The following is a 60,948-nucleotide window of genomic DNA, read 5'->3' on the forward strand; positions in this document are numbered from 1 at the left end:
TCAATTCAATCTACTGGAGGTCCTTTGGGGGCTCATGTTCAGCATACTTCTGAAGCTAAGCAAGGCATATATTACTGGTTTCATTATTAATCCAACAGCCACCAATTATAAGAATAAGTGAGGTACTTAGTTCTGCATAAAATTCTTTACCTATAAAATAGGTAAACAAGGAAGAGCCTGTAATTCTAATTATACATTTTATAAAAAATGAAAGTTTTCTTAGAAGAGTCAAGTTTATTTTTTTTCTGCCAATTAAGTCTTAAAAGGGATTTTTAAAAATTACTACTATCTAGTGTGTGTCCATTCTATGCTAGGCCCTGGGCTTGGCAGGGCTTGTTCAAAGAAGAACAAACATTATTTCAATCCTTTTGATAGACGCATGGAATAAAATAAAAGAAGATATCTTTGACTGTAGTTTTGCCATTGTTCTGATTCATTTTTCAGATGAGTATTTCTTATCTGCCTTCTATTTTAAAAAATACTATATAGCATTAACTATTAATGCAGGAAGAACATTTCTGGAAATTAAGACAAACAGAAGATAATGCAGCCTGGCAAGTTTTGATTTCCAAAGAGTTGGCCAAGTGCAGGGATAGAATGAAAGAAACTAGAGAGAGAGCAAGAGAGAGAAAGAGATAAAGAAAGAAAGAAGGGAGGGAGGGAGGAAGGAAGGAAAGAAAATCCTTTTACCAGCTCTGTGAAACATCAAATACCCTAAGTAAGCATTTGGCATTTGCAAAACTGCAGTCAGTTTTCAGATGAATTCCTTAATATGCTCCTGTTTGGTGGTGCTCTCTGTTGCCAAAAAATCCCTGATATACAAAAAGCAGTGTTAGAATTCTATGGTATTGCTGAAAATTCTCACGTGTAGAATCTGTCATCCTGCCTTTGTTTTAAATAAGCTGAAGCTGTATTTTGTAACTTGGAATAGGTAACATTCACTTTGGAAGTTGCAAATATATACTGCCCTTAAAATGGGAAATATGAGTATTTATGATATAATCTACATCACTGCTGTAGGTAAACTCTGAAGTTTGCTTTTGTGTTTTATAGTCCCCTTCCAGGTTTTTGTTTTCATTATTTGAGATAAGCAATACCTACTTTCTGCAATTCTGTTTCTCTTTGTACTGTTTTAAATGAAATGAAGCAATAACTAACAAGGCACTTTCACTTTATATATTTTTTGTACTTTCCCATTTTTAATGTTTATACCATTCATTCTGGTTGCAATACCTGGAGTGACTTGAACTCAGAATTTTATGAAGACCACAAATGGATTATATGAAAATAATTGAAAAATACACTATACTCTAAAATATTACATATGTATGTGTGTGTGTGTTTGTGCGTATGCATTTATAAAGCAGTTAATTTATACTCAACATACATATGTATTTTATACACACACAAACACACACACAAAGTGTGGGATTCAAAGTGTTTAGTTACTGGTGAAAAGAAATCAGGACAACATCTTTGCTCCTAGGCATTCTAGCCTCCTCCTTTTTCTGGGTTCTGTCAATGTTTTCTTGCCATGTGGCTCAGTTCTGCATTTAGTGTTCTGACCTTTTATTAAGACCCTGTTACAATAGGCAGAAAACACACAGCTTTTCATCATAAATTTGCTCAAAGCTCATTTTAGGTCGCTGTTTGTAATTTATTATTGTGACAGCACCCATCCTCCAGAAATCTCACTCAACTACCTCCTCCCACTTATTCAGGACCATGGTGAGCTATTTTCTCCTTAAACTGAAAACAACTGAGTCCTGGTTCTATGTGCTGTATTTTCATCTGTGAATAGATCTCTTCCAGATAGGATCTGAGCTGACATAGATTATCTATCTGCAGAAACATGGAATCCTGACATGCCCAGGGAACCCTATTAAGTCCACTACTCAACTGGTCTTCAGCTCAGGACATTCCTTTATAATGACTTCAAGCTCTCTGTGAGCTATCCCATATGCAACCATGTAAGAAGCGTGCTCCTTGTGTTGCACTGAACTACTCTTCTGTGAGACCCGCTGACTAAACTTTATTGTTCTTTCAATTTATCTGAAATACCAAATGGCCAGTTTGGAGAGAACTGAACACTAACCCACAGCAGTGCTATGTCCATGAGCTCATTTATTCCTGTTCACAAATTCATCTCTATCAGTCAGTGTTTCTCAAAGAGTAGCCTACATATGAGAACCACCAGCAGAGTTCATTAGAAATGCAGGCCGGGCCCCAGGCCCTACTTCTTTTTTTTTTTTAAGATTTTTTATTTATTTATTTGACAGAGAGAGATCACAAGCAGGCAGAGAGGCAGGCAGAGAGAGAGGAGGAAGCAGGCTCTCCGCCGAGCAGAGAGCCCGATGCGGGGCTCGATCCCAGGACTCTGAGATCATGACCTGAGCCAAAGGCAGCGGCTTAACCCGCTGAGCCACCCAGGTGCCCCCCAGGCCCTACTTCTTAAATAAGAATCTCTCAGGGATGGGGACAGATCAAGGTGTTAGGGTTTGGGTTTTTGTTTGTTTGTTTTTCTTCATTTTCTCATTTGTCTGCTTTTGTTGTTTAATTTCCTAGGATGAACCCAGGTTAGTCCTTCCTAATACATCTTCAGGAGAATTACTTAAACCCTCTCAGTTTCCCTGAGCCTTGGTGTTGTCAGCAGCAAAATGGGAAGAATAAAAACCATCATTCAGGGCTATTTGGTGTAGTACATAGTTCATCTTCAGTTTGACAAATGAAAGATTTTTCTTCATTTGCTGGATTGCTATTGGGTCTGGGGCTTCAGGGGCTTTTTCTAGTAACTATGGAAAGGAGTTCATACCCAGCAGCCTCTCCTGGACAGAGGCCAACAGGTGTTCCAAATTCCTCTATGAACAATGGATCCTTTTAATGATATTTTACTAAATATCTAAATAAAGAAAACAAGAAACAGAGGGTTGCTGATATAAACTTCAACATGAGGTAGTAAGTAGGAGTCATAAGTAAAGAGCATGTGCGGGCCTATAAAAAAGGGGCTTGTTAAGATACTGGCTTTTAATTTTATATGTCAACTTGACTGGGCAATGTGGTACCCAGATACTTGGCTGAACCTTATTCTGGGTATTTCGGTCAGAGTGTTCGGGAATGAGATTAACATTTAAACTGGTAGACTCAGTAGAGCAGACTGCCCTCTGTAAGCTGGGTGTGTCTCATCCAATCAACTGAAGGCCTGAATAGAACAACAACAACAACAGCAGCCACCCCTGAGCAATAGAAAATTCTCCAGTACACTGACTTCAGACTTCATCTGCAACATTGGCTCTTCCAAGTTCCACAGCAGAAGTCCTTTCAGCTCTCCCAGATCTCCATCGTGCCACCCTCCCAGCTAGCACTGAACCAGCAGCAGCCTGGCAGCCCACTCTGTGGATTTCAGACTGGTCAGGATCCATCACTGTGAGCCAGTCCCATATAATACATCTCCATACATATACACACACACACACACACACACACATACCCTATGGGTTCTGTTTCTCTAAAGAGCCCTGACAAATCCACAGACCTTAAATAACAGGCCACATTATAGAACCTTTCTTCTGTAGGTGACAGGAAGATTTTGAAGAGTTTTGAGCCCAGAAATGGCATGGCCAAGGTTAAGCCAGGCCACAATAATCTCCGAGTGATGGGTGGAATCATTTAGAAAGGAGAGACCAGAGAGAAGATGGCGGAGGAACAGGTGTTGACCCTGCATTGGTCTTGTCCCCACAAACACAATGTAATAACTACCAAATAATTCTAAATACCCTAGAAATCAACCTGAAGACTGACACAACTAAAGGGAGGGTAAAAAGAAGAAACCAGAAGCAGAATGGTCAGTTAAGAAGTTACTATGTGTTTAGGGTGGTAGCATTGAGACAGAAAAGAGGGGGATGGCTGGAAATTTTATTTTATTTTTTTATTTTTTAAAGATTTTTATTTATTTATTTGTCAGGGAGAGAGCACAAGCAGGAGGAGTGGCAGGTAGGGCAGGCAGAGGGAAAAGCAGACTCCCCTCCGAGCAAGGAGCCGGACGTGGGACTCAATCCCAGACTCTGGGATCATGCCCTGAGCCAAAGCAGAGACCCAACTGACTGTGCCACCCAAGCATCCTATTTTTATTTTATTTATCTATTTGCCAAAGACAGACAGAGAGAGAGAGAGAGAGACAGCATGAACACAAGCAGGGGGAGTAGCAGGCAGAGGGAGAAGCAGGTTCCCTATTCATTGGGACTCTATCCCAGGACCCTGGGATCATGACCTGAGCTGAAGGCTGATGCTTAACCAACTGAGCCACCCAGGCGTCCTGATGAGGATTTTTAGAAACTGAATCAACAGAACTTGGTAAGTGGTTACAGGTGGAAACTGAGCAAGGGTGAGAGAGAAAGCAGCGAGGACAAAGGTTTGACCAGGGATCTAGAAAAACGATGATGGCCTTAACCTAAATAGGAATGCCAAGAAAAAGAACTGGTTTGTGGGGAAGTGCTCTTTAGTTCAGGTTGGAAATATTGAATTTTATTTGCCAGTGGGACATCTAGGACACCTGGAAAATTGAGGTTAGTATTAAAAGAGGTATCATGGTAAAAACGTATTGAGAAATTACTATATGCTAGCACAGTGTCTCACACTTCATGAGCCTAATCCACTATAATCTCTACAAGCATCATGAGACAGAAACTCTCAACTATATATATATTCCCTTTGTACAAAGGAAACTGGAGCTTCAAGAGTTTAAGTCCCTTAGGAGACAGCATGCACAGTGAGTCAGAGGAAGAGTAAAAAGGCCAATGTGGCTGGAAAGCTATGAGCAAGAGATGAAAGGGGTAGAAAACTAAAGACATGGCCAGGAGCCAAGTCACAGAGGGCTTCTGCAAGGCATCTGCATTGCTTCTAAGGGTGATGAGAAGTCACTGGGGCAGCAGAAGACTCAGGTTCTTGGTATAATTTAATGTTTCAGAAGATTCATTCTGACTGCCATGTGGGAATAGACTGCAGAAGGCAAAAGTAGACTCAAGACATCAAGGTAGGAGGCTCCTGTGGAAACCCAGCCAGAAGAGATGATGCTTTGGACCACAGTAGGAGAAAGGGGATTGGAGAGGGAAACAGTTTGGAATTAGAACCTCTAGGTTGTATTTAGGAGCTCCCTGGGGCAGTAGAGAAAGAAAGAAGTCAAGGATGACTCCAGGGTCTCTGGACTCAGCAAGTGGGTGCTCGGCAGTGCCATTTACCTCTGTGGGTAGCACGATGAGCAAGACGGAGAAGTTAGAAGGGGACACCATGAGTTCTATTTGGACATGTAAAAGTTACCAGCGTAACTTAGTAGAAGTAACAATAACCCAAATAGGGACACCCCAAACATATGCTGACAGAGCAGAATCTGAAACACTGAATGGCGCTCTAGATAAACAGTATCTCCCTGTTATCCACAGAGGATCATCACTTTAAGGACGGAGTTATTTTATAAAATCTGACCTGAACCTATCTACACCATAAGTGCTAAACCAAACTGCACTGCACGAACATGGCATATACCAAGCCCTAAGCAAAGCCTTGCAGAAGTGCAAGAGATGCATGAGAGGCTAACCTTTTCCTAGTGGAGAGGAAAGCCAGTGGAGACTCTGGAATAACAACATGGACCAATATCTAATGGGAACTTACTGTGCTAAGTCATCACCTGCAAGTTCCCTTTAACCATATGGGATAGGCAGTATTATGGCCCTTGCTGTATGGAGAATTCATCTAAGTCACATGCTAGAAAGATTTATTTGGTGGGCGTATGCTGAACAGAATAGAGGGAGAAAGCGGACATCTGGGAAGGCAGTCAGAAGTCTTGTTACAATAGGCCATGTTTATGCATGAGAGATGGCAGTAAAAATGAAGAAAATGGAAACATCACTGGAGAGACCTTGATTAGAATGTAAGCCCCAAAAGGGAAGGAACCACATCTACCTTGCTGCACTCAGAGGGTTTGGTACTGCAATATAACACACAATAAACATGTGCTAAAGGAAGAAGCGAAAGGGAGAGAGAAGGGAAGGACAGAGGCAGGGAAAAAGGAGGGGAAGAAGGTGGAAGAAGATCATTAAGGACGTAAAACTGGCTTTTGACATGTGTGTTTAGGAAGTAATTACACTGGAAATTTTTACTGCCAGGCTACCCAAATTTTCTGAGAGTCAGTCTAGCTCTCCTTAAGCCAGCTCCAGTTTCTTCATCTAAACTTGCCAGCTGGGGCGCCTGGGTGGCTCAGCGGGTTGAGCCGCTGCCTTCGGCTCGGGTCATGATCTCAGGGTCCTGGGATCGAGCCCCACATCGGGCTCTCTGCTCAGTGGGGAGCCTGCTTCTTCCTCTCTCTCTGCCTGCCTCTCTGCCTACTTGTGATCTCTCTCTGTCAAATGAATACATAAAATCTTTAAAAAAAAAACTTTAAAAAAAAAAAAAAAAACTTGCCAGCTAATACGGCGATGTTTTGTTCAGTGTCACAAATAGGTGTTTGCAATTTAACAGAATTACCACCAGGTGTAACTTCTTCCTCATTCTTCAAAGTATTCCCCGAATGTTTAAAGGTATGTAGGTTGTAATGGAGAGAGAAAACACAAAATCATCACAACTGTAAAATTTTATTATTGTTGCTTATGTGACAGCTTTACTATAGACCTCTATGTTTTCTCAAAATGATATATAGTTCCATGTGAGTTTGTTTAACAAATAGAAATGAATCATGAACAGACTCCTCTGCTCACAGACATATTTTTTATTCAACATTTTTGTTATACAAATGATTTATTTTTAGGTAAGTAAGTAGCTACTTTTGCCCTAAAGGTATGTATCTGGACATGCAAATACCTGACATAAAATTTTTTTAAATGAAAGGATATACAAATGGAAAAAAAAAAATCTCTGGAAATTCAAAAACCTCAGTTAAAAAAAAGTTCACGATATGCACTGAATTCAAGTGAGACATGTTAAAAAAAATAAAGCTAGCATATGTTGTTTTCCATTCTGTCTTTTCAAGACTTCATTCTGTTGTTTCCTTCTTTGTTTGCTTCTCCTTTTTTTTTTTTTTTTAACCCCCTCTTCAAATTGTCATTTATATATGAGTTTGGGACTTGGGATTCCAGTTTTATCACTCTGGAGAATCCTCAGCACAAAGAAAAGTCCTGGATATTCCTGGGATATCGTCTTCACTGTCTGTCCCTACAGTGAACCGACTCTCATAGATATTCTCCCTTGAAATGAAATGAAACAATGTTTCCAGAAAGAACTGACCCTGAGAACTCTGGGTATTCTACACTGAGCAGTGTATAAATGTCATTGTGAGCAAAGGTTAAGAAATCAGGGAGGACTCTGTTTGGGTAGCAGCACAGAGTACTAGTTACAGGCAGGGCCCTGGAGTCGGGCTACACAGCTTCAGGTTCGGCCCCCCTGCTTGCTCTTCATTTCTCTGCCTCAGTTTCCTCTCTATACCACGGGGATGCTGATGACAATAACGGCACCTAACTCAGAAAACCATTGTGAGAGAGATATAAACAGCTTAATTTATGTGAAGCATGATGATGCCTGGCACTTACTATCATTTCTTTTTAAAACACACACTGCTGGGGCGCCTGGGTGGCTCAGTTGTGAAGCATTTGCCTTCGGCTCAGGTCATGATCCCAGGGTCCTGGAATGGAGCCCTGCATCGGGCTCCCTGCTCACTGGGAAGCCTGCTTCTCCCTCTCCCACTCCCCCTGCTTGTGTTCCCTCTCTCGCTGTGTCTCTCTCTCTCTGTCAAATAAATAAATAAAATAGTTTAAGTAATTAATTAGTTAACTAATCAATTAAAACTCACACTGCCGGGATGCCTTGGTGGCTCAGTCAGTTAAGTGGCCGACTCTTGATTTGGGCTCCAGTCATGATCTCAGTGTCCCAAGATGGAGCCCTGCCTCAAAACCCCACTCAGCAGGGAGACTGCTGGCGGATTCTCCCTCTCCCTCTACCGCAGCCATTCCCCATCTTTTCTAAAAATAAATAAATAAATAATTTAAAAACACACACTACTTAGAAACAAGCCACTTCCATGAAATTAAAAAAAAAAAAAAAGAAGAAGAAGAATCCTCAGTGATCTTGGATTTAACCAATATGAAGATTCTCACCCAGAAAAGTTTATCTGAATTCTCTAATTAGGATGGGAATTGTCTACTGCTATGATATACAAAGTTCCAGGAAAAAAGTAAAAATTAAGAAATATATCTGGGAAGATATATCTGGGTTTGTTTTGGTAGACATTAGGAGACTTGGTAAATAATTATTTTTATTTGCTTTAATTTCATAATTTTTTAATAACATATAAAACTCTGAGCCTAGGTCTTATCCTGCCCTCTGGGGCGTCTGGGTGGCTCAGTCATTAAATGGCTGCCTTCGGCTCAGGCCATGATCCCGGGGTCCTGGGATCGAGCCCCACATCAGGCTCCCGCGCAGCAGGAAGCCTGCTTCTCCCTCTCCCACTCCTCCTGCTGTGTTCCCTCTCTCACTGTATCTCCCTCTGTCAAGTAAATAAATAAAATCTTGTTTAAAAAGTAAAATAAAATAAAAAGTTCCCTCTGGCTAAATGTCCTCTATTTCACATATGAGACACTTATTCTCATCTGAATTCATCTGCAAGTTCACTGAGACCTGAAGTTTTGATGGGCTCCTCTCCATTTTTCCTGCAGACCCAACCACCATACTTCAGGCTCTCAAAATTTTTGTTGATTAATTGTTAATAAGTCCTTAAAGTTGTGTAGCACTTTATAATTTATAAAGCATTCCCACATATACCACTGCATTTTGTCCTCATAAAAAAATGATGAATATTTTCCAGTTTAGGAAACTGGGGCAGGAAAAAATTAAATAATTCACCAAAGATCATAAAAATTGTGATCCTCAGAGCCAGTCCAGCATTCTTCATACAACACATTCCCCACAACCTGCTCCCCATCCTCAGCCCCCACCAATGGGGGCCTCTCAGGCACATCATGGTTTTACATATTCAGGAGTTAAGTGCTTATCCAAGGCCAAGGTTTGGATTCCAAGTCCTGATTCCTAGACCCGTGCTTCTTCCAGAGATGAGAGAGTGAATTAGATATGGAAGGAAAAGGACAGCTGGAGAGTAAAGTCAATGACTCCCTTTGCTGTGAAAGATCAATATTTTCCCCTCAGATCAATTAGCCACGAATTAATTCTAGTGTAGCCTATATGAATCTCAGTCCACAAGCTCAGGTGTTCTAGAAATATTGCCATTTTATTGCTTTTTAATCAACTGAATATGACACCAAGCCTGCATTTTCCTCTAAGTCATATGAGCACCCCTTCCCTTCCTAGGTTGCACCAGCGTCAATGGGGTCCCACATGAAGTGCAGAAAAGACAGGAAGAGACCGGGTGAACATCCTCATCCTCCAAAGCCACAGTGGTCCTGCAAAGGCAGAAGCCCTGGTCTCCTTGCCATGAATGAGCCATTAGGGATCTTCTCCCAGACTGGCAGGCCTCAGGCCAAAGGTCTCTCTTCCTTTAGGTGACATTTTTCCGAGGTCGTCCCATTTTCTCAGCCATTGCCCTGAAGCAGAGCATTTACTCCCACTCAGGTGAGACCTCAAACCTTTCTCATCAGTTTGGGGAGAAGCCTCCACTTCGATTTCTCTTTGATTTCTTTCTCCTGAAAGGCCTATTTCCCTTCTGAAAGGACATTAAATTCTTAAATCAACTCTTTTCTGAAGGAGGGAAGAAGAGAGGGAGGGAGGAAGGAGGTGCTGCTTCTCCTTTCCATCCCATAAAAATCTGAGCCAAAACAAAACAAAACAAAACTAGACCAGGAAATATTCCTAAAACAGAGAAGGCGGGGAAACCACAAGCTAAATCCGCAGCTGATTTTTCATTCCTGCTACACTACTTCTGCTCCTAGGGCTTGCAAGTAAGTCAGGCACGGATGCTAAACCATTTTTCATAAAACAGGATTTAACAAGCCCAGATCCTCAAAATATGAAGGTGAGCACAAGAGAAACCACACATTCAGAGGTACTATGCAAATATAAACTTTCAACAGGCCCCGTGGATACAGTGCAAAGTTGTCAGATAAACATGATCTCTCTTGTGGGAGAGAAGGAGCATAGAGGTGATGATGGCTGAGGCCTTACCCAACAAGAGAAGTCCCTGACAAACCCACAGCCTCCTTTCTCCCCTACCCTCTCCTCATCTCTCTCACACCTTCAAATGTATCCACCTTTTCATGTGATCACCAAAAGGGGAGTAGAAATAGGTTTGGAGAATCAGAAACATACAATTTTCACTTTTCCAAAAATATCTGACCTTTAGCTAAAGGAAGAGTTTTTGAATACCTATAAAGTACTATTTAGGGGCATAAGGATAAGGATGGAGAGAAAGAGGAGGAATGACATTATCAAAGTCTATTCCCCTAGAAGTCAGCAAAATATCATTACTCCAGTCTCATTTTTCTAAGTGAAAGGAAAAATAGAAAGATGCTAAGGAATCCACCAGAACACTGTATTACAGGATTACATGCCGAAAAATCATTTAAAACAAAGGCAGAAAAACTTCAAGGGCTCTCCTTTTCAAAGACATAAAGTTACAGACATTGTTTTAAAGCTTTTCAAAGACAAAATATCTCCCTTTGATATCCCTAACCTCCCTGATGTGTAGTTCATTATCATTAAGTGTTACAAATTCCTTAGGATGGCCTGGGCCCTATTTAAATTATTTTGTTTACCATAAGACAGTTTGTTTTAATCTGAGATTGAAAAATGTGTTGGGGAGCATCTGGGTGGCTCAGTCAGTTAAAGCGGCTGCCCTCAGCTCAGGTCATGATCCCAAGGTCCTGGGATGAAGCCCCACACCAGGCTCCCTGCTCAGAGGGGAGTCTGCTTCTACCTTTCCCTATGCCTCCTGCTCTGCCTACTTGTGCGCTCTCTCTCTCTCTCTCTCTCTGTCACATTAATAAATAAAATCTTAAAAAAAAAAAAAAAGAATGTGTTGGACTTTGGATTATAATTCAGTATTACTTTATTTTGTTGCCCAAATTATTCCAGCATTGTAAAATACAGTTTTAAAAAACCAAGTAATAGCAATAATTTTAATACAGCAATTAAAGAAGACAATCCTATAAGATAGATAAAACCCATTTTACAAAAAGGAAACTGAGGCTCAGATATTTTAAGTAATTTTTCAAACTACACGGCTCCAAAGCAAATAAATTTTTTTTTTTAAAGATTTTATTTATTTATTTGACAGAGAGAGATCACAAGCAGGCAGAGCGGCAGGTAGAGAGAGAGGAGGAAGCAGGCTCCCTGCTGAGCAGAGAGCCCGATTCGGGTCTCGATCCCAGGACCCTGAGATCATGACCTAAGCCGAAGGCAGCGGCCTAACCCACTGAGCCACCCAGGCGCCCCCAAAGCAAATAAAATTTTACACACCATTGCCTGCAATGGCTGACAGAAGAAACTGGAGAAAGGCCAAACTCCATGTTTAAATTGCACTTAAATGAAAAATGAATGGTCTCTTTAAACAGATTATTACAAGGCAGAAATGTAATATGAGCCAAACATAATCACTTAATATCATTCTATCTAGACATACATCAGCTCTTACCAATCACTGAAGAGCAAGATGCAGAGAAACACCAAATAAATGCCTATAAAGAACAAAAAAATATCTTTGGGGAGTAAACTTAACAATACTAATACTATTCACCAAGGCATCACTAGCTGTCCCCATGTCTCTAAATTTTCAAAAGTGAAAATTTGAATTTTCTCTCACTCTCCTGTACTTCCAACTGTCCCAGTTTTAAAAGCTCCCTTTAAAATCCCTGGATTGTAGAGATTAACTGAATCAAGGGGCAGAGCTACAAAAAGCCATTTAGGAAGATGTAAGAGTCCAGGACAAACATAAATGTGCCTCGGCTTGCTTAGAGATTGTCCATGGTCTCCAGTGGGACAGCTTGGAGAGAAGAGGGTGTGGGGAGAAGCAGGGTGGCTCCAGCCCACTTTATCCCAGCCCCTCAGGGCACACAGGGCCAGCCAAGCAGCTCTCAAAGGGACACTTGGGAAAAGGGAAGTTTAATTCACTCTTGGGCCTGAGATGCCTCCTTCCCTGTGCACTTATCCTACACACACAAAAAATCTAAATCCTTACAGCCAAAATTTGACCTCAAAAGCCTGAGTAGCAGAGCCCACCAATGGTTGGGCCCTAAAATCAACTCTTAAATCTCCAAGACCCAGGCCACCTTCAAGACTGAAGAACGTAGAAGCCCCGGGAGTGAGACTCAGGCACTGGCACATTAAATATCTCCCCAGGGATTCTAACAGCCTGCTGGGTCTGAAAACAACTGTGTGGAGACTGAGAACCAGCTGTCAGGGACAGAGTGACTGTCCACTTTTACTTTGCTTCTGAGAAGGAAAAAGCCGATGATGATGTGAAGCAAAAACCACTGTGAATGCATTTGTTTCATTCTTCTGTTACATGTTTAATTTGTAATTTTAATGACATAATCTTTTAGACCCAAATTGTCCATAAGTTCTGAAAACTCCACGGCAGTTACAGGACTCTTTTGCTGAGAAAAGTAGATACAAGGAGAGAAGCGAAAACAGAGCTATTAACCTTAGCAGTTGTCACTTAGAGGTTCTATTTTTCTACATCATGTATCTGTCTTGAGATAGTAGGATATTCTCTCTATCTTAGATATTCATGCTTTGATTCTGGAAGGCAACTTTTGAGGAACAGAGCTGCTGGGGAAATTTCCCGAAGTGAAGGTCTTGATTAAAAGTAACTATTTGGCAGCTGGCAGGAAGGATTCAATGCAGCTTCAGCTGGAGGAGAGCTGGGAGTAAACGGTGGCAAAGGAGACAGAAGGAATCCAAGGACTCAGAAGAAAACTGCATCAAGCCAGATGAACCATTACCACCAGAGGATGCACGAGCTCAGAGAATTTGCAAATCATAAGAGAACATTTTACCAAATATAATTAGAAATACAAATTTAACTACCACACCCACACAGACCCTATGGTTTACTCCGAAAACAAGCAAATACATATTTATATTTTGTTTCATTATGTCATTTTTTTTTAAAGATTTTATTTATCCATCTGAGAAGGAGACAGTGAGAGAGAGGATGAGAGGGGAGGTCAGAGGGCGAAGCAGACTGCCGGTCTGGGAGCTGGGAGCCTGATGCAGGACTCAATCCTGGACTCCAGGATCATGACCTGAGCCAATGCAGTCTTAACCAACTAAGCCACCCCGGCGCCCTGTTTCATTATGTCCCTAGACGAGTTTGGGGAAACAGGAGTACTTTTATCTGACCTAAAGAGGAAAAGGTTCAAAGGTTTCAAAGCTTCTTAAAATAGCATAACAGTAGTCATTAGGGACAGATGGCCCTGATGTTTGGAAAGCCCAGTGATTCTCCCAAGAATGAGGAGAAACTCATGCTACTCCAAATAAAGTATAAGGCTCCCTCCATGCTGTGAGCTTCAGAGTCTGTGCACACAGTGACCCTCCAACAGCATGTCTCTTTGCTAACTTAGATTTAGACTGCATCAAATCTAAGAGTCATTTCTGTCCCTATGAAGTGGTGTATGGGTGTGTGCCTGTGTGTCTGAGTACACACACATATCCCCTTAATTACCTGAGTAGTTGGCTGGAGAATGAAGAGGCACAGCTTCACCTCCATAAAAGCCAAGGCTGGGGTCTTCTGCTCATGTCGCCTGTAACTCTAGATAGAACAACTCGGCTTTGGCAAAGGTGCGGCTGTGTGTTACTGTGTCCACCAACAAGGCAGAGGGGTGTGAGGGGGGAACTACTTCTGTGAATGGATTTCATAGTTTCATTTGAAAGAATGGAAATGGACATTAGGATATTTGTCACACTCTCTCTCTCTCTCTCTCTTTCTGAAAAAAGAAGGCACACCTGAAGTAGGAAAACAAAGACTGTAGCTGGACAATGTCTATTCGGTAACAGCACCCCTCCCAAAGAGATTTAATAGTTTAGTCTTCAGGGCACCTGGGTGGCTAAGTCAGTTAAGTGCCTGACTCTTGGTTCGGGCTCAGGTCATGATCTCAGGGTCCTGAGATCAAGCCCCATGTTGGGCTCCACGCTGGGCTTGGAGCCTGCTTAAGATCCATTCTCTCTCTCTGCCCCTCCCCCAGCTCATACTTTGTTTCTCTCCAAAAAAAAAAAAACAAATAGTTTAGTCTTTTCTAATGGACTCTGGGAACAGCCATATTTATCATACAAGTATTAAAATTCTATCCCTTTTTCTAAGGCACAGATTGATAACTATCATTCAAAAGTCATTCTTTGCTTTTCACAGTAATAGAACCTTTGAGTTTAAACTGGCTACTTGGTCACCCAGAACATAGACAAGATTCCTCAGCCTTCCCTACAGCTAGCTAGGACCATGTGACTATGTTCTGGCCCAATAGGATAATTGTAAGAGTGATATGTGCAACTTCCAGGCTTCCTTTTAAAAGACTCTGCTAGGATATAGAATGACGGTGCACCACCTCGGATCTTACACGAAGCTGCCCTGTAATGGCCGAGCGGTAAGGGAGAAGTCTGGGCCCCGTCCCTGGGAGAAAGGAGAGCTGTGTAACAACTCAGGACTGTTTATATGGCAGAGAAACACACTCCCGTCACAGTTAAGCCCCTATTAATGCTGGGTCTCTGTTTCTACAACTAAACCTACATCCAAACTAACATAACCTCCAGTTTATTTCTTCAGTAATTTTTTTGTGTTGGCGACATGGAAAAGAATTAAGTCACAGAGCAGGAAAAACACCATGTCCTTCTCCACCTCCCTGTTCTGTGCAGCAGCATCGTATCGCAAGGACTCCAGCTGTAGTGTCCAGGCCACGGACAGCCTCTGAAAGCAGCAGAGCCCCAGGGCCTGGCTGAGAAAAGTGAAAAAGAACATGTGCTATAGAGAAACAACGCAGAGGAAACATAACGTAAACCCACCTTTCCCTGAATCTACTAAAGGGAGGTGAGACTTGGAGACGGAGATTGACATATAGGTTCCATCCAGTTTGGGACCAACTGGGAGGAGAGCAGATAGGTTAGTGCATGAACTTCTGTGAGGGAAAGACTTGAGATCATGTGTCTACTCTGCTGCTGCTGAGCTGTATGACCCTGGGCAAGTGACTTAGCCTCCCTTAACCTGACTTTCCTCATGTGTAAATGAAGTTACTAATAGCTACGCAATAGGGTTATATTAAGGATTAAGTTAATGATGTACCTCAATATTTGGCACAATGCCTGGCATGTAAGTGCTCAATAAATAACCTTATTAAGGGGCGCCTAGATGGCTCAGTCATAAGCATCTGCCTTCGACTCAGGTCATAGTCCCAGGGTTCTGGGATCAAGCCCCACATCAGGCACCCTGCTCTGCAGGAAGCCTGCTTCTCCCTCTCCCACTCCCCCGCTTGTGTTCCCTCTCTCGCTATGTCTCTCTCTGTCAAACAAATAAAATCTTAAAAAAAAATACATCTTTAAAAAAAAATACAATAACCTTATTAAAAAACAAACAAAAAAAACAAAAACAAAAAACCTCCTCACTCCGGCCATGAAAAAAAACCATTACCTTTCCTCAAAAATTAGTCCTTATTCATTCTTGCTCCAGATCACAATATACCACTCCTAAAGGACCCTCTGTCTTCCCTCTCTGCAGGCTAAGTCTGAGCAGAATCTTACCATCCTCATAAGATCTTAGCAGCTTATCTTCTCCCTTTTCCCAACTCTACAGATGCATTGTCTTCTCTGTATCACTCATTGCCACTTAATCCCACAGTTTTTCATTATAACTTAAGACTCTCATGTATATGAGGTCTGTCCTCCATTAGAGTCTAAACTTCAGAGTATGTTCTTTCCTTTTAGATCACTTATCCTATTTAGCCCAACATGGTGTGCTCCCAAAATCCTCATTAAAGGAATAAATGATACCCTTCAAACAAATGTGCATGTGTAGCTTACAGAGAGCCAAGTAGAATAAATGTCATTCTATTCATATACTGAGTAACCAAATGGCAGAATACCTTAAACTTTAAAAATCAAATTAATGGAATTTTGACATTTGCAATCATGAGCGAAGCCAACACTATGTACTTTAAATTTTTTCCTTGACAGGAATAGTTCCTTCCCTAACAGCAGGTAAGTTTTAGCTGCAAATTCAGCTCCCTCCACAGCTGTTTTCCCTGCCATTTCAATGCCCATCATGGTGCTGCTATATTTTGTTGGGCTCTAATCAAGTGACATTCATTAATTTATTTCTCAAACATTTATATTTCTTGAACATTTATATGCTAAGCAACATTTACGGCATCAAAAATAAATAATTCAAGAAACTTCCAATCTAGGGTAGTTTACTACTCACTCACTTCTGGGTGAGCTTTAGTATCTCTGCCTGATTATCCCAAGAACAAATTCAGGGGAGGACAAGAAACACCTGCATCCACTGTAAGTCTAACTTCATGGTACGTTATCAACTCTTACTCTCCACAGGACTGGACTAGAATTAGTTTTGCACATATAAGTCAACGTCCCTGGCAATATAGTTAAGTACTTAACAATTATTAGCTACTAGTAGTAGCAGCAGTAAGTGTTCATATTATTAGTTTAGTTAGATTTTAAGTCATAAGGGTCAATGTAATGTCAAAAATAATTCACCCCAGCTCTGAGGATGAATTACACTTGAAAGCTAGGAAAGGGTGAAGATAAAAAGCACAATGTGGTAGTTTGGTGCCGATGCCCACAACTGGGAACTTGTCAGTTAGCCTTTCACAAGCTAGAGTTAATTAGAATTGCAAAAGTTAAAATGCAATAAATTTGTTGAGTAAATATATTCCTGATGTATCTATCATGTGTTTTCACTGTTACCATAGAACAGTAAAAATGGTGTTTACTGTGTGAGCAAAAATGCTCCAATGGGATACATTTAATGAGTGATATGTGGAGCCTTATATATTTATATTAGAAATATAAAAATAAAGAAATGCATTTGGATTATTTAGCTCAAATGTTTGGAGAATTTAAAAGGATAGTGGTTAAGACAGTAAGTTGTATTTATATGTATTTTATGATTCTAAAAAGTTTTTTAAGGGTATACAAAACAATGCAAATATTCTCAAAAGGTGCAACCACCATAACGATGCCTATAAATTTTCGTAACTTCGGTGTAAGTGAAGTTTATACAAAAGTATTAGCAGTCAGTCACAAAATGAACTAAGTTTTAAACAAAACAGAATTACGACAGTTGACTTGTTAAAAGGAGAGAAACTTCTAGGTATACATTCAAGATTTTCCTGGTTCTAAAAGGAAGCCCAACCCTACATGTATAGCAACTAGAAGCTTCTGTTTGGGGAAAAGCTATGAAATGTGAAGTCAGAATGTAAAAATGTCAGCTATTCAAAGCCGTGCCTATTTAATAGTAAGATGAATGGTACAGATTCTAAGCACCACAGGAGTGTGGCATGAAGAAGAATCAGTGGTAAGGCCCTGGGAAGTCTTCCTTAAACAGGCAGGCTATGAGCTGTGTCCTTGAGGCAGGAAAAGCAATGATACTGAACTTCAGGGAAAGGAGACAAGACAAAGATTTTGAGGAACAATAAGCAAGTAGAATAAACAGATAAAATCTCATGCTGGTATGGCTAAATTTATCGCCACTTTCCCCTTGAAGTCATTTCTAGGGGTTGTAATGAGGTCTATGTGGTCCTGGCAGAGCCACCAGCGGCTTGGCAATTTCCAAACCTAACCCGAAAACAGAAGAAGTAGACAGAGAAAAGGAAGAACATATGGTGAAATTCTTTATGTATGGTGTACTTGCCATATCTTACAAACCCAAATGTTGTTCATTGCTTCAATCAGTAATTAATTCATTTATATCACCTTAGAAATAATTTAAAATTGCATTACTAAAGTTAGCTCAGAGGCACGATACTCCTAAAAAGCAAAGTAAAGAAGTCCGTGAAAAAGAAAAGAGGTGCTTTTTCATGTTTGTATTGTTTGTGACTAAACTATGGCTCCAGGGTCAGTTTCCTGTCTGACAATGGTTTCTCAGCTCCTCCAGGCAGCCAGTTCCAGAAGCCCTCCTTGGTTACCCCTCAACCACAGCCCTGTTGGACTGCAACTCATCTCTTTCCATTTCTGTCCTCCCAGAGAGGCTGTGAGCTCCTCAAGGGCAGGGACCCTATTAAGGCTCAGGTTCTAGAACCAAACTGCCCAAGTCTGAATCCTGTCACTATTACTCTCTAGTTGTATGGCTATAGTAATTCATCTAACCTCTCTGGACTTTCTGATTTATCGACAGGGCCTATGGATTAATACATAAAAGCACTTTGAACAGTAAGTGTCTGTCGGTAATGAGCATTCAAAATATGTTAGCTATCTGATTCCTCCAGAGCCTAACGCAACATCTGGAATATAGTGCATACCCAGGAAACACCTAGAGAAGGATGAATGAATGAATGAATTTCTTGGTGGGGGAAGGGAGGAATGACTCGTGTCCTTTGCATCTCTCTCAGAACCTAATCAAGCCCAGTGATGGATTAATATATCTGTATTTAAAAAAAGGCTACAAGGCAAGGATTTTACCTGAAATAAAGAAACAAAGCCATTGGGGCAGCACTCCAGATCCCTACAAGACTTTTGACCAGAGATCGTGCCTTCAGATTGTTCTATTCAGGCATCTCTTTAGCTAACTACTTAATCTACCAACACATGAGATACACATGAACTTTACCTCCTATGACAGAGGGGTGAATACATATGGGTATGTGAAAGAACCCATCTACCACTCCTAAAATACTGACTGATGTTCTACAATATATACAATGGTGTCACTCCATCTTTCCTGAGGCTTTGGAATCATTCTTTAATAAGTCACAGAAGCAACAGAATTTTAGAGCTAATCATTGGTTTGTGAACTACACCCAAGAATCAGCAATTGGCAGGTGTAAACCTGTCCAGAATTTTATGGGTGGAGTGTAGGTGGTGTGGATAATTCCACTTGGATTATCATGAGTGTTACCTAGAAACAACTCATTCCCTACAAGATTGTACTGGTTTTAGTCAAATATATGAACCGTATCTTGACTAAACACTCTTGTATATAGAAGAAAACTTCCATAAACATAAGGATGAAACTTTAATTCCAAAGAATGAAAACTGAGAAGAACACTGAAGTAAAATATATATATATTCTAGTTCTTGTGACTACCTTGTGATCCACAAGACTAGGGACAAGGCAATAAACATCCGTGAAATGGAGCAGTAATACGGGCCTTGCCCACACCGAGGGGCCGCTGTAACCATTTATTCACTGAAGCAGCTTTTAAGCAGGCACCTCCTCGGGCCAGGCTGGGAGTAAAGCTCTTGGGTAAAATGAGGCACTTGCTGCACTCTCCCAAGAACTGTGTTCTCACAGACTGCAAGACGCTACAGGACAGTGTTATTATGTTATCATAAGCACAGTTGTACTTATCCTTTAAGGAGAATAAAATCTCTCGGCAGGCATTCAGGGGCTGTCCCCTACCCTACTCCAAGGAAAGCATGCCTCCTCATCTCCATCCCCTCCGTATTTTGATTCTGCCTCCCCAACAAGGCCTCCCCTGACCATCCTAACTAAAATCTCTCCCCTCACGGTTATTTTTTTTTTAACCATAGCACCTGTTTCCTTCATAGCAAATATTTGTAATTACATGTGTTTACTTGTTATTTATTTCTGCCACTAAACATTCCATGAAGCCAGGGATTTTGTTCTCCTTGTTGTCACGGTCTCAGCAATACCTAGTACAATGCCTGGAGCACACTGGGTGCTCAGTAAATATTTGTCCCATAAAAGAAAGAACAGGAAAACAATCATGTCATAAAGAGCCAGCCCAACTGAAGGGAAGCAAATGTGATGGCTTAGAAGTAGCAAGACTGAAAATGAATCAACAGAGATTTCACACTCAAATTCTTGGTTAGTGTTAGTCTGCATGTATTGTTTATTCGGAGGTATAAGAAAGCACATGACTGCCCATACACTTGTTATTTTATTCAATTCTTATAAAAACAACCTTTTCAAGTATGTATTGTTAACCTCATTTTACAGATAAGTAAACTGAGGCTCAAGAGGACACCAGCTCAGGTGGTAAGTGACAGAGTCCGTTTTTTGTTATTATTGTTTTTATCACTTCATCCCTGCAGACTAATGATGGAGGAGAGAAAACAGCAAAGAGATTATGGCACAATGGTTTTGCAGAATAAGGAGATGAGAGGTGACAAGACAGTAAAATCTCAGCTCCCCAGAGACCGGAGCCCTGAGACAGTGTCCTCATTTCGTGTATGAAGAAACCCAGGCTTGCTCACTCAGGGAGAGTGATCTGCCTAAGTATTTGCATCCTGGGTCTCTCAGAAGGTCAACAGTGATTCCTGAGAATTCTTTCTCTCTCTCTCTCTCATATACCATTTCCCTTTAAGGAAGCTGTTTGAAAGGCACAAAGACCACACAGAAAAAGACAATGTCACTGCACTCAAAGAAATGGGATCTGGCCTTTAGTACAGCCTGAGCTGGGTGCTTTACAACCAGATTTTCATGCATGTGTATTAAACCCTTCTTCGGAAACTACAGAAATGGCCCAGAAGTCTGTAGGAAATTAGTTTGTTGCAGAATTTCACAGAGAGCCAGAGCCATAGCAATCTCCTTCAGTAAACACAACCTTGAGACTAACCGGTTGCAAAACCTTCTCTGGCGGTGTGTGAGCGCCATCTGGCGCCCAGAGGCAGTATGGTTCCAGCCTCAGAATTCTGTTTCAGGCTTGACATCCTAACCACAAAATGCCATCAAAATGGTCGAATCACTATACTGTACACCTGAAACTAATATAACAATGTACGCTAACAATACTAGAATTAAAATAAAAACTTTAAAAAATACAGAGCCACCTATTCAGATTCCATGAATTTCCTTGTCAAAAACGCATAAGCCAATGACATCCATTGTAACTGCTAAAAGCCTCAGTTGTAAATCTGACGTCCACATTTTCCTTTATATGAATTTTATTTTATAGCTGTGGCCTGAGTCTTGTCAAGGCATAGCTCATATATTTATATTTATATTATGTCATCTCCAAGTTCATTCATTCAACTAATATTTGCTGAGCACCTATGTCTGTGATACCTCATGCCTGGTACTACGGAGGAAACAAAAATGAAGGAGGGAAAAATACCTGCCCCCAAGGAGTTCCCACTCCGGCAGTGGAAATAAAACATCCTGACAACTTAGACGAGCAAGGTTAACATTGCAAGCATTAGAAGAGAGACTGCAGGAAGCTAGAAGAATATCTAGGAGGACGCTCACTTTCTGCCGCTGAAAGGACCACGGAGATTTTACTGAACGCCGGCGGGCATGAGAACGCTTGTGCCAACTCCCGCCCTCACTGAAGGTAGGGAGGTAGCAATCCTCTCCTTCAGACTAGTGGGCTCAGAAAGGGAAGGATTATGTAGGTAAGGCCCAGTAATACAGGGACCCAATAACACAGAAGGGTAAGAGAGACGAATGCAACTCAGGCACAGTAAGAATTTCCCCTTTTGTGATAGGATAACCCTCCAGGTGCTGATGATGGGACTCCCTCCTAATCCAAGGCGAAAATAATGCAAATTATCTATGGGCTCCAGCTCCAGGTTCCTTAGCCTGCAGATCATCCCTGCAAGTGGGCTGGGAGTGAACTTGAGATATGAATTTAAGAGTGCCTCCCTGAGGAAGAACAGAAGCCCCCTACCTCTGCACTGTGAACTTAATTAGACGGGCCTTCTTTCTGTCTTTCCGTTGCTTTCTGGTTATGGACCACAGTTCAGTAGTGGTCTTTTAACAGGTACGAGTAAGCTGGGACACAGCAAGGCTTTTGGGGGACACATGGGCATGGATCCTAGTTCCCAAATTTCCATGTCTTTTCCTAAAAGTGAAAACCTGGGATGCCTGGGTGGCTCAGTGGGTTAAGCCACTGCCTTCGGCTCAGGTCATGATCTCAGAGTCCTGGGATCGAGCCCCGCATCGGGCTCTCTGCTCAGCGGAGAACCTGCTTCCTCCTCTCTCTCTGCCTGCCTCTCTGCCTGCTTGTGATCTCTCTCTGTCAAATAAATAAATAAAATCTTTAAAAAATAAAAAAAATAAAAATAAATAAAAGTGAAAACCTTAGCAGCCCTCTGATGTGGGACTGGGCCTCCTACCACCTCCTCTTTGACAATCCTCCTTTCCCTCCACACAAAGGAAAGACACAGCCTTCCCCAGTCCTACCTGGGTTTGTCCTGGGTTTAAAACACTTTCATTTCATTAAAACCATAGTTTGAGAAAGTGTCTCTCCTGAAACAGAATCCTGTGAGGACAAAGCAAAGCAAGTAAAATAGGAAATAGTGGAGGTAAAGCCTTAGTCATTCAGTGTCACACTGAAGGCAGTCTCAAGCCTTTGTCTTCCCTCTCTTGCTGATTTTCTACTTTAGGATGAGAATTCAGAAGTGGGATGGCTGTCATAGGAATATATCTGAATGGAATTGAAAAACTTTAAGAACGAAAGTCTTTGTCAGAAAGGAAGTCTGATTTGGCTATTTGGACTGGCAATGAGGAATTTTTCTTTAATTATGTGGTGGGCATATTTTATGAATAGATGACTTAAATCTGCAGTTTCTAAAATATATTCGAAGCACATTTATGATATGCAAAAATCTGATAACTGCTTCATTTACAACTACTTAAGCTTCTGATAAAATGTTTTTTAAATATCAACTATAAATGTGAAAGAGGAGATAAAGGTTTCCAAATTACTTGGAGAGAGTGCAAGCAAAACAAACAAAAAAACAAAAAACAAGAGAGAGAGAAGTACTGTGATAAACCAAAGTAAAAACTACCTAAGTCAAGTACTTGGTAGTCATTTCTCATGTCCTTGAACCTGGACCTGCCTGTGTGTGGCTTGTGTGCATCACAGGGCCTGCGGTGCCCCACCGAATGGGAACAACCGAGCAACCGAGCTCGGGTACAGAGGTCCTCTCAGGGCTCTGGAGGAGGAGGGCAAAGCAGAATCTCCTTCCTGTCATTAACCCCAATTTGGGATTTGTTGTTCATTTATAAACACTTTCTATGGTGCACAGTGTTTCTTTGTCTCTCATTTGTTTAATGTCCTTTGCTTGGGGACCAGACAGCCGTGCCGAAGCCGCCCGCTCTCCTCTGCTTCTTTCCCTTCCATGGCGCGTGGCGCGCAAGCTACGCGCAGCACAACGTGGGGGCCGCTAATCCGTGCGCCTTCAGAACAGATTCCTGCTGTGGATCTGAGAAATGCTGAATACCTGTCCCCCCAGATTCGCAATTTATATTACTACTGTCTCCCCATCTAGACTGCTGGGACCTTGTACTCACCTGGTCCACTTGGCAGGTGCTCAATGAACATGATTTGAATAGACCCAGACACCAGAGACCCTGAATGAAAGAGTCTATTAAGAACACCCATTCAGGGGCACCTGGGTGGCTCAGTGGGTTAAGCCGCTGCTTTCGGCTCAGGTCATGATCCCAGGTCCTGGGTTCAAGCCCCACATTGGGCTTTCTGCTCAGCAGGGAGCCTGCTTCCTCCTCTCTCTCTGCCTGCCTCTCTGCCTACTTGTGATTTCTCTCTGTCAAATAAATAAATAAAATCTTTAAAAAAAAAAAAAAAAAAAAAAGAACACCCATTCAGGGGCGCCTGGGTGGCTCAGTGGGTTAAGCCGCTGCCTTCAGCTCGGGTCATGATCTCAGGGTCCTGGGATGGAGCCCCGCATCGGGCTCTCTGCTCGGCAGGGAGCCTGCTTCCTCTTCTCTCTCTGCCTGCCTCTCCGCCTACTTGTGCTCTCTGTCTGTCAAATAAATAAATAAAATCTTTTTAAAAAAAAAAAAAAGAACACCCATTCAGGGTCGCCTAGGCAGCTCGGGTTGAGTGCCCAACTCTTGGTTTCAGTACAGGTCATGACCTCAGGGTGGTGAGATGGAGACCCGCATCTGGGCTTCCCACTCAGCCAGAGTCTACTTGAGATTCTTTCTCTCTCTCTTTGCCTCTGCCCGCCGCCTTGCTGGTGTGCTCACTTGCTCTCACACACTTACTTTCTCTCTCTAAAATAAATAAATAACACTTAAAAAAAAAGAAGAAGAACCAGCAGTAGGTATTGTTTAACCCACTGTTACCCAGATTATTTCATCCCAGAAATGTGTGTGTATTATGTGTGTGTGTCACTAAAATGAAATGCACAGACAATCCCAGAGACGGTAGTAAGTTGTCTTGCTCTGGTAGGTTTCCTATGGCCTGGTTAAGAACAATTCCTTCTCCTGGCAACCCATGTTGCCTTGGGAACACTCTAGGTCAGCGGTATACGAAGGAACATAGGAAAACCCATTACCTATATTTTGCTGGCTCCTACACTTACCTGCATATAGAATTCTAAACCCCTCAAAGTCCCTTGCATACTTCCTGAGAAACCCCAAGGACTGCTTCAAATGGACTAACAAAAAGCCCAGTCAGGTATCATGAGGAACCACAGCCACCATCTCCTCTCATGTCGTAAGGCACCACCATACTCACTGAGAACTGCCACCTCTGGAAAGCATGTGTCATTTCTTCCAGGGATCTCTGCACCCTTCAGCCACTGCTACTGACATCACTGGGTGTCATGGTTATGCCTAGAACCAATAATTCTGCTGCTGGGTACTATCCCATTTGCCACACACTCTAGCCTATGCTGCTGATAAACACCTTGTCCGCTGGGCTGATGTTCTAGAGACCCTCTACACTCTCTGCAACCCTCAGTGTTACTGCATTCCATCAGTAAGTAGGGAGATCCTCTCTCGTTGGTAGTTACACTCTGTTAGCTACCTGCCAAAGGGGTGTCTCAGGCCCTATTAGAAATAGCCTTTGTTTAGGGGCACCTGGGTGGCTCAGTGGTTAAATCCTCTGCCTTCAGCTCGGGTCATGATCTCAGGGTCCTGGGATCGAGCCCCACATCGGGCTCTCTGCTCAGTGGGGAGCCTGCTTCCCCCTCTCTCTCTGCCTGCCTCTCTGCCTACTCGTGATCTCTGCCTGTCAAATAAATGAATAAAATCTTTAAAAAAAAAAAGAAAGAAAGAAAGAGGGACGCCTGGGTGGCTCAGTTGGTTAAGCAGCTGCCTTCGGCTCAGGTCATGATCCCGGCATCCTGGGATCAAGTCCCGCATCGGGCTCCTTGCTCTGCAGGGAGCCTGCTTCTCCCTCTGCCTCTGCCTGCCATTCTGTCTGCCTGTGCTCGCTCTCTCTCCCTCTCTCTCTCTGACAAATGAATGAATGAAATCTTTAAAAAAAAAAAAAAAAAAGAAAGAAAGAAAGAAATAGGCTTTGTTTGTAGCCACTAGGGAAGACTTTTCCAGAGACACATCTGAACCCGCAACAATGCAGATGAACCAGCCACCAAGCCAATGGACAGTGATGCACTTCTTTCTATCCTCTCAGGAGAGCTCTTCTCTCCTTTCTCACCTCCCACTCGCACCGTAATCAGGCTCCCACTCACACCCCTCCAGAGGAGCTGCTCCTGAGAGGGCAGCGGTGACCTTCTGAACGCTGACATCAGCACATTTTGTCATCCACAGCTCCCTGGACCACTCTATGACACTTGCCTCTCCTGATAATTCCCTCATTTTGAGATGCCTCCGTTATAGTGGCTTTCTACCTTCAGTTTAGCTTCACAGGCATGTCCTCCCTAACGTGTCCCCCTCCAAAACACCCATTTTGTAATGGCCAAGAGTGATTTTCTTGGCCTTGAAACATTAAGGACATAAGTAACACAGTCATAAATTTAAATCTCTCCAAATTCCAGATCCATATATTCAACTGCCCAACAAAGAACTTCACTGAGAGTTCCACAGGTGCTTAAAACTTAGCGTGTCTAAATCTGAGCCCATACCAACCCTCCCCGCCACACCCCACACCTTGGCTGCTTTTCCTGTGTTTCCTATTTCTGTTCATTTACTCAGAACTTCAATATGCTTTTCTACACAATTATTTCAATCTTCCCAACAGACTCACAGGAGCATTACTATTAACTTTCAGATTTTCAGGGAGATAAAACTGAAATTTAGAAAGGAGACATACATTTTCTGAAGTCCCACCACCAATAAGACACAAAGCCAGGGTTTGGCCCTAGCTCTATCTAATTCCAAAACCCATACAATATAAATGGACTAAAAGAGCCGTGAACCTGGGGAACCTCCTCTTAATCTTCACATCCCCCTTACCTAGTGCAGTGTCTGACATAGGGAAGGTCAGCATTAAGTATGTGATCCTTGAATTACTAAATACGTGTTTATCATCACATATTAGCAAGGCCTTATGCTAAGAATCAAGTGAGAAAGAATAAAAGACCAAACATGGACCCTGCTCTCAAAGAGGTACTGTCTTTTTTAAAGAAAACAATACAAGTAAGATTCAGGAAAGCGTGACCCTGTCATCCGCATTCTTTAACATTATTCTGTGATAGCTAACCAAATATTCAAAAACAAAATAGAGGGGGTGCCTGGGTGGCTCAGTGGGTTGAGCCTCTGCCTTCAGCTCAGGTCATGATCCCAGGGTCCTGGAATGGAGCCCCACGTCGGGCTCTCTGCTCAGCGGGGAGCCTGCCTCCACTTCTCTCTCTGCCTGCCTCTCTGCCTACTTGTGATCACAGTCTGTCAAATAAATAAATAAAATCTTAAAAAAAAAATAGAGGGGATGGGGCGCCTGGGTGGCTCAGTGGGTTAAGCCGCTGCCTTCGGCTCAGGTCATGATCCCAGGTCCTGGGTTCGAGCCCCACATCGGGCTCGCTGCTCAGCAGGGAGCCTGCTTCCTCCTCTCTCTCTGCCTGCCTCTCTGCTTACTTGTGATTTCTCTCTGTCAAATAAATAAATAAAATCTTAAAAAAAAAAAATAGAGGGGAAACTATTGAAAAGCAGAAAAAATATTATTTGCCAAATGATGTGTATAGCTGAAAAACCCAACTTTAAACATTTTTTCTTCAAATAATCAAAGTTGAGGAAGGTGGTCAGTTACAAAATTAATACAACAAGGTAGGTAAAGTTACCTAAATATCAAAAATAATAAAAAATAATAATGAAAAAATAACTATTTTTAAATAAAATTAAAAATACAAAAGACTAGGGACACCTGGGTGGCTCAGTGGGTTAAGCCTCTGCCTTCGGCTCACGTCATGATCTCAGGGTCCTAGGATCGAGCCCCGCATCAGGTTCTCTGCTCAGCGGGGAGCCTGCTTCCCCTCTCTCTCTGCCTGCCTCTCTGCCTACTTGTGATCTCTGTGTGTCAAATAAATAAATAAAATCTAAAAAAAAAAAAATACAAAAGACCAGCTTAATGAGAAGTGTGAGAACACTACATGAGGAAAACTATAAAATTCTTCTGAAATATGTAAAATGACTTAAATGGTTCAAAATATTGTGTTTCTACAGAAGGCAGCTCAGTACTTTCTGAATGCCAATACCTTTCAAATAATATGTTTAATACCACTCCAACTGAAAGCCCAACACATTTTTTTGAATAAGAAAAAATACCAAATTCATCTCGAAGAATAAAAATACAACAGGAGCTAAAAATTGTAGGAAAAAAGAGTAACCAAGTGAGACCTATCCTTCAAGATACTGAAACATATGGAGCAAGGCTATTACACAAAGGACAACCTAATCAACAGAATATAATGGAGAACCTGGAGGCAGAACCAAGACAATGTACTTGGAATACAAGTGACATTTCAAATCAATGAAGAAAAGAAGAACTATTCAGTGATGGTGTTAGACCACATGCTAACCTCTGGATAAATAAGATGAGATTCCCTATTTCATACATCAGTTACCTTTTGCTACCTAACAAGACAAGCTCCAAACCTCTGGAGCTTTAAAAACAACAGTGTTATCTAGTCCATGTTTCCCTGGGTCAGCAGCTGGGGCTGGACTCAGAAAAGCAGCTTATCTGGTCTTGGCTGCACCTCTGTGTCTGTGGCTGTCAGCTACCACTCACTCCACTGATGGTCTCAGATAACCCGACTCACATGTCTGAAGTCAGCCTGCGGTGAGCTTGCTTGATGGAAAGCAAAGGACCACATGCATCCCCTCACCCTGCAGGCTTACTCACAGGGTGGCTGACAGAGCAAGCAGAACCATGGAAGGTCTCTTAAGGTCTAGTCTTGGAACCAGCACATCGTCACTCCCACTCCATTTGACTGGTCAAAGTGAGTCACAAGACCAGCCCAGACTGAAGAGGTTGGGAAACAGATTCTCCCTCCTCTTGGGTAGAACTGCAATACCTTACAGAAAGGGGTGTATGCTGGGAAGGGTGGAGAACTGTAGCCATTTTTGCAAGCTACCACACATATTAAATCTGAATGAACTCCAGACTACAGAAACAATTCAATGTAATTTAAAAAATCATAGAAAACTTAGAAGAAAATATGGATAAATATTCATATGAGAAGGGGTGAGAGCTACTTTCCTAAGCAAGACAACAAACTCTATCTCATAAAAGGTTGACACAGTTGACTATCTAAACATTTAAAACTCTCAAGACCAGCAAAACACCATAAAATTAAAAAGTTGGGGGGCCTGGGGTGGCTCAGTCTGTTAAGCATCTGACTCTGGCTCAGGTCATAATCTCTGGGTCCTGAGATCCAGCCAGAAAAAGGCTCTTCCTTCAGGGGGAGTCTGCTTGTCCCTCTGGCCTTCTCCCCACTCGTGCTCGCTCACTCTCTCTATCTCTCACCCTCTCACTCTCTCTCAAGTAAATAAATAAAATATTTTTAAAAAAAGATAAACAGTAAATCGAGTGCAAAGTTTAATACTAAGAAACGGTTCATTCAAAAAGTTTTTATAAGCTCTATGACAATTTAAAAATATAGACAGAGGACAACTCACAGAAGTGAAAATCACAAATTATCCATAAAGATGTAAAAAGATGTTCATACTCAATAGTAACTAAAGACATACAAACTAAAACCATAATACATAATTGTTTGCCTATGGGATCGGCAGAGAATTTTTTCCATGATAATTCAGTGTTGTCAAAGAGTTTGGAGTAAAGAACACACTGGGGGTGAGAATGGAAATTAGCAGAATCCTTCTGGATGGTAGGTTTGGCAACAGCTGGGAAACATTTAAGTATCATCCTTTGAACGCAGCGATTCTCCGCGCCCTTCGCCCGTGAGGCAATCCACTAACCCGCATCGCTTGTTGTAATGCGCGATTACCTGTCCGGCGATCCTGCCTGGCTCTCCCTTGGCGGTCAGTTTGCAGCCCCCATCTTGGTCCTTTCGCACCATTTCCAGACCCTGCAGGGCTTGGAGCGTGGGCTGAAGTGGCTGGGCATGACGCAGTGTCGCTGTCGTCCCCCGCAGACCCCGGGCACCGAGCTCACGCCAGCGCCACCGGGGAGGGACAGGTGCCGCACTGGGCACGCAGCTCGCACGCCGAAGCAGTCCTCACGACGCGAAGCCCGTGCCTTTGGCACCCCGCCTCCCACCCACTCAGGGGCTTTCAGCTTCCCCGACTCTTTGAGGAAGGCGGCCAACGCTCTGACGACTCCTGCCGCTGGTCCACGACCCCACACTGACCGCAGGGACCGCGTGGCCCACAAACCACCCCGCACGCAGCCAGCGCGATGGCAGCCACGGCCTTTCCCGGCATGCAATTCGGGCGACAGGTCTCGCGAGAGTTCTGAGCGCTCCTCGAGAGTCTTCCCACTTAGAAATATTCCCGACATACCCATATGCAAGAATGGATGGGGAGAGACGTGTGTGGGGTGGCAGGTGTCTTCCCATGTTAGCTAGAATGATTATTAAGAAAGGGACATCTGGGCAAAATCCTGAAGGTGTGAGGGGGTTAGAAATCTGGTTGGAGTTATCCCTGCAGAGGGAATCCCCTGTCAAATGCCCTAATTCAGAAGCAAAGCCGAGGGAGTTTGAGTCTCAGCCCAGACGCTGGCGTGGTTGCTGTGGAGTGAGGAGGAGAAGTAGTAGAGATAAGGCCCAGAGAAGGGAGGGGATGAGGCGTGGAGGGGGTGACCATGAAAGAGGAGGCAGGAAGGGCCAGGGCGGGTGTGGCTGGGAGGGTGCGGCTTGAAGGACTGGGTCTGGGGTCTGGCATTGGAGGAGCAGATCCACTCTGACTACTTTGTTAAGAATAGACTGAAATGAAATGGAAAAGGCAGAAAGAAAGCCAAATTAGGAAGATCCTGAAGCAAGATAGGAGAGAAGTTACAGTGGCTCAGACCAAGGTGGTAACAGTGGAGCTGGTGAGAACTGGTCAGATCCGGGATTTCCTGCTAGAGTAGATGAAGGGTGTGAGACAGAGAAGAGGCAAGGCTGACTCTGAAGGTCTGAGCTCGAGTAATCGGAAGGTTAAGGTTGCCATTAACCGTGATGAAAAGTGCTCAGGTGGATTCGATTTGGGAGTGACGATCAGAAATTCACTTTTGGTCATGTTGAGTCTGCGACGTTTATTAGACAAGCAAGTGGAGTCAAGCAGACAGTTGCATATTAGAATCTGAGTTGGGGAGGGAGGGTCTAACGGAGAAATGAGGTTAGGCAGGTGGAGGAGTAAGAACAAGGATCTCCAACACTGTCGCAAGTCAGGAAACCACCAGGCGTGGATGAGGCACGTTTATCATTTCATCATGGTCTTCTCTTTGAGGTGGGAAGGGAGCTATTGACTGAAGATAAGCCTAGGAGCACCGGTTGGCTCAGTCAGTTGAGCATCTGCCTTCTGCTTTGTCATCCCTGGCCCACCCTCCCTGCTTAGTGGGGGGCCTTCTTCTCTCCCTCTGCTGTTCTCCCTGCTTGTGCTCTTTGTCAAATAAATAAAATCTTCAAACACACACACACACACACAACTTTAAAGACAAGCCTAAAGTCAAGAAATATTCTTCACCCTAGTACACTATGCTTGGCCTCACATTGCCATGAGAAGTACTAGCTGAAAGTTGCCATTGAATTTCTTCCAGAAACAACCTACTCCAACACTCCAAAGCTGTGTTCCAAAAATGTAGAGAATCAAAACAAGGTATCAAGCACGTCATTGGGAAGATCGAAATCTCTCAATGAAACCAAAGCTTTACCAAGTTAGCTTGCCCTTTAACGTCCTGCTCCACAAGTGAGAGCTGGGCTTCTGGTTCCCAGAAATCACCTGTTTTTTGCAATTTTATGCCGACCACTCTCATGCACTTTGGATCTAGAAAGTCAGCTCTTCAGACCTCAATTTCCTTATCTGGAAAGGACAGGGATTAGACTAGGTCATTGAGTTTGAAACTCTTTTCTGGTTTGTTTGAAGCAGGGCAGTGGGAAAACTTGTAGGGCACTGAGCACCCCCAGTTTAGCTTGCCCCGCTCAGAGTCCCAACTTTATGGAGGCTGCTTGTAGTACTTGTAGGAGCACAGCTTGCATGGCCTGGACTAGCTCATCTATGTGGTCCCTTCCCAGCTCTGATGGTATCTTTTTCTCTTATAGCCTTCCTGAATATCAGGGTAAGGTGAGACCAAGCATTGGTGAGCATCTGGAAGGCAAGGAGTCCAGGAGACATAAGGGGCCTTTGGTGAAGGAAATGGGATCACCACAAGCAGGAATTCTCTAAAACACAGTAATAAGTCCTATGGCATTTCAAGTGATGATGGAGATGCCATAGCAAGTGACAGAGTAATCTGGACTGTGACATTAAATGAGTGAGGTTTTTCTCTCCTTTAAACAAAGGCACTTGGGGAAAGGCTTTGGAGATTAATTCAAGTTCATATGAATTTCCTATTGTGGCTACATCACTGATGGTTAGAGCCCCAGCCTTTCATCTAACCCATCATTCAGATTAAGCTGCCCTTACCAGCATCTGTCCCAAAATAATTAAAATTTCTCACCAATATTCGGCTTTTAAGACTTCAAACAATGGATTTTCTAATCCATTTGACTTTAATGTGTGGTATTTGGGGAATTTTTAGTGCCTGCATATACAGAATTTTCAACATTTCATGCTGCAAGTCAAAATGGCTCTCATGCTCCAAGAAGAGGAGAATAGAAGAGATTTCTCTGAATGAGCTAGGCCTCTGGAGTGGTTTTTCCAGTCAGCTAGTGTCACTGAATGTTAAGAGCAGACCCACCAAAAGGATTCACCATTCCTTGTACCATATTACACCATCCTGACTCCCCCTCCTGCAGTGACTGAGTTACAGGAGGGTCTGTATCTCCCTTAGCATTTAAAATCACAGCCACCATTAATGACTCTGCTTCCTCCTAAATTTCTCCCTGTTCAGCAAATACTATGATATATAAAGAAGTATCAGAAGAAATGCAAAATTATCTTGTAAATACCTTGTTTTATAACCACTTTTGCTGTAACTTAAAAATTTGAGTTGACTTCATTCCAGGGAATATTCTCCACCTTTGAGGCCAGCATGATAAGTTACAAGAGTGGGGAGACACCTATTGATTTTCCTGATACTGCATTAGCATTTGAAGTTGACTAACTCAGACAGCTATTGGCTTTATCTCTGCATAGTATGGGAAGATGAATGAATTTGACTAGTGCTTAGTAAAAAGATGACCTACAAAATTACAGAGCTACTGTTATAAATTTCATACTGCAAAGGGACCTGAAAAAAAAAAAAACCTTTTTAAAATCAATTGCCCACGGGTGCCTGGGTGGCTCAGTGGGTTAAAGCCTCTGCCTTGGGCTCAGGCTGTGATCCCAGGGTCCTGGGATCCAGCCCCACATCCAGCTCTCTGTTCAGCAGGGGGCCTGCTTCCCTTCCTCTATCTCTGCCTGCCTCTCTGCCTACCTGTGATTTCTGTCCATCAAATAAATAAATAAAAGCTTTTAAAAAATAAAAAATAAAATCAATTGTCCAGACTTGAATGGATCAAAGCCCTTGAGTTGTTTCAACTAAGTTGTGTGCTTATGCAGTTTAAATCTCTCACAAAAAATGTCAAAGTTATTCATATATTTTAAAAAGCATTATTTCATTTCTTATGCACAAGCTCACCAGAAGGAAAAAAAAATCATGAACAAATTACCAGCCAAACCATTCCTTTATGACAGCTGGTAATGGGTTCCTAGACCACACCCCTCCACAGCTCCCTCCCTAATTAGATAGGAAAGTGAGTCCTGTTTGGAAAAGTATTGCCGTGGAATCTAACCCAGTTGGTGTAATGGGCATCTACCACACTTCGGCTACCTGAGGAAATGGGCTGGAATGGGTTGGAGAGAGGAGAAGAATGTTAAAGAAAAAGATGCTACAGGGCAGAGTTCACTGAGCTTGACCTCCTCTCTTATTAGTTCTTCCTGTTTCTGAAACCCAAGTTCGTCTGCTCTTGGCTTCAAAGGCAATACTCAGAGAGACAAATGTCGGTTGGAAAGGAAAGGTTGCTAAATCCCAGCAACCTGGGAAGATGGCAGACTAATGTCCAAAGATCATCGCCAAAGTCCCAGACCAAATAGTTTTTTCAAGGTAGGCCAGGGAGGTGATGAGGGTCCACGTGCAGGGGAAGAAGCATTCTCTACATGATCTCAAGCACACTTGCTGGTGTCAGGGTTGGCAATTTTCTAGCGTGGTCAGGTTTGATCTTCTGGGAACACCAAGTTCCTTGTTTCCCCAGGGTCAGTGCTCCGTTGAAATCTCAAGGAGGCTACAATTAGTCAAACTATAAGCCAGCGGGCACAGATTAATGAGTTAGATATACAGCCTTTGGGCTGCTTGGAACACAGTTACATTCCAGATAACCATAAAGAGCTGAAAGAGCGGGGACAGTGTCAGCCATCAAAAATCACCATGAAGGGGCGCCTGGGTGGATCAGTGGGTTAAGCCACTGCCTTCGGCTCGGGTCATGATCTCAGGGTCCTGGAATCAAGCCCCGCATCGGGCTCTCTGCTTGGCGGGAAGCCTGCTTCCCTTCCTCTCTCTCTGCCTGCCTCTCTGCCTACTTGTGATCTCTCTCTGTAAAATAAATAAATAAAATCTTTAAAAAAAAAATCACCATGAAGATCTTAGAGTCACTCTATGTACATGTCATGACTGCCAACCCTGAATTGAGGAGGTGACACATCAAAGCCAAGGGTTTAATCTGAAGAGAAAGGAAAGAAAAAATTAAGGAGCATAAAAATTAAGGAGAGGAGCCACAACATGAATGAGTTTCACAGAATATACAGTTGAGCAAAAGAAGTCAGGTACCAAAAAGCACATATAGTATGATTCCATTTACATAAAGTCCAAAAACAGGCACAAATAATTTTGCCATACTGGGGGCAATGAGAGAACCTGATACCACCAGAGCACTTGCTTGAGCTGCTATTTGGATGGGTATGCTCAGTTTGCAGAAATCCATCAAGCTGTAAATTTAGGATATGTACAGTTTTCTCCATGTATGCTATATTTAAAGAAGTTCAAAGTTAAAAACCTAAGGGGTAGCAGCTGAAAATATGGGCCGAAGTAGAATGTGACTGATTAGAAAAGTATTCCATCCAAAAGCAAATACTTTATGGGGAACATTCAAGATAACTCATCGGAAGAAAGCTTAAGACTTATGCTCCAGTCCTTGATCAAGTCAGAACATTTAAAAAAACAAAACAAAACCACTAAACTCATACCTTTCCCTTTTGTGTATTCCTGCTTCTCTCTGTCCTGTAGCTGTCTGTATGTTAAGAATTTTTTCCCTTACCCAGGCCAAGTGGGGGCTCTTGTACTATAAACCTGTAAACCCATCTCCAAAGGCTTACTTTACAAAATAGGAGAAGGTATATTTGAAAGGACAATTCCTGACTAACAGGAATTTTTCTTCCCAACTTTCACTATCCATAACTATCTATGAACAGAGACAAATCATCTCCAGGAACAATATCATCCGAACAGTGCTAATACTCAGTAATATAAATAATTGTTCTATTTTTCACTTAATTTATTCCTTATGGTACTAACACCTACAGTACACTGCATCCTTAATATCAAAACAAAAACAAATTTAAAATCCTGCCTCCTGGGGTGCTTGGGTGGCTGAGTCAGTTGAGCAACTGCCTCCGGCTCAGATAATGATCTTGGGGTCCTAGGATTGTGCCCCATTCTGGTCCCTGATGAGGGGGGGAGTCTGATTCTCTTGTTCCCGCTAATAAATAAGTAAAATCTTTAAAAATAAATAAATAAGGGGCGCCTGGGTGGCTCAGTGGGTTTAAGCCTCTGCCTTTGGCTCAGGTCATGATCCCAGGGTCCTGGGATCGAGCCCCGCATCAGGCTCTCTGCTCAGCATGGAGCCTGCTTCCTCCTCTCTCTCCCTGCTTCTCTGCCTACTTGTGATCTCTGTCTGTCAAATAAATAAATAAAATATTTTTAAATAAATAAATAAATAAAAATAAAACTCAGGCTTTTGGCTGCTCAATTTCCTAAAAAGAGAGCCAAAAACAAAACAAAAAACAATGATGGTTACTAATTACTTTCCAAATTTTTTCGGGTGATAATTTAAAATTTTTGAATCTTTTCATTGTCCTGATATCCAAAGTGGGCTTTTAGATGTGTGCTAGTGCCTTGCCTGACACTGAGTGAGTCCAGGGCCCCCTCACTACTGCTGGATGGTACAATATCCCCGTTAGTCTGCAGGTCGCATCTTGCCTGCTCTCAGGGGGAGTTACTCCACCCTCTGAACTGAGGAAAACTCTGAAAGCAACAGGATAAAATAATAGTGATAGATATATTGCCAACAGGATGAAACTTGGCATTACTGAACCAAGACATCTGTTGAGGCCGCTTAGGGTTTCTTGTTAATATTTTTTTAAAAATAGATCAAAACAGTTTTATCTGGATGTTTAAACTTCAGAGACTAGAATGAAGCCGTAAACCCTCTCCCCACAGACAAAAAAAGTAGGGGAAAAGAAATTTTACGAAAGTTGTGACAAATCTGAGCAACAAAGGATTAAGACCCTGGAATGGGAATCACCAAAGGGGCTGTATGTTCCTTCTCCAGAAATATGACAGCTAAGATAGACTCAAATTCTCCACATCTTGGGTCTCTTGCATATCTTACCACAATGCTAACCACATGGTAGAGGCACAGTTTTTTTTAAAATAAGCAAGAATCTCATAAAAATGAACCTTGAGTAATATTTTAGGATTCCATCTATAGGAGGTACCTGAGAACAGACAAATTCATGGAGACAAATTTTTTTTTTTTCAGGTTTTAAAACTTTTTATTGCATATTAAAAAAATTGTGCATTCCAATAATTAAAATCATTTGAACAAAAAAATGGCACTCTGATTAAACTGCGTTTTACAGCCTGCAGGACACCTTGGACCAGCTTGATTTTTTACTCTACATTTCCCTGTCGTCCCACCCAGCTTCTTCCTTCACCAACATGCAAGTTCTTTTCCTTCCCTGCCAGCCAGACAGGCAGATGGGAGAGGCAGGTGCCTTCGTTGTCAGTAGTTCTCCATTCTTTGATGTGAAAAGGGGCAGCACAGTCATTTAAACTTGATCCAACCTCTTTGCATCTTACAAAGTTAAACAGCTAAAAGAAGTAAAATAAGAAGGCAATGCTTGTGGAATGTACAGTGCATATCGGCGGCGCCCGCCTCATTACGATTCGCCCGCTTGCTTCTCCTGTTCAATCGTTTCTTTTGAAGGCAGTGGATTTTTCTCTTGTGTTTCTGTCTTCTTCAATTTCGACTTATCGAATTTCTCAATCTCAGCCATATCGGGTTTGTCAGACATGGTTGCAGAGGAAGCGGAGCGAGGTGCACGAGCGAGGGAAGACCGGTCTGCTCAGTAGCCGCCGCCGAATCTCATGGAGACAAATTTACTAGAAGTTGGAAGAAGAGATGAATGGAGAGTTAGTGTTTAAGGGGGACAGTTTCAGTTTGGGATGATGAACAAGTTCTGGAGATGGATGGTAATAATGGCTGCACAACCATTTGAATGTCCTTAATGTCACTGAATTGTACGCTTAAACATGGTTCAATGGTAAATTTCATATTTTGTATATTCTAGCACAACTTTTTAAATTTTTAGTAATAATTTAAAATGCACAAAAAGTTTAAAATAAAACAATAGCGGGGCGCCTGGGTGGCTCAGTGGGTTAGGCCTCTGCCTTCGGCTCAGGTCGTGATCTCAGGGTTCTGGGATCGAGCCCCGCATCGGGCTCTCTGCTCAGCAGGGAGCCTGCTTCCTCCTCTCTCTCTGCCTGCCTCTCTGCCTGCTATGTGATCTGTCAAATACATAAATAAAATCTTCAAAAAAAATAAATAAATAAAACAATAGCATTGAGTATTTGGCTACATAAGGATAGTGACCTGTGATCTCAGGAGGCTCTGACCTCTTTATGGAAGTAGCTAGAACCTGGGCATCTGGTATGTGGAAGCCCCACAAAGGAGAAATGCTGGCATCAGGGGCTGTCTATCCATAGGTGACAGAAGCCATCTCTCCCATTTGAAGATGGTGTGTTTTCTAGTATCTAGTTCTGCTTCACGTATAGGAATCTTTCATACATCTGAAGACAGTAACCAAAAATACACTACACAGGACAGGGGGTGGGGGTGGGACTCAAAAGTTCTGGACTTTGTTGCAGGTTCTGGCTACAGTACCCTTCTCAGGACTTAGTTTCCATTTCCACAAACTAAAGTGATGAGACCAAATGACACACGGCCTCTGCCAGCTCTGTGATTTCATGGTTCTAAGTTATCCTTTAGCTTCTCTTTCTCAGACAGTTCCAGGTAAGTTCAATTGTAAGGGCCTATTTAGCCAGAGCAATGCCATCTGGTTCAACAGTGATTTTGTTGTTTATGCAGTAAAACTTAATCTGACCCTGCCCCCCCTCAGGGAACTTACTTAAAAGCAAGTCCAGGAAACCAGTCCCAGGTAACAAAGCCCAAATACAAGGGTAGGTCAGGCCAGGTGGAGACATCCAGTCAGTGGGGGCGCATACTGTCTCCTAGCTACCAAGGAGTATTGGCCTTGCCCTTTGGGTGCCTTTGGGGGGCCAATTCTGACCAAGGTGATAGGCTAGTTCAAATATCTACTATAGGGTAAATTGTAATTCAATTGATTTAATTGGTCACCTATGTGTGACCTAGCATGACTGTGCAGCTTTCTCTGTGTGTTACAAGCTCATTGGCCACCTGTGCGTGACCAGGCCCAACCACGTGGCCTTTGCCCTTAAAACCTAGCCTGTAAGGCAGAGAGAGATCGCCTCTTTGTAAGGGGCGGCCCTGGCCGGTCGATTTGATTCTCGATGCTTGGCACAAAATAAAGCTTTGCTTGACCTTCACTTTGTATCAGTCTCGCTCCTTTGATTACGGACCCAACACCATGAAGAAAACAGGTTCCCATCTCATTAGTCGTCACTGTTCTGCTCTGAACTTTCAAGGGTCTTCTTTTCAAAGGAACAGTGATCCAAAATGAAAACACGCCAGGTTCATAAAGCCAATGTGAGTGCTGACTGTGGAGGAGACACCACTTGTGACTTCTAATCATAGCACAAAATCACTGTGGCTTTTTTGGGAGGCTTTCTTTCTTTTTTAGTTTTTTAATTGCAGTATAGTTAACATAGAGTGTTATATTAGCTTCAGGTGTACAATACAGTGATTCAACACTTCCATAAACCCATGGGCTTACAACAACAAGTGCACTTTTAATCCCCATCACCTATTTACTTTTTTACACCATACACAAAAACACATTCGAAATGGATTAAAGACCTAAATATGAGACCTGAAACCATAAAAATTGTAGAAGAGAGCACAGGTAGTAATGTCTCCAACATCAGATGTAGCAACATATAGTATTTCTAGACAGGTCTCCTGAGGCAAGGGAAATAAAAGCAACAATAAACTATCGGGACTACATCAAAATAAAATGCGTCTGCAACAGCAAAGGAAACAATCAACAAAACCAAAAGGCAACCTACTGAATGGGAGGGGATATTTGTAAATGGCATATTCAATAAAGGGTTAGTATCCAAAATATATAAAGATTTTTTTTTATTTCTTAAAAGATGTAATTTATTTATTTGACAGAAAGAGGGACACACACAGCGAGAGAGGGAACACAAGCAGGGGGAGGAGCAGAGAGAGAAGCAGGCTCCCTGCAGAGCAGAGAGCCCTGCGCTGGGCTCAGTCCCAGGACCCTGGGATCATGATCTGAGCCCAAGGCAGACACTTAACGACTGAGCCACCCAGGTGCCCCATAAAGATCTTTTTTAGTTTTTTAAAGCAATAATATACTGATGAATCATTTTCGAACATTAAGAAAATACAGTCATTGGGAATCAAGTTGTATATTAACATTTTTTAACTATTTTCTTTTTCCTTAATCAGCCAGGTGATAAAAAGCAGCCTGATTGCTTTTCAATAGGGAAGGATGAGAGTATGAACAAAGACACTTTTTATAACCACCTCCACGATTTAGAAGCAATAAGGAACATTCAGGGCTGTTTACCTAACCTGTAGGTCCTCTATTCAAATTAATTCATTCCATTCAGTTATTCAAAGTGCTGTTAAAAAGAAAAGCTCTTTTTAAAGATTTCTTAAAACAGTTAAGAACAACTGACAGCACTTCAAATGAATTAACTCTCTGTATTATAGACTGTGTATATAAAATGGTTAAGGTGGGTTCAGGTTAAAGAAGTTTTCAGATGTCTGGGTTTTGCTTGAATGATGCCAAATGATCAGTCTAATTGAGCAGTTCACTCTTTAATCTATTGATTTGGTAATTAATAAAGTTGATATAACAAAAAGCTTAAAAGCACTTGAATGTAAGTGGACTAAGTCACCTTAGAGAATAAAATGGTATGAAAACTAGAAATCAGCATCTCAAGGAGGGATAAAGGACTGAAATTAGACCAACAAAGTAGAAGTTAAAAATACATCCCCCCTGGGGTGCCTGGGTGGCTCAGCGGGTTGAGCCGCTGCCTTCGGCTTGGGTCATGATCTCAGGGTTCTGGGATCTAGCCCCGCATCGGGCTCTCTGCTCAGTGGGGAAACTGCTTCTTCCTCTCTCTCTGCCTGCCTCTCTGCCTACTTGTGATCTCTCTCTGTCAAATGAATAAATAAAAAATCTTAAAAAAAAAAAAAACATCCCCCCATAAAATAACATACTGACAATATTCCAATTGAATTGGCTTCATTACATTGTTTTTATTTTTAAGATTTTTCTTTTTTAAATACATAGTGGATTGGATTCCTAAGTCATACTTCAAAGATCCATACAGGGAAACCAATAATGCTTCAAATACATAAGACCTTAAGAACAGATTTCCTTCAAAATTACAATGGCAAAATAATATACAAAGATGTGTAAAATCTTTATTAAGTAAAACCTAATACAGTACTTCCTGGTATAAGAGAATGGATTATGAACTAGTTTATAGTATACAAAATAGTTCCTAAAGTAAAACAAAACTTATAGATAAAATCTGTCTACACACATTGCTATTTTCCTTTTATGACTATTTCCCCTCTATCTGGACAGCCTCTTTCCATATACCTATTTCCTTGTGCTGTTCCATGCATCTTCTCAACTATGTTCCTATTCCTGGACAGTGACTCATTCCCTATAAAGTCTCTTCAAAACAATACTGCCACCACAAAACTCCCATCGCTACCAAGTTCTGATCTTGCCTGCCTCTCCCAGAAAAAGGCAATAGGGAAATACACAATAGCTCCAAGTGGTAACAGGCCTTCTGTTGTCTGATTAGGTACATTATGTAGACGGCTACTTCCTCATGCTAGAAGTGAGCTATTCCTGATTTTCACTGAGTTCGGTACTTGTAGTCAACAGAACTAGCACTCCAGACAGGAAGATACAGAAATAAAAACAAAGACAGAGAAAGAAGGGAACATATAGATCTTTTCAGCCTGGGAACAAACATCCTAAGACATCTAAAAGTTCCATTAGGTATCCAGAGAGTATCTGAAGTGGGGGGCGGTGGTCAAAAGCATTAAAACTTAGCTACACTGACTTGAGAATTTTATATAGGACTAACGCCAGTTAGTCTACAGTCTATACAGTTAGTTTAACTGGCGTTAGTCCTGTATACACCAGAACTAACAGTGGTACCCAAGTACAATGCAGGGGTACCAAATACCTGTTAAGGGGTGCCTGGGTAGCTCTGCCTTCAGTTCAGGTCATGGTCTCAGGGTCCTGGGATCAAGCCCCGCATGGGGCTCTCTGCTCAGCGGGGAGCCCGCTTCCTCCTCTCTCCCTGCCCGTCTCTCTGACTACTTGTAATCTCTATCAAATAAATAAATAAAATATTAAAAACAAAAATAAAAACAAACACCTGTTAAAATAAATTGTAAACAAAACACAGCACAGATTAAATCTGAACAAGTTCTTTTCTACTTAAGACAATGACCCTCAACTTGGAGAACACCAGTCCCTACCAGCTTCCAATGTGGGCAAGAGGTTCTTGAATCCACATACATAGCCAGCATTGCCAAAGGACTAAATAAAACATATACTTCCCAAATATAGGGCTGACTACTCCTCAAATGTAAATAGTTGCTGATGTGATTGATGAAATCCAATATATTCAAAGAAAGTATTGAATTTATAATTAGTTCATCACTGGATATTTTATTTTCTCAGCTAATATACAGAAAATATACAACCGGTCAAATGAGTGAGTCCTCGAAAAGTTTGCCATCGTAAAAAGTTACTTCATACAACAAAAGGGTTAGGAATCACCAGCCTCGGGTTCTATACTGAACTCTCCAGACGAGGTTTGAGGTACCCAATTCCAGCACCTCATACACAGGCTGAATTCCTTTCACGGTGATGAATGACAAAAATACATGCATGGTAGTAAGATTTGCTGATAGGGATAAAAAAATGACTTTTCACTTAGAGTAATAACATTTAAAGTAACAAGAGGAAAACAAATAAATATATACACATACACTAAAACCCATACAAAAATATATGAATTTAATATATTGGGTCTCCTCCATAGATCTATTAATCTATACAGAGGAGACTGAAATGCTCCCTTAGCATACACTGCCTAGCATCACTGTCAGCTAAATGAGCTCACAGGGCTGTTTTGCACCTGCTTTCCCACTTCTGCTCTGTAAAGAGCTTCAGGTTCATTAGCAAAGTGGTCCTTCTTTAAAAATAATAAGAACAAATGAGGAAGGAAGAATAAGTATGAACTCATTGGCAAATCTACGGCAGGTTGACTGCCTGGTCCTCCTTGAATTTGGGGATCTTCTTGAATTCACTTTGCTTCTTGAAGAAAAGTTGGGCCAGGATGTGGTCTGCTGTGGCCTGGAGATAATCGTCCATGTCAAGAGTTTGCAACTGGTAGTGGAAACCAAAACAGGATATTTCAGCACCAAAGTACTTAGATTCCTACAAAGATCTTACAGCCATCACAGCACTTGCAAGCCAGCGGGGTACCTGACTGTATAACTTTATGGCCACCATGAATTCCTGTGAATGGACACCTTGTAAGCCTGTCTTCCTTTGCCACAAGAAGCTCAACTTTTCAATTCTGAGAATAAGGAAAGTCCAATTGATGGCTAGAGGTGTTGAGGCATTGGAAACCTTCTTTGGACGGGATGTCTATCTTACTGAAAGGGAGTATCCCTAATCAAAGGATTGATAAGGGAAGACCCTCTGTCTTCCCCATGAGCAGGGACTAGAAACAAAAGGGCTTCTCAGGGCTCCATGCCTAGCAGCACACAACAGAGGCAAACCCTACTGCCAAATAATGGGTCCTGCTACTCCACAGCCAGACACAGCCCACCTCCTCTGGGTTGATAATGTCTGCCTATCTGGCCTGGCTGTCCAGTGGGTTGGGTCTGCCCATCTGTCCTTGTTCCCTCTATCAAGCTCTTTCCTTTCTGACGCTAACTCTCTTAGTCAGCCTCTCTCAATTTGGCCCTCTGGAATTGTCTCGCTGTGTGTTTCTGTCTCTCTCTGTGTGTGTCTGTGTGTGTGTGTTTTTCTCAGTTGGTTCGGAACTTGGGGGATTAGGAGAAAATGTGATATACACAATCCCTTTATCACCAGATGAGATTATTTGGTTCTCCTCCTCTTCACATATGTTCTGCCGCTCATTCATTTATTCATTCAGCTCACGTTTACTGAGGGCCTCCTGTGGTCCAGATACCTTGCTTAGCAGGATATTTTGCCATCAGAGACACTCAGCAATCTCTCTAGGACTGTCTTATACTCACCTGGTCTCCGGTGCTGAAGGCAAGAAGGAAAAGCAAATCCTCATCGCATGTGCTCTTAATGTAATGTTGGGTTCCCATGGGGAAAAATACCACATCTCCAATGTGAACATCAAACTCCACGATACCCTGTGTATTAATAATTCCCACCTAAAGAGGGGGGAAAAACTGTGTTGAAGTTAAGCAAATAAAATCAAATAATCATTAAGGAGAAGTATTAATAATGAAGAATAAATGAATAAAAACATATAGTTATAAGTTCTTAGGGAGGGTAAATAGGAGAAAATAGAGGCCATCTTTTACATAAAATCTCCTGTTTCTGAGATGTAGCCCCCCAGAAGTCAAAAGACACTCTATTTAAGTAGATGTTCCTCAAAACGCATTAGTGAATTCAACACTGTGGAACATTGTGCAATAAGAGCATCGATCACTATGTTCTAATGAAGGATTATAAATTCCCTAATCAAGCAGAAGGCTCACATCTCACTGTTTTTCTGCCCTCGTGCCCTCCTCCTGACTTGCTCAGGAAAATTCAGCCTTCCAGGACAGCAGCACCCTAATAGCTCCCCTTAAAAGGATCAGAAACGAAATGTGCACACAAATGCATGCCTGTGAGCACACAAGCACACCAAAAATAAAATCTTATCCTTGAAACAGAATTTGGGAGCAATTACAATGCCCTTTTCCAATGTATCCAAGCCTTCACCTATAAAAACAAAAAACTTTTGCTAAGGAAGACCTAGCAAGTGCAATTCAGTCTGGTTTGGTTCTTTCCGTCAGGATAGAGACAGGAACAAGCTAGAAGTCCACTTAGACCTGGGTAGGCCATCGCTGATTTCCCCAGAGAGGCCTGTGATCATCCAGAAGAACTACGATCAAGTCACTACCATAACGTGTTATTCAGTTTGGCTTTTCTCATGATAACCATGTAACTGACCATCCAAACCAAGACTCTCTGAAGCGTCACCAGTTTCACCCAGACAAGTGTACATCAGGAGGATCCTGCATAAACAAAGTACGTGGCCACCCTACTGACACTCTTCACCTCCCCAGCCATGCCCACTCACGTCACACTGAGAGGATATCAGTGATGTCACAGTCCCCAAAGAGCAGCACACTAAACCTTGTATTCCCTAAAAATGCGAAACTCTGAAAATGTAAAATGTTTCAAACCCTTCACCCTACGTGATAACTTCTTTCTCATTTCTGACATGGGCTGAGCCTCTTCTCTTGCTAATATCAAAGTTAGAAGCTATCCGGCATGGCCTGCATGGTATTTTCTATGGAAACTGTCTAGAAAGCCATTAGCACCAAGTCTTTCAATGTTACCAACAACTGAACCAAGACAAAGAAAAACCTCCTGTTTGCTTCTTTCTGCATTAAAAAGGAAAGTTCAAGAAGCTGTTCGTGGAGAAATTACCTTTGCACATCCACTTATTACATATCCCATTTCATTTGCATTCAAATGAAAATGCGGCTGTCGTAATCCGTTGTTATAAATTCTGAGTGTACACAAAGTGAGAGCATTCTGATGCTTGAAAAAGGAAAAGACATATAAATCCGGTTATTTAGCAAACATCCCACTCAGCAACTTAACCATTCAGATCATCCTAATTACAGCTTCTCTTTCTGCAGCCCTCACTGAGAACATACAATTTTTTTTTAATCCCTTGTATTTATTACATCTTTTGTTCCTTAAAACAACCTTGTAAGGTTGGTAGTGTTAATCCCTCCTTTTTTGCAGGTGAGGAATTTGAAATATACATTGGCTAAGTCATTTACTTAGGGTTGGACAGTGGTGGACCTGGGATTTCAATCAGGGGATTTGACGGCCCAGTTGAACTCGTCGTCATTATGCAATGCAGCCAGTTGAGTTGTTATTTTTTTTTAAGATTTTATTTATTTATTTGACAGACAGAGATCACACGTAGGCAGAGAGGCAGGCAGAGAGAGAGAGAGGAGGAGGAAACAGGCTCCCCATAGAGCAGAGAGCCTGATGTGGGGCTCCATCCCAGAACCCTGGGATCATGACCTGAGCCAAAGGCAGAGGCTTCAACCCACTGAGCCACCCAGGTACCCCCAGTTGAGCATTTAAAAACAAATGAAAGAGAAATCTCACAAGCATCCAGTCTTTTCATTAATGTAACTATCCAGACCAGGAAGTTAGGCTCCCAAATTCACACTACGGTCTCAATGAATAGTTTCCATTAATCAAATCTAGTAATGTTTGACTAGATTTTTCCTTTGCCTTTCTTCCAAAAGAAGGCTGAATCTAATCTAAATCTCATATTTCCATCCATCTTAGTGATCATCAAAATTTTTTTTCTTGGGGCACCTGGGTGGCTCTGTTGGTTAAGCATCTGTCTTCAGCTCAGGTAACGATCCTGGGGTCCTGGGGTTGAGCCCCAAGTTGTTCTCCTTGTTCAGCAGGGAGTCTGTTTCTCCCTCTCCCTTTGCCCCTCCCCTTCTCTCCCCACCGCCAGCCTCTACCAAGCTCTCTTGCTCTCTCTTTCTCGGACAAATAAGTAGAATCTATTAAAAAAAAAAAAATTTTTTTTTTCTCAATTACCTGATTCAGGAATTCACCAAAAATTTTTTCACGATTGTTTAGTTCGCTTCCATTTTTCCAGTATTGTGCCAGTTGTATTACTCCTCCTGGAAATTGATATTCTTTTGAACCTGAGTCAGAGGAAGTTTAAAAAACGAGACAAAAGTAAGGTATCCACAAAGTGGATGAAAGGAATCAAAAGGTACAAACTTCTAGTTATAAAATAAGTAAGTCACAGGGATGTAATGTACAGTATCCAACTATAAATAATAATACTGTACTGCATATTTGAAAGTTGCTAAGATCTAAAATTTCTCATTACAGGGGCACCTGGGTGATTCAGTCATTAAGTCTTCGGCTCAGGTCATGATCCCAATGATCTCAGTCCTGGGATTGAGCCCCACATAGGGTTCCCTGCTCGGCGGGAAGTCTGCTTCTCCCTCTCCCACTCCCCCTGCTTGTGTTCCCTCTCTCGCTATGTCTTTCTCTGTCAAATAAATAAATAAAATTGTTTAAAAAAAAATTCTCATTACAAGAAAAAAAGATTCTACGTATAGTAACTTCAATAAAATAATTAAAAAATAAATACAAAACCTAATTTAAAAATTTAAAACTTAATTTAAAATCTCCTATTTGAGGGGCGCCTGGGTGGCTCAGTGGGTTAAGCCGCTGCCTTCGGCTCAGGTCATGATCTCAGGGTCCTGGGATCGAGCCCCGCATAGGGCTCTCTGCTTGGCAGGGAGCCTGCTTCCTCCTCTCTCTCTGCCTGCCTCTCTGCCTGCTTGTGATCTCTGTCTGTCAAATAAATAAATAAATAAAATCTTTAAAAAAAAAAAAATCTCCTATTTGAGGGGGGCCTGGGTGGCTCAGTGAGTTAAAGCCTCTGCCTTCGGCTCAGGGTCCTGGGATGGAGCCCCGCATCGGGCTCTCTGCTCAGCAGGGAGCCTGCTTCCCCCTCTCTTTCTCTGCCTGCCTCTTTGCCTACTTGTGATCTCTGTGTGTCAAATAAACAAACAAAATCTTTAAAAAATAAAAATAAAGTAAAATCTCCTATTTGAAATCCCTTAATTGCTCCTCTTTCCCATCAAAATGAAGTATAAACTCATCAGCATGGCTTCTGAAACCTGCATTCTTAAACCCTCTTCTCTCATCAGCCTCTTCTCCTGAGGCACCTCCAGTCTCAACACACACCCCTCACACTTTGAAATCTTCTACTACATTCTCTTTTGCTTCCATTCTTTTTCTCTCATTTCCTATTCTTTAAAGAAACGTGTTTTTTCAAACTCCTCTTTACTTTACCTACTATTAAAAAAAAAAAACCCAGATTACATCTCAATCCAACACCTATATAATCACATATATCAACACTTAACTAGAAAGATTTTGCTAAATAATATACTATACCTTTAAGGTCATAAAAATATCTCCACACAAGACTCTCTGGAGACTGAACATAACTAGGATTTATAACCAGTTCTGCCAAGTTGGGGGGAAGATTGACACCCTGGTCCTCTTTCTGCTTCTGGAACGTTCTAATGAAATTAATTCCACCTTCAGGCTGAAACACATAAGAAATCATACACGGTATTTGTGAAACATTCCACAGATTTTAGTAATAGAAGGGTAGGTAGCTGAGGATAGGGCACCATTGTGGTTTTCAGTGGCCCAGTCAAAGAAACTGACCTCAGTCAACCTGAGGCTGTGATATTCATGAAAATCCTCCAAGTTTTCAATGCATGTTGGCTTTTAATGTGTTGATATTTTATAATCATTATAATCCTATAAAAATATACACTGGTTTTCATATTTACAAATATTCTCTTAATGACTCATTTTTTCCACTTCTCCTTATAACAGTCAATCAGGATCTGCTGTAAGGTCAATTTCAAAACTTCCCTAGATAGATTTCCAAATCTGTCACAGAATTTCTTCCACTTGCTACTTATGGCCATTACCAATTCTTCTGATCACCTGTTTGTATCGTTAGCATCTGCATCTGGTCCTCTCTCTCTACACCCAGCCCTATGAGCAGCCCCTCCATAATAATAGAAGTATTTAGAAAGACCAAAGCAGCTTTCCTTCAGGAAAACAATGGGCTTCTCTGCATTGAATTAGGAAAACACAATTACATCATCTGCAGCAAACTTCTCCCTGAATGAGTGTATATCTTTTCAGAGATCAAACTATAGTCATTTTTATTAACACTATCAAAACTTCTCTACCAATTCATTATAGTTTCCTGTAGAAGTCCTTCATAAAAGAAAGTAAAAACTAAGTCAATTTCAACACAAGTCGTGTATCTTTAATAGGAATACAAGTTATGTTCTTGAGTTCATAACCCAAATCTTACCCTACTAACTGCTACCCTAGAAACACAAATACTCATGCTTTCTTTGTGCCTATGTAATGCAAACCCTCAAAGAAGGATTTGTGTTCAGTAGTGGTACAGACCTTAAGTGACCTGGAAGCAATATCTTCAGGTACAGAAAAAAATACATCATCAATATCCAGTGTCTGAAGTTCATCATGTGTGGAAAAGAAGAGTAATAAAAAGCAGTCTTCGTTCCCCACATTCTTGATCCAGTGTAGAGTATTTTTAGGGAAGAAGATCACTTGGCCAGCTGTAACATTGTATGTAGTAACTACACCACCATCATCAACCACCCCAATCCATGCTGTCCCCTGAAACATAACAGAAAACACATACAACGTCACTTTAGAGCAATGTTTCTCAAATCTTTTTCATTACACCTTTTTTTCTCAATTTTTAAAAATATATTTTTTAAAGATTTTCTTTATTTATTTGAGAGAGAGAGTGAGAGAGAACATGAGATGGAAGAAGGTCAGAAGGAGAAGCAGACTCCCTGTGGAGTTGGGAGCCTGATGCGGGATTCGATCCCCAGACTCCAGGATCAGGACCTGAGCTGAAGGCAGTTGCTTAATCAACTGAGCCACCCAGGGGCCCTCATTACATCTCTTATAAGGTACCATTTGAGTATCCTATGAAATTTTGACACTACAGATGTGCTATTAATCTGGGTGTACCTTACATTCATCGTGCTTGTGCACTACATGCATATCTGACCTTTACACATAAAAAAAGTGAGGCGTTTTACCTTCTAAAGTTTTTGCCCCCCTCCCCAGGGGGCAATATCACTCTATTGAGAATTTAGAATTCTAAGCTCATGCTTCAGAGTTTGAAAAGACTACAAGCACATGTGTGCATGTTCACAGGTGGTCATGCTGACATGCACGTCCATGTATGTCCATGTTTCCGTGTGTACGCATACGGATGCACATTATTTCCTAGATAAAAAGTCTGCACACAATTTTAATAATAATACTAATAGTAATAACACAGTGCTTTTACTCTGTCTTAACTCAATCATCCCTTGTATCAACCCTATAAAGCAAGTACTATTATTATCCTCATTTTATAGAGAGAAACTGAATCTGTAAAGAATGTACAATTTTGGGGCGCCTGGGTGGCTCAGTGGGTTAAGCCGCTGCCTTCGGCTCGGGTCATGATCTCAGGGTCCTGGGATCGAGTCCCACATCGGGCTCTCTGCTCAGCGAGAAGCCTGCTTCCCTCTCTCTCTCTCTCTCTCTCTCTCTCTCTGCCTTCCTCTCCATCTACTTGTGATCTCTCTCTGTCAAATGAATGAATAGAATCTTTAAAAAAAAAAAAAAAAAAAGAATGTACAATTTTCCCAAGATTCCTCTGCTAGTCAATGGCAAAGCTGGGAACTGGACCTCCAGCAGTCTAGCTACAAAGTCTACACTTTTTTGAATTGTGTTAAGAACATTTAACATGAGACCAACCCTCTTAATTTTTAAGTGTTCAATACAGTACTGTTAAAGACAGACAAATTGCTGTTCAGAAGATCCCTAAAACTTAATTCTCTAGTCAAAATATCTAGAAATAGAGATAGAATGGTGCTTGCCAGAGGCCGGAGGGAAATCTATACTTGTAATGCATATTACACCATACTTTGATTCCACTTATACAAAATCCTTTTTCTCATTCTCTAATCATCTCTACAATATTATTCTGTAAAGTAAGTAGAAAAGGTAATATTATTTCTTCCATAGTTGGTCATTAGGGAAGCATCTACAAGAAGTCTTTTGTGGGGCATGTGCACTCTAATGTTTATAGCAGCAATGTCCACAATAGCCAAACTATGGAAAGAGCCTAGGTGTCCATCAACGATGAATGGATAAAGAAGATATGGTATACACACACACACACACACACACACACACACACACACACACAATGGATTTCTACGCAGCCATCAAAAAAGCCCCAAATCCTGCCATTTGCAACAATGTGGATGGAACTAGAGGGTATTACGCTAAATGAAATAAGTCAATCAGAGAGGGACTATTAATCATATGATCTCACTGATTTGAGGAATCTGAGAAACAAGACAGAGGATCATAGGGGAGGGGAGGGAAAAATGAAACAAGACAAAACTAGAGAGGGTGACAAATCTTAAGAGACTAGTGGTCTCAGGAAACAAACTGAGGGTTGCTGGAGTGGGGGGGGGAAGGATGGGGTGGAGGGGAAATGGACACTGGGGAGGGTACGTGCAATGGTGAGTGCTGTGAATTGGGTAAGACTGATGAATCACAGACCCATGCCCCTGAAACAAATAATACATTCTATGTTAATAAATAAATAAATACACTATCTCTGAGAAGGGCAAAAAAAAAAAAAAAAAGGAGTCTTTGTTGTATCTACACAGACGTGTACAACTCAGTTCCAGATGAGTATTAAAGAGACAGGAGAAAGGTGAACCTCTAAAGTGCTTTCTCCAAGTCCATGGTGGCGGTGTGTCTCTATTCATACCGGGTACCAACTACTCCAAACCCACAGCAGAGGCAGCCCCGTGGCCAATGGGCCATGCACAACAGGGCCATGCACACTGGTCACCCCAGCGGCCCCGAACCCGGTGGCCCCGCCTCCCTCAGGGCCACTCCTTTCATGGCTTTCATGAACACACTCCGAAACAAAAGCAACGTCCATGGGTGAGTATGCAGTAGAGAGACTTCCTTCACATCCTATTGACTGGCTCCTTACCATGTATGTGAGGGATCCTACAATTTTCTTGGGATCTAAACAATATTCTAGCTACATTTATTTCCTTTATAGTTGAACTTTTTTATATTTTTGTAAGTAAGATGTAATTGACTCACAACATCCGATTAGTTTCAGGTGTACGACACAAAGATTTGACACTCATATTACACTGTGAAACAATCACCACCAGTCTAGTTTTAACATCCATCATCCTCGCTAGAATTTTTTCTTCTGATGGGAACTTTTAAGATCTACTCTCTTACCAACTTTCAAATTTACAATTCAATATTATGAAATATAGTCACCATGATTTATTTATTTTATAACTGGAAGTTTATACCTCTTGACCACCTTCTAGCTCACATTTAGGAGATCACATTAGAAACTCTCTCTGGACTTTCCAGAACAGTTCTCCAGACTGAGCTGGATTCCAGGCCTGTTATCTACTGGAACATGCTCCAGACTAATTTCCCTACTTGAGGTCTGTTTTTAAGGGTCCCCTTCCACTTACATGCCTTTCCTTCCTCCTACTACTCTGCCACTACTCAGCCAGAGCCATGGAAACTAATCTTTTGGAGACTGTCCTCTTTTTTTTTTTTTTAAAGATTTTATTTATTTATTTGACAGACAGAGATCACAGGTAGGCAGAGAGGCAGGCAGAGAGGCAGGCAGAGAGAGGAAGGGAAGCAGGCTCCCTGCCGAGCAGAGAGCCCGATGCGGGGCTCGATCCCAGGACCCTGGGATCATGACCTGAGCTGAAGGCAGAGGCTTTAACCCACTGAGCTACCCAGGTGCCCCCCCTTTTTTTTTTAAGATTTATTTATTTATGGGGGGCGGACCAAGGGAGAGGGAGAGAGGGCCAAGCAGACTCTGCACTGAGCACAGAGCCTAATAGAGGGTTCCATCTCATCCCCTGAGCCAAAACCAAGGGTTGGACATTTAACTGACTGCACCACCCAGGTGCCCCAAGACAGTCCTCTTTTACATATTCTGTATATGTGGAAAAAGACAAAATGGCAGAAAACATGGACTTGTCCCAGGCCAACAACTACAGTTTGTCTTTAGAAAACTCAATCCTTCTGAGCCTCTGTTCTCTCATAAGAAATAAGAAATTTGGTCTCAGACAGATGAAACTCTAATCTCTCTTTCTGTTGTAAACTCTAAAACTGAATGAATTGCATAAGCAAGGGGTATTACTAACACCAACAGAAATATGTCACGTAACACTGGCTGATCTATTAATAGGATCACCAGGGTAAGACCAAAGTCTGAAAGTGCCGTGAGCAAGCACTTAGTCACTATCCCTCTCCCAGTATCTGGACTATAGAATGCAACAATTGATACTTTCTAGAATTAATGAATTATTTGAAATTCAAGTGAGAACGCTCATTTCACCTCTAGCTCTCTTTCACTTGACTCCTAGACAATTCTATAAAGTCTGAAGCACAAAAGTGCATCTAATTGGCCTGATCTTGGGGACTCCAGGCTGAACATCCGCAAACTGCTTTCTTCCTCAGAAGAAAACAGCTATCTCTTTGATCACTGCATCAGAGCTACAAGTTTTAGCTTTGGCTCAAAGGATGGAACAGTGATCTTATTTCAGCAATAGCAAATGAAAAATGATTTCATGCTGAAGAAAGAAGTTCAAAGTGACATCAAGAATAATTACAACACGGGGTGCCTGGGTGGTTCAGTGGGTTAAAGCCTCTGCTTTCGGCTTGGGTCGTGATTCCGGGGTCATGGGATCGAGCCCCGTATCGGGCTCTCTGCTCGGCGGGGAGCCTGCTTCCTCCTCTCTCTCTGCCTGCCTCTCTGCCTGCTTGTGATCACTGTCTGTCAAATAAATAAATAAAATCTTTAAAAAATAAAAAAAAAATTTAAAAAAAAAAAGAAGAATTACAACAAACAGATTAACGCTTCAGGCCACCGCTAACAAATCTAACTGAATACACAGCCAAAGCCTGGGTGTTGTCTGTCACTTAGCTAAGTAGGTTTGACAACAACTAAAATAATAGCTTGAGGACACACAGCATAAACACTGAGGCGCAGAACACAGGCAAACTGGTTATACCTGTACAAGGTAGCCATGTTCATTAGCATTGAAGTGCCAGTGAGGGGCCCGGAGACCGTTGCTTTTTATTTTCAGGGTCCCCAGAGTCATCTGTGATCTCTGACTGTTCAAGCTGCTACCAAAGGCCTCTTCTTCAATGCTGAGGTAGTCTTTGACATTGTTCCTATACCGGGCCCACTGGATTGCACCGCCAGGGAATTCAAACACCTGAAAAGTCAGACAAGCAACGGTCAACATGGAGGTCATCTGAGGAACAAGAGGCCACTGTGGCCTGCAGAATAAGAGGTAGGCAAAACAGAAAAGACAGTGGTGAGCGGATGAAGACTGGAGACCCAGAAGGGAAGAGGAAGAATAGGTCTGCAAGACTCTGTTAGGGTACGGAGTCGACCACCCCTCAACTAGACAGAGAACACTCTCAATAATGCAAGTCACACAGCGAGGTTTATCTCCAGCTTGCTGGGGTCCAAGTATCCGCCCAGCGCAGCAGGTTTCAACAAGGACCCCAAGCACTCAAAGCTAAGGGTTTGTATAGCATTTTCAAGGCACTTCTTCATGGCTACATACATCTCTTGCGTCCCACTTTGACAGTTTAACTTTGTTTAAACTTTTTGCCACCCCGGTGTCACCCTGGCGGTTAAGTGAGATTTAGGTTTAGAAGAATTTTAACCTTAATTATGTTTCCTTCTGCCTCAGCCTCCTACTGTTTTATGAGGGGGAGGGCAACCTTTGGCCTCGAGCTACTGAGCCATTTGTCTCTGGAAATTGGGCCATTGAAAAGATAGCCTTTTTTGTTGTAAATCACTAGGACATTTGCAAACCAAGGGAGACTCGGGTCTAGCAGGATTATGATCTCTGCAAGTTAACTATCTGTTTTTCTTCAACATTTGGTCCCTGTGGCGCCATCACCTAACCGCCCTGGTCAGCCTGTTAGGGACACTCAGTAAAATGGCTTCCGGGCCTTCAGGATGGCCATTCTTATGCTAATCCGCTCTTACAGTGCAAGGTGCCGGCTTTTGCTTTGCCAAGATGGCCTACTTATGTCAGGGCCAGACCCAAGGTGGGTACAGCCTTGTTTTTCCTGGCCTCCACAGCTGGAGCTGGTTTCTGGGACTTGTTTTTAAGTCCCCTGGGGGAAGGGGAGCAGGGACAGTAAAATAGGTCCTTACAACTCCACGAATGACAGACATGAAAAGAACACCTATCTTGACAAAAAAATAGAGAGCTCTGCATTTGTCTGTCTGCAGTCCTCCCCTCTGGGCTGACACAGAGCGATCAATGAAAGAAAAGCTCTTCCTGGGGCCAGTATCAAGCCAACACTTCTCTCCTCTATGGCTCACCTCCCTTCATCTAGATGGCCCACAGTCAGTTCCTTAACAAAGCTTAGTAAACAGGCAATGGGAGGTTTGTTTTGAAATCACTGTTAGAATAGATGATTCTTTTTGCTAAATGTGTGATTCATACCTTGGATTTAGGCAAATGATTAAGAAACTGGTATTTTGGATCAACAGCCTTTTGCACTATGGGAACTGTTGTTTGCAGAGGCCGGGCTTCCAGTCCTAGGTGGACTTGTGAATGTGGCTGAGAGTTGTGAACATAAACCAAGGAAAGTATCAGTACTCCTACTGCCGTGGTGACGGTACAGGCCAAGAGACACACCAGGAAAACGCTCATCAGTGACCACTGCCTCTTCTTCTCCTAGGAGAAATTTTGAAGCCATTATTCTCCACTCTTGATGCATTAAAAATATTGCCTCCTTTCTCACTTTGGCTTATATTTTCTTTTACTTAAAAAATGCACTTCTGGGATAAATATACTCAGTAAAATAATACATGTGTAAATATGAGTGTAAATAAATACAAATGTACACACACATACACATATCCCATCTACCTTGCCTGACACCCAAATAAATAAGAAAAACAATAAACATAGGAAAAGCTGACGCACAGAATAAATTATTAGAAAATTAAGTAGCCAGTTAAGTTTGTACGTAAAATGCATTCGAGTGCAGCCAATTAGCCCTTCACTGGAAAATTAAAGAGATAATAAAGACTAGATTTCAAGAATCTTTTAGTTCCAGAATATACATATGTAATCACATGAACACTCACTCTCCCTCCCTCCTTCACTTAAATAGCTTCATTAAACACCCCCTTCCACGTATTACCTGTCTGAGCTACTAACTCATCTACCAAGTCCAAGTCCAATATTTCTATGTACTGCTGTGTTACTATTTCCTCGTTATCACATTACAAATACATGCTACAAACAACAGTATTATTTCTGTGAGTTACAATCCACATTACTGAAAGCTACCAAAAGAATACACACCTTAACTTTTGGACCAATTTGCCGTCATTCCTCTGACCACAAAATGGCATTTATAAGTGCTAATGTCGTGGTTTCCTTTCCACTGCCCTCTGAATTCCTCTCTAAGCAGGCATAGCTTTGATTACTAATAACTCTAACACAGATGTTAGCATGTCAACATTCTTTTTTTTTTTTAAAGATTTTATTTATTTATTTGAGAGACAGAGATCACAAGTAGGCAGAGAGGCAGGCAGAGAGAGAGGAAAGGAAGCAGGCTCCCTGCTGGGCAGAGACCCCGATGCAGGGCTCGATTCCAGGACCCTGGGATCATGACCTGAGCCGAAGACAGAGGCTTTAACCCACTGAGCCACTCAGGCACCCCAGCAAGTCAACGTTCTTAAATGGTATGTTTTGTATAGAATAATCATTGATTAACATTCACAATTTAACATTGTATGAGGATATTATACTGAACAATAACCAATTCACTAATACCGTGAACAACAAATTCATGAAAAGTTGAACCATTACAAAGCTAATGGAGACGTGAGCTAGGAGTTGATAAGACGGAAAGCAAATCAAGAAATGCCCAGAGCAGGAGACGCTACGTTTCAAAAGAGGGTCACTTGAGGAAAGCTGGTCTAAAAAGGGATTCTTTCCTGACTCTGCATAAAGGTTTGGAGGGAGCTAATCTCAAGCTGTCAGTCTGCACCTTACCATTCTGGAGACAGTGTCCATCTTCCTCGTAGAAAAAGTATTATGAGCTGCATCTTCATGCATCTCAAAGGCTGAGTTGTCCATTTGCAACAGAAGCAGCCAATTCACTGAGAAAGAAAAAGGGGGAGATGTAGCTTTAGTCGATGGGGAGATCCCTGAGAGGTGAGGAATGATAACTCTCCAGTAAGGGACTACTAATATATAGCTGAAAGTTAAGGAAACAAAATAAGGAAGTTATAATCTCAGTTTAAAGGAAAAAAAAAAAAAACACACAGAAAAACCCCAGAAAGAATTGCCAAATTAGAGACCAATAAAATATTTCCGTTGGTCCTCATGTCTTTGCCTACTGATGACGCAAACACAGATAATGATAACTGACATTTCCTTCTCTCACGGTGCACCAGGCGCTGTACTAATCACCTACGTTACATGACTGAACTCTTACAGAGACTCTCTCAGGTACTCCCAGCCTTCCTATTTTGTGGACAAGGAAACTGAGACAAGGAAATGCAGTCACTGCCCTGCTGATATCAGCATCAGAGCAAAGCATCATCTCTCGGAAGATTTTTCACGACACTGGTTCTCTACAGTATCAGGGTGGGTGCTTTGTCTAGTACAACCTATTTTCACCCAAATTGGTCCTGCCTCTAAGACAATGGACTGATTTTCCCATGTGCTTTCTTGAATAATTTTGTTCCCTGAAAATTAAATCTTCATTCACAATTCACTTGTATCATATTTCCTGGTGACGAGGGGTGGCCCGAGTCACCTAAAAACCATTCCTATAATCCACAAAATGTTAACCATCCTTCTTTCCTTTCTATCTTATCTGTCTTCCTCCAGTGAATGTGGCTGAATGCCTACTGTGTTCCAGGCTGTTTGCCACTCCTGTGAAACAACACAAGGCCCCTGAATAGCCTCTAGTAGGAGAAATGGAAAGGAAAACACTACCAAAAACTGTGCTGTGTTCTGACAGAAGTATGCACAAGGCTCTGTGAGGATAGAGAAGACAGTGATCGTGTCTGAGATGGGGCTTCTCCAAAGTCAGAATTTTGAGCTGAGCCTTTGAGTCCCAACACGGCTTCACTAGGTAGGTCCAGTTAGTCCATTACATTCTAGTCCATATTTCTGGCTTGTCTCTAAGAAGCTCCAGAGCATGGGATAAAGATGTAGACGCTATCTGGGTTAGCCAGCTCAGGCTCTGACAAGGCTGCAGGTGGTCACTCTTTGAGGCGATGGACAGCTGACACTGGGGCCCTCCTATCACATCTCCTCAAATCTAAGATCCCCCAGTGCATCATACCAGTTAGCCTTTCCCCACCAAGACCTGGAACTGAAATGAATGGTACTGATTTTGAGGTCATAAAGTATTTCAAATAATTGTTTTTCTGTGGAGCCAGTAAGGTGATGTCATTGTGTTATCAGGTTGTTATATATCTTGTTATATATTTTATGTACCATAAAATACAATGTTTTTCCTGTTCAGTGTTCCCTGTGCATTTGTTAACCGGAATACATTCCACAACTTAACATCTCTGAAAATGGGATGTGTTTTACAAAGGGTGGTCTCTAAGACTAAAGGAAAGTTGCCAGTTTTCCTTCGTCTTATCAGCAAATGGTACTATATGGATCTTCAAAGCAAGTTTTACACAATTTTTTATTTTACTATTTTTCTTTCTCAGGAGTATGAAAACACAGTCCTCTATCACCAGCATTATCTAGGAGCTACATTTAGCATTTATTTAAATGGCAAGACAAGCAAATCATCAACCGAACTATATGAAAACTCACTTTAGCACTAAATCAAAGAACGCTGCAGCTGGATGAGGTCCTTTTCGTCTTTGCAGTTAAGAAAACAGAGGGCTGGGACCTGGGTGGTGCAGTTGCTTAAGCATCAGACTCTTGGTTTGGCCCAGGTCGTGATCTCAAGGTCATGATCTCAGGGTCTTAGGATTGAGCCCATGTTAGTCTCCACGTGGAGTCCGCTTGAGATTTTCTCTCCCTCTCCCTTTGCTCTTCCTGCTCATGCTCTCTTGCTCTCTAAAATAGATAAATTGGAAGAAAGAAAGAGAGAAAGGAGAAAGAAAGAAAGAGAGAGAGAGAGAGAGAGAAAGGAAACAGGGATCAGAGAGCCTAAGTATTTTTCCCAAAGTAACACAGTAAGTCACTGGCAGACCCAGAACAAATGTCCATCTCTCTCAATTTCAGCCAAAGATCTTCCTATTTCTTTTTGCTATAGGGGAACTTCGTGCCTTTGATATACATGTAAATAGCAAATTGAACCAAAACAGCTAAAAGGCGGTATATTATCAAAATCATTTTAAAATATATGAATGCAACTTTGTGGTGCAGCCTTCAGGAGTGGGGATGCTAGCCATTCACATAACCCTCAGAAGTGGGGTAGTTTCTACTAAACCAGAAATTCTTGGCAGACTGGGAAGTAAGTAGGCAGAACTGCTCATTGAAGTGGAGTCTACCACTAGTAGCCAAATCACCAAGCTGGTGCCAGACAGTTATTAAAAGGAAAAGACTGGTGACCCCATTTTTCAAACACCCCATTTTTGTAACATACCGAATCACACATCTAATAGTCATTTGCATTTATTTTTTTTTAAGATTTCATTTATTTATTTGAAGAGAGAGACATATCGAGAGAAGGAACACAAGCAGGAGGAGTGGGAGCGGGTGAAAGCAGCAGACTTCCCGCCAGGGGGAGAGTCCCATGTGGGGCTCGATCCCAGGACCCTGGGATCATGACCTGAGCCGAAGGCAGGCGCTTGATGTCTGAGCCACCCAGGCGCCCCTAATAATCATTTTTAAGTAAGAGCCATACTACTTGGGGTGCGTGGGTGGCTCAGGGGGTTAAGCCTCTGCCTTCAGCTTAAGTCATGATCTCAGGGGCCTGGGATCAAGACCTGCATTGGGCTCTCTGCTCAGCAGGGTGCCTGCTTCCCCCTCCCCCGCTGCCTGCCTCTCTGCCTACTTGTGATCTTTCTCTTTCTGTCAAATAAATAAATAAAATCTGTAAAAAAACAAACAAACAAACAAACAAACAACGAGCCATACTACTTACATGTTGTGGTCAAAGACAAACATGGATCAATGCCACACGATTGGGAGGAACAGTTAAAAAATGCAGGCAGGCCCAATACTTTTGTTGTGACTTCAAAATGTTTAAGCTACTGTGCTTCCAAACATAAGTACCTGAAAATATTTCCTAAGGTTCACTTATACTGTCAAATATAATAATTGCTCAATTGAAACATAATTAGGAGATACAAACATTTGTTATTCACCAGTGGGCAGGATTATCCCCCAAATATTTGACCACCTGTAGGGCACAGGCACTGAGCAGTTAGAAGAGAAGCAGTTAGCTGGTGTGGCCACCAGATAAATGTGTACTAGGTGAACCTCAGTCCTGCCAGTAGCTACAACCAGGGCACAAAGTTTATGGTTAAGAGTACAAATTCTGGAGACAGACCACCAAGGTTTGAATCCTAACTCTGCACTTACTAGCTGTTGTGACCTGGGGCAAACTGTCTAGCCTCAAGTTCTTCAGTTATACAATGGGACTAATAAAGTTGCCTTTATAAAAGTGTGAGAGGATAAACTAGTTAATATATGTAAAGCATTTAGCACAGTGTCTGCACACAGTAAATGCTTAATGTTCGCCTGATTCTTTTTTAATAAGTACAAGAAGACTTGCTATAATAGCTATATATTTTTTTTTAGATTTTTTTTTTTTTTAATTTGACAGATCACAAGTAGGCAGAGAGGCAGGCAGAGAGAGAGGAGGAGGAGGCAGGCTCCCCGCTGAGCAGAGAGCCCAAATGCGGGACTCGATCCCAGGACCCTGAGGTCATGACCTGAGCCGAAGGCAGAGGCTTTAACTACTGAGCCACCCAGGCGCCCCTATTTTATTTTTTAATACCTATATTTTAATATAGCATAAGGACACTTGAGCTCATAAACCCTCGGTGACCCTTTATAATAATTCAAAGTATCATGTCCTCACTTGTTACTTTGAATCATTTATAAATTGTCCTTATTTTAAAAATTGGGAAATTAGAGTAAAAAGACCTGCTTATAATAAGCTAATAGAATTTTAGCCAAGACCCATGTTTTCTTACTGCCATTCCAAGGAGTTTCCTATCTGGACCATATCTAAACACTACAAAGCTGAAGCAGTATAATCCTTCTCTTTTAACCCCTTTATCTTCTTCCAATCTACCACCCCACATTTAATATTATTTAAACCATGGTCACTTTAATCTCCAAAATGGGCAGTGCTGGGAAGAGGGTGGGAGTCCCTAATTTCTATCAGTAACCATCAGATATCTAACAAAAATCTATTTTTTAATGTAGGAAATAGAAATCATAATTGGGGGCGCCTGGGTGGCTCAGTGGGTTAGGCCGCTGCCTTTGGCTCGGGTCATGATCTCAGGGTCCTGGGATCGGGTCCCGCGTCGGGCTCTCTGCTCAGCGGGGAGCCTGCTTCCTCCTCTCTCTCTCTCTGCCTGCCTCTCTGTCTACTTGTGATCTCTGTCTGTCGAATAAATAAATAAAATCTTAAAAAAAAAAGAAATCATAATTGGAAGACCACAGTAGTCATTGCTGCAGGCAAGATCCCTTCAATGGGTGCTAAAATTACTGGTCCAAAGTTTAAGTTGAAAACAGAATATTTGTATACTCTTAAAGTATCGCTCCCAAATGACTGATAATTACACAAAAGGACAAATAGTGAGTTCCAAGTGAGGAATCCTGGAAAGCACCATCCTCGCCAAATGAATAAGGTTAGCATCATCTGTGATACTTACTGACATCATGTACCCTCTGATATGATGTACCAAGGACAGATTAACTCTGGTCTATGGTAGCCCTCCCAATAATGCACAACCCTCAGTCAAATCATGACAAAACATCAAACAAACCCAGACCGAGGGACATTTTACAAAATTACTGACGATAATTACTGACTCTTCAAAAGTGCCAAGGTCATAAAAG

General features: G+C 42.0%; 2 protein-coding genes across 3 annotated transcripts; both read right to left on the reverse strand.

Moving 5' to 3' along the window:
* Nucleotides 1-34,027: 34,027 nt before the first annotated feature.
* LOC125081709 (uncharacterized) lies at nucleotides 34,028-57,924 on the reverse strand. Of its 2 annotated transcripts, none has more exons than XM_047696441.1 (10): nucleotides 57,736-57,924; nucleotides 55,945-56,051; nucleotides 54,379-54,612; nucleotides 52,918-53,124; nucleotides 48,215-48,445; nucleotides 47,168-47,321; nucleotides 45,785-45,894; nucleotides 44,636-44,749; nucleotides 43,219-43,365; nucleotides 34,028-34,122 (listed from the first exon to the last, which is right to left on the reverse strand). In XM_047696441.1, coding segments are annotated over exons 1-10 (1,371 nt in total). In that variant the 5' UTR covers nucleotides 57,737-57,924; the 3' UTR covers nucleotides 34,028-34,056. The 2 variants fall into 2 exon arrangements, with proteins under 2 accessions (XP_047552397.1, XP_047552396.1); XM_047696440.1 differs by lacking the exon at nucleotides 34,028-34,122 and adding an exon at nucleotides 41,225-42,337 and having other exon boundaries at nucleotides 57,736-57,920.
* Nucleotides 36,205-36,820, reverse strand: LOC125081712 (thymosin beta-4). Its single transcript, XM_047696449.1, has one exon. It carries the CDS (start codon nucleotides 36,752-36,754, stop codon nucleotides 36,620-36,622), a length of 135 nt encoding a protein of 44 aa, XP_047552405.1. The 5' UTR covers nucleotides 36,755-36,820; the 3' UTR covers nucleotides 36,205-36,619.
* Nucleotides 57,925-60,948: the final 3,024 nt, after the last annotated feature.

This window comes from Lutra lutra, chromosome 12 (genome assembly GCF_902655055.1).
Source record: "Lutra lutra chromosome 12, mLutLut1.2, whole genome shotgun sequence".
Taxonomy (NCBI): Eukaryota; Metazoa; Chordata; class Mammalia; order Carnivora; family Mustelidae; genus Lutra; species Lutra lutra.

What these genes read in the sequence shown, in the direction of transcription:
- LOC125081709 (XM_047696440.1), bottom strand. An exon ending in ATATTTTTATGACCTTAAAG is followed by an intron (nt 45,895 to 47,167) that starts GTATAGTATATT and finishes CCTCTGACTCAG; the next exon opens with GTTCAAAAGAATATCAATTT. An exon ending in TAATAAGTGGATGTGCAAAG is followed by an intron (nt 43,366 to 44,635) that starts GTAATTTCTCCA and finishes CCCCCTCTTTAG; the next exon opens with GTGGGAATTATTAATACACA.
- LOC125081712 (XM_047696449.1), bottom strand. Translation starts at nt 36,754, where the DNA reads ATGTCTGACAAACCCGATATGGCTGAGATTGAGAAATTCGATAAGTCG.